Source organism: Gossypium hirsutum, chromosome D10, assembly GCF_007990345.1.
Source record: "Gossypium hirsutum isolate 1008001.06 chromosome D10, Gossypium_hirsutum_v2.1, whole genome shotgun sequence".
Lineage (NCBI taxonomy): Eukaryota > Viridiplantae > Streptophyta > Magnoliopsida > Malvales > Malvaceae > Gossypium > Gossypium hirsutum.
In genome coordinates, this window is record NC_053446.1 from 15,526,981 (window position 1) to 15,599,069 (window position 72,089).

At 30.1% G+C, this 72,089-nt stretch overlaps 5 protein-coding genes across 10 annotated transcripts; 2 read left to right on the plus strand and 3 right to left on the minus strand.

The window, feature by feature from the left end:
- Window positions 1-7,566: 7,566 nt before the first annotated feature.
- Window positions 7,567-10,201, minus strand: LOC107915350 (uncharacterized). The gene is made up of 6 exons (XM_016844513.1): window positions 10,131-10,201; window positions 9,741-9,906; window positions 9,505-9,633; window positions 8,076-8,331; window positions 7,746-7,925; window positions 7,567-7,676 (listed from the first exon to the last, which is right to left on the minus strand). The coding sequence occupies exons 1-6, from the start codon at window positions 10,199-10,201 to the stop codon at window positions 7,567-7,569; spliced, it is 912 nt and encodes a 303-aa protein (XP_016700002.1).
- A 4,259-nt stretch (window positions 10,202-14,460) lies between these two features.
- On the minus strand, window positions 14,461-19,820 carry LOC107914410 (uncharacterized). Of its 6 annotated transcripts, none has more exons than XR_001688837.2 (4): window positions 19,321-19,820; window positions 18,251-18,314; window positions 15,075-15,404; window positions 14,461-14,996 (listed from the first exon to the last, which is right to left on the minus strand). XR_001688837.2 is itself a non-coding variant. In XM_016843322.2 (4 exons), the coding sequence occupies exons 1-3, from the start codon at window positions 19,125-19,127 to the stop codon at window positions 15,119-15,121; spliced, it is 411 nt and encodes a 136-aa protein (XP_016698811.1). In that variant the 5' UTR covers window positions 19,128-19,743; the 3' UTR covers window positions 14,461-14,996; window positions 15,075-15,118. The 6 variants fall into 6 exon arrangements, 2 of the variants coding, with proteins under 2 accessions (XP_016698811.1, XP_016698810.1); XR_001688835.2 differs by having other exon boundaries at window positions 18,251-18,438; window positions 19,321-19,743; XM_016843322.2 differs by having other exon boundaries at window positions 19,067-19,743.
- A 10,060-nt stretch (window positions 19,821-29,880) lies between these two features.
- Window positions 29,881-32,476, plus strand: LOC107914409 (iron-sulfur assembly protein IscA, chloroplastic). Its single transcript, XM_016843320.2, has 2 exons — window positions 29,881-30,421; window positions 32,153-32,476. The coding sequence occupies exons 1-2, from the start codon at window positions 30,040-30,042 to the stop codon at window positions 32,293-32,295; spliced, it is 525 nt and encodes a 174-aa protein (XP_016698809.1). The 5' UTR covers window positions 29,881-30,039; the 3' UTR covers window positions 32,296-32,476.
- A 6,852-nt stretch (window positions 32,477-39,328) lies between these two features.
- Window positions 39,329-42,366, plus strand: LOC107915349 (glucan endo-1,3-beta-glucosidase 8). The gene is made up of 2 exons (XM_016844511.2): window positions 39,329-39,763; window positions 41,085-42,366. The coding sequence occupies exons 1-2, from the start codon at window positions 39,426-39,428 to the stop codon at window positions 42,265-42,267; spliced, it is 1,521 nt and encodes a 506-aa protein (XP_016700000.2). The 5' UTR covers window positions 39,329-39,425; the 3' UTR covers window positions 42,268-42,366.
- Window positions 42,367-59,688: 17,322 nt separating this feature from the next.
- Window positions 59,689-61,858, minus strand: LOC107915347 (glucan endo-1,3-beta-glucosidase 8). The gene is made up of 2 exons (XM_016844509.2): window positions 61,309-61,858; window positions 59,689-60,946 (listed from the first exon to the last, which is right to left on the minus strand). The coding sequence occupies exons 1-2, from the start codon at window positions 61,644-61,646 to the stop codon at window positions 59,734-59,736; spliced, it is 1,551 nt and encodes a 516-aa protein (XP_016699998.1). The 5' UTR covers window positions 61,647-61,858; the 3' UTR covers window positions 59,689-59,733.
- Between the last annotated feature and the right edge of the window lie 10,231 nt (window positions 61,859-72,089).

The window sequence follows — 72,089 nt, forward strand, 5'->3', positions numbered from 1 at the left end:
AAGATTCCCTAACCTACACGAAAATTAACCCCTTACACTTATCAAGCTGCACAACAACACTGAAGAACTGAAATACCAAGATTGAATAACAAAAATGCGACAGAGTTCAGAAGGTAGGGGAAAATGAAATTTTGCAAATTAATAGGAAAAAAACATCAGACTTGGGGATTTTTTTGGAGGAGAGAGATAAAAATTTAAAATTAAAATTAAATAATGACAACATATCCCTAATTTTCCTCCCACTCCCCAATAACCCACTAACCACTTCAAAATCTCAACTCTACTGAAACTCTATCAGACATTGGAGACACAAATTAACATCCACGCTCACACGAGGATTCAAACACACGACCTCCAGCAAACTAACTCCTTACCACTCGAACCAGCAGGCTCATTTTGATATGGGTTTATAAAGAATATTACAAAAGCCTACCCAGCAGGGATAAGGCTAGGATAAAAAAGAACAGAATTGCCAAAAATGAGCCTTGAACCCAAAACCTCAAACACACAATCAAAACACTTAGCCATTGAAATAGATACACATTTATGTCAAATTTCACAAAAACAGACTTAGATCATTCAAGACATTACAACTCTACCCCCTAAAAGAAATTTCGGCCTCAAAATTTATGTCAGATCTTTTGAAATATATGCTTAAAATAATTTCTATTAATATAAAAAATATTCGAATATATTTAAACATATTTTTATAAATTTTATAATTATTATATTCTTTGAATTTTTATGTACATTCATAAAATTTCATAAGTTTTTATAAAAATCATTTTTGAAATTTTTTATTTTTTATTTTTAGAATTAAGACTAACTTAATAAATTTTGTAAACATTGAGCGCTAAATTTGTTAAAATTTTTAAAATTATGATTAAATTAATAATATGTATAAACATTGAAGAATTAACTTTATTATTATTACCAAGAGATAAATACCACATCACTTTCGTTGTCGACTTAATGACAAAATGACAAAAAAAAATCAAATTTCAAAAGAATTAATGATAAATAAAAATTAATTAGGTGACCAAAATATAAACGCTCTCATAAGTTAATATTCATATAGTTTACCTTAAAATATTTTTAACTTGTTTATTTATTTAGATTCTTTGTTGAAATTAAGTATGAGACATCATATACTAAAAGAAATAAATTTTGAATTTTAATATTCCATTTAAATTATACACGTTGATGTACCATTTGATAAATGTAAATGCTGAATTTACAGTTTTTTTTTCTTTTAAATTATTATCTCTATTTTTGCTGCATAATTATTATTTTGAATGACTAAAGGTTGTAAAAAGCTTTTAGTAAAACATTAAAAATCAATTGAACTTTTAAAGGAAAAATATACCCAATTAACTTTGAGTGATTAAAAAAAATCCTTTTTATTAATAGAATCGTTGATCGTTTAAACTGTTAATGACATTGATGTGACAATTGAATCAAAATCAAAGTTTCATATATACATTTAAAGCACAATCAAAGTTTCATGTGTAACCTCCCCAACCTGGCCTAGACGTTAGACCCAAATTCGAAAGATTAGATTAGCCACTAGAATGACCCAATTACGGTTATTATAAAATATTTGTTTAATTTAGCGGAAAACTTAGTTAAATACCAATTTATTATTCCTCAAAAGTTTAATTATAAATTAACAGCGAAAAAAGGTGATATTTACTTATGTTTTGAGTAAAAATTTAGGTTAATGCATTATTACGTAATAATCATATTTGGGCCTCCTAAATTTTAAATTAAATGTCACGCAATATAAAATCAATCCCAAATCCTAACTCTCATGCCACAGTTCAAAATAAAATTATACAGCCTTTGAATAATAAAATAAATTAAATAACGAGCCTTAAACAATTCAATAAATAAATAAGTAAAGGAAACAAGCCAATACCCTCTGGATGCCTTGTCCATGTCCTAACCTGGCGGATTATCTATAGGGATGGAAAATAAAAAGGAGTAAGCTATGAACCTCAGTGTGAGTCCTATCACAAGTGAACCAGTGCAGAATAATAACTAAGCCTACCTATTAACAAATGTCATCACAGTAACATTCATATAAAATAACAGTATTAAATGGTTCATTCAACATGCTTTAAGAATGTCAATGCAATGCGATTTCAGTTTAATGGGAATAATCCTACCCATATTCTGCTACACTCCTTAGTAATAGTTCCCCGGAACTCCTCCAACCATAACACTCCAGCTTGTGGCTGAGCTACTAGTATTGTAGATTAATACACCGCCAGTAGTTGTGATTACATAACAGGTTTGCAGATAACAGCTACCAGTAAAAAAATTATGCATAAACCACCAGTGCTTGCAGGTTAAAATGCTGCCAGTAGTTGCGATTACACAACGTATTTGCAAATAAGAGCTGCTAGTAAGTTTGTGGATAAACCACTAGTGTTTGCTTATTATTAAACTATCAATACTTCCACCGTTCAATCATCCGACCCCATGCAATACAATATGTCATGCTTGCAATAGTATCATGTAAAACCTTAATCATGCTCATCATGTTTTCAGTTTATCAATAGCTTTAGCCATGCTTATCATGTACTCAGTTTAGTAGTTGCAATAGACATGTTGATCATGTAATCAGTATATAGTAGTACAAGTAATAGTAACAATTCAACCATGATTTAGTTACTGTAGGCATGTGATAGTCTTAAATCATGCATATACAATAGTAATTTAGCCAATTAAATCACGGATTCTAGCATTATTCATAATATCAGGGACTCACTTGAATGAAATAAATCACTAAAACAAATCAGGGATCATGTAGAGACTAATTTAAATAGTTTACAAAAATTCTGGGTAAAACAAGGGTACATGCTCGTGTGGCTAGGCTGTGTGCAACTCGTGTAGAGGGGTACATGCCCGTGTGGCTAGGCCATGTAACAAACTGTGGCCATGTGAGACATGCAAAATTAGGCTTTAGGGGAGACACGGACATGTCGGAGGCCGTGTGGAAGGTTCTAGGTCATGAGATAATCAAATATCCTAGGGTTTCAGGGGAACATGGTTGTGTGGTCAACACGTGTGGCCCAGATGCCCATGTGGCCCTATTTCGAGGCACGGTTTGCCTCGATTCACTCATAAAAGATCAAACACCTATCTCTGGCATCTCGAACATCATTCCTTACGCTTAAACCTTATCTAGGGTACCTAGAACAGGTCCTTCAAATGACATTTACACAAGAATTAATTACAGATTTCAAGACTCGTCAAAAACATGTGAAAGATTCAACAAGAATCTTGAAAGATTGTGTAACCGGTTTACAAGATTAACATGGATGAAGTTCTACCGAAATTTGAGATTAAATACCGAGTTTGAGGGGTACTTATCGATCTTGGATGGAAAGAAACGGGTGTTAACACCAATGTAATCGACAATCGTTGGGGAAACATGAGTCTAACAGAAATTGATTTCGGATTCGGGATGCAAAAATAATTTCAGCAATAAAGATAAAATATTTTGTAAAGAAGAAGATGAAAAGGAAAAAGGGAAAGAAATAGGGACAAAGAAGAAAATTTTTAATTTAATTTGAAGAAAGAAACTATAGTTCAATTGTGATTAGGAAAAGGCTAAATACCTACAGTTTTCAAAATTTGAAGGGGTTGGATAGTAATTTACCTGTTCTGCCCAAAATAAAAGGAAATAGGGGAAGGAGTGGCATGGCTTGAACTAGAGATGCATGGATAAGGAAAATACTTAATCATTAGGCTGCTACCCATACTTGATAATCTTTTTACTTCATTTATCATTTATTTTAGAGGGATTTGCATCATTGTTTACTTAAAATAAAAGAATAAAAATGAGAGAAATGTGGATAAAACCTAGACGTTCTAAGATGTAGGAATAGTTTCTAATCATCAAGACTAATTCATTTTTTAATTATTTATTTCTACTAATCCTATATATTTTAGGGTGTTACATCATGTCTATAATTGCATGAAATCAAATTTCATGTATCAAAATGAAACACCCCTAACCCACATCCATCGTCGGAATAAGGTTTCGGAGCATTACCGATTAAAAAGACATAATTTTAAAACACAATCAAATGCATCTAAAACATGTCATAACAATCATCCTAGGTGCCTAACCAATGTACACTCATAGGTATCACAATTATATGAATAAAACATATCAATTGAACATCATTCAAATCCAACTTGTAAACATGTCAAATTTAATCTATTTTACCTATTTCATGTACATTTAAACATTAACTTAAACATGTCATAATATGACTTCAAACATAAACAGGCATATATCTATATAACCAACCAATATTAACTTATAATCTTATTTACAATCAATCCACAAAATGACTAATAAGTAGACACCTTAGGTACATGCCAACACAAAAAGGATAAACATCACCATGTTTGAGTTCGGGATGGATGCTGAATCAACGATCAAAATTAAATACCTAACCTGCACACGGAAAACAAAACCGTACACTGAGTAAAAATCAGTGGTATTTCTATAATCTGAATATAAAAAAAATATGAATCACAAATATACATTATAAATATTTCAATAACCATATCGCATTTCATTTGTTTCACAATATCTCAATTCTCATATTTGCTATATAAATAGATTTTCACAATATAATACACATATCATTTAAAAAATAATTTTGTTCACTCCATATCCAATTCATGAATACACAATTCATGTGTCTCAATCTATATTTCAATTCACTGTTCCATTTTCATTTCACATACAATCTCATCTAACATCAATCATAATGCAATTTCGATTAATTACCCCTATTAACAGGACTTGGACTCAGACGGATACACGGATCCAACCAAAACACACCAGTTTGGCACCCAGTGCCTCATCAGATAATTCGAAGTAATAATTTGACACCCAATGTCTCATCGGCTAAACTGAAGTAAATTCGCACCCAATGCCTCATCGAATATATCCGAAGTAATAAATTGACACCCAATGTCTCATCGACTCGAAGCCAAAGAAATCCCTGAACTCTTCCAATCCTATGGCATGCCATCTATATTCGACTCAACCCGATACAGTTAATAGGGTTCCAATTCACTTTTCAAATACAACCAATATTCATTTCAATTTAAATAATCAATATATTCAATATATATATACCAATTCAATCAATATAAATTCCATAAATTCATCAATTACTAAATCAATCCATTTCAACTGCAAAACATAATAATTCTCACCTCAACACTTACCATATACATTAAATTGAATTATAACAATTAACAACTAAATTCATATTATAGAAATACAAACGAGAAATTTCGAGCTATTCCTCGTCGACTTTATCTTTCCCTTTTTTAGTCGAGAGTTCCGATACGATGTTAGCTACAGAATTAAAACAATTAAAATTTATCAATACAATACAATTTAAATTTTATATTGAATATTTCAACTTTTTATTCAACATTTGTCTAAATTTCAATTTAGTCCTTAAATCGAGACTAAATTTTATTCTTCACATTTAATTCTTTATTTTCATGAAAATTCCACTTTAGACTAAATTCAACTCCCTATTTTCACATAAATTCCTAAATTTTGAAATTTTCATAATTTAGTCCCTATTACTCAAAATTTACAATTTATTCTACAATTCAATCCTTTTTTCATTTCTAACTTAAAAGTCTATCAATTTAATCCCTAATATTCAAATTATTCAATATAGTCACCATTTGAAAACTCAATAATTTCTAAAATTTCAACATAGATCGAGTAACATTTAATATCGGGATTCTAAAAACATAAAAATTACAAGAAAATGGACTAAATTAACTAACCAATTGAACTTGGAACCTTAAAACCCTAGTTTCTCCTTTCTTTCTTTCTTTCTTTTTTTTCTTTTCTCCCTGTTTCGTTTTCTGCTTTGTTCTTTTGTTCTTTTTCTTTTCTTTATTTATTTCATTTACTAATCTATTTCATTATATTTACCTTATTATTATATTACATATATATTTACTTAAATATTAAGTAATACATATTTTATTAATATATACATATGTATATTATTTTTACACATGTAATCATTATTACCATCCACTTGTTGAAATAAGGCTTAATTTCTTATTTAGTCCCTTTACTTTTTCTTTAATCTATAATTCAACTTTTATCTTTTATGCAATTTAGTCCTTATACCTAATTACTCTTAATTCATGCAAATTCACTTAACCAAAACCTAATTAACTATACAACTAACTTCGTAAATATTTTTAATAAATATTTATGAATCCGTTTTACGAAAAAAGAGTTTCAAAAATATATTTTTCGACATCCGTGACTATCAGGTCGTTATAATTCTCCCCCCTAAATAAATTTTGTACCCAAAATTTACCTGAAAAGAGGTGGAGGTACTGAGATCTCATTGTCTCTTCCGGTTCTCAAGTTGCTTCCTCAACACTATGACTACGCCATAACACTTTCACTAACGGAACTCGCTTATTTCGCAACTCTTTCACTTCACGTGCCAAAATCTCAATCGGTTCTTCATCGTATGACAAATCAGGTTGAATTTCAATATCCTCCGTCGAAATAACATGAGATGAGTCCGATCAATATCTTCTAAGCATTGAAACATGAAAAACATCATGGATTTTCTGTAATTCCGCAGGCAAAGCTAAACGATACGCAACTGGACCTACTCTTTCCGTGATCTCATACAGTCCAATAAATCGATGACTCAGTTTTCCTTTTCGACCAAATCTCAAAATTTTCTTCCAAGCCGAAACTTTAAAAAATACCTTATCGCCAACAGAGTATTCAATATCTCAACGTTTCAAATCTTCATATGATTTCTATCTATCAAAAGTCGCCTTCAGTCTGTCTTGAATTTTCTTAACAATGTCTTCTGTTTCTTGAATTAATTTCGGCCCGATTATTTTTCTTTCATTCAATTCTATCCAACAAACATGTGATCGACATCTACGACAATATAAAGCTTCATACGGAGCCATTTGAATACTTAATTGAAAGCTATTATTGTATACAAATTCAACTAAAGGTAAGTAACGCTCCCAACCTGATTCAAAATCAATAACACAAGCACGAAGCATATCTTCCAAAATTTGAATAACATGTTCAGATTTCCCGTCTGTTTCTGGATGAAAAGTTGTTCTAAAATTAAGTCGTGTACCAAGAGATTCATCCAACTGTTTCCAAAATCTTGAAGTAAACCGCGGATCTCGATCAGAAATTATTGACATAGGGACACCGTGCAATCTCACAATTTCTTGAATATAAACTTCAGCAAGCTTTTAAAGTAACCAATCAGTCCTGACTGCAATAAAATGAGCTAATTTCCTAAGTCGATCAACAATCACCCAAATAGCCTTTTTCTTACTTGTCAATAAAGGTAACCCTGTTACAAAATCCATCGTGATACAATCCCATTTCCATTCAGGAATAGTAATAGGCTGAAGTAATCTGGTAGGAACCTGATGTTCTGCCTTAACTCGCTGACAAGTTAAACATTTAAACACATACTCGACCACATCTCTTTTCATTCCCGGTCACCAATAAGATTCTCGCAGATCACGATACATTTTTGTTCCTCTAGGATGCAAAGCAAAAGGACTATCATGAGCTTCACGAAGTATCAACTCTTTTAATTTAAAAATATCTGGAACACAAATCCGATTATGAAATCTCAAGCAACTACAATCATCAATGCTGAAATTTTCTAACATACCATTCTGAACCATTTCTCTTTTCTTCACTAACTTGTCATCTTCTAATTTTGCTAACTTGATCCGATCAAACATCATCGGTTTGATTTTTAATTCAGCTAATAAGCTTCCATCATTATTGATACTGAGCTGTGCAAACATTGCTTGTAATTCAATTGCTGCTTTTCTACTCAATGCATCAACTACAACATTAGCTTTACCAAGGTGATAATCAATGACACAATCAAAATCTTTTAGAAGCTCTATCCAACGACCCTGTCCCAAATTTAACTCCTTTTGAGATAGAAGATATTTAAGACTTTTCTGATCAATATAGATATAAGATTTCTTACCATACAGATAATGTCTCCATATCTTTACAGCAGAAACCACCGCAGCTAGCTCTAAATTGTGCATTGGATAATTGTGTTCATGCGTTTTCAGTTGACGAGACGCATAAGCGATCACTTTTCCATCTTGCATCAAAACACATCCAAGATCGCTTAAGGAAGCATCACTATATACAATAAAATCTTTTCCCGATTTTGGTAAAGTCAAAATCAGTGCTTTAGTCAACATTTTCTTTAATTTCTCAACACTTTCCTGACACTGATCATCCCAGACAAATTGAACATTTTTATGCAATAGCTTTGTCATCAGCAAGGCTATCTTCAAAAATCCATTTACAAATCTTCGGTAATAACCTGTTAGTCCAAGGAAACTCCGAACTTCTGACGCATTTCTCGGTGCTTTTCACTGAACAATTATCTCGATCTTTTTTGGATCAACTCTAATTCCATCTGCCGAGACAACATGACCTAATAATACAACCTCTGATAACCAAAATTCACATTTACTAAGCTTCCCGTATAACTATTTCTCCCGTAACACTTGCAAAACTGAGGTGTTGTTCATACTCGGATTTAGATTTAAAATAGACCAAAATATCACCAATAAATACTACCACAAACTAATCTAAATACGGTTGGAAAATATGATTCATAAGATCCATAAATGCTGCCGGTGCATTTGTCAATCCAAAAGGCATCACTAAAAATTCATAATGACCATATCGTGTACGAAATGCCATCTTCGGAACATTACTTTCTTTCACTTTCAACTGGTAATAACCCGATCTTAAATCAACTTTTGAAAAGACAGAAGCTCATTTTAGTTGATCAAATAAGTCATCAATACGAGGTAGAGGATATCGATTCTTAATTGTCAACTTATTCAATTGTCGATAGTCTATACAAAATCGCACCGAACCATTTTTATTTTTGATAAAAAGCACTGGAGCTCCCCAAGGCGATATACTAGGATGTATAAAACCACGATATAGTAAATATTGCAATTGTACTTTTAATTCTTTCAACACTGTGGGTGACATACGATAAGGGGGTATTGACACCAGAACTGTACCATGAAACACTTCAATTGCAAATTCCACCTCCCGATCTGGTGGTAATCTTGGTAATTCCTCATGAAATACATCAGGAAATTCACAAACAATTCAAATTTTACAGCATTAGCTTTCAACAGAATCTGAATTGATAACATAAGCTAGAAAAGCTTCACAACCTTGATGAAGAAGTTTATTAGCTTGAATTGCTAAAATGATACGAGTTGAACCACAAACTTTTTTTTACAGCAATCTATAATCACTCCATGTTCCGTAAGCCAATCCATACCCAAAATCATATCAAAATCACCAAACGACATTATCAACAAATCAACAGGGAAAACTATATTCTGTATCATTAACGGACATCTCCTACACACCTGATCCACTAACACAGATTGTCCCAATGAACTAGACAACACTATCGATACTCTAGATGTCTCAGATTTTAAACTTCTTGACTCAACCAAATTAGTATTAACATATGACTGTGAAGATCCCGGATCTATCTAAGCATAAACAGGTTTTGAACGTAATAAAAATATACCTGTCACAACATCATTTGCATCACCATACTCACAAGTCCTCACAAATAAGCTCGAGCTGGCGTTTTAACCTCTGACAGTTGAGTAGTAGCATCATTTCCCTTTCTAGCACCTCCTCTCGAAAATAAACCACTTCGACTTGACCTGTGACCTCTAGAAGCAGGCATAAATCTCTGAGAAGTAACAGGTGTAGCATTTTCATTCTTTGGACAATCCCTAACAAAATGTTCTATAGATCTACAGTGAAAACAGCCTCAAGTTAACTTCCAACATTCACTACGGTGCTTTTTCTCATAGTACTCACAATTCAGATTTTCAGTATCCCGAGATGGACCTCACACACTACTCGTAGATACAGTCAGTTGTTTATCACAATTTCTATCAGTCCTTTCTGACTTAAAATTTGATCTCCAGCTACCACGAAATTCTTTTGATCTCTTCGGTTGTGGATTTGAACTAACAGCTCCAAGAGCTTTCCAACAGTATGAGTATTCTCAGTCTTTTTATCAAAACCCAGTACTTGTTCCACCATTCTTGCCAGTTTAACTAAATCTAAAAATTCAGTGATTCTGTGCGATACTAGTTGCACTCGTAACTCATCACGTAAACCACGCAGAAATCACTTGCAACTATCAATTTTAGTCGGCGCAAACTCAGCAGCATACCTACTAAGTCGTGAGAACTCTTATTCATAATCAATCACAGACATTTCATCTTGTTTCAGCATTAAAAACTCTTGTCTTCTGTCTTCAATATACAATTCACCCAGATATTTCTTTTGAAATTCCTTTTGAAAGAATTCCCAATTTACCTGATCTGTAGATACATGACGTGTCACTGACTACCACTAGGTATAAGCTTCTCCTTGCAGTAAAGAAATAGCACATAATAAACTTTCTCATGGATTACACTCAAGTTGCTGCAAGATTCTTTTTGTAGATTCAATCCAAATTTCAGCTATAAAAGGATCAACTCCTTTCAAACCCAAATATTCAGTTGCACCATACTTACGTAATTATTTAATCAGAACCCAACGAATAGTAGGTACAGATGTCGTAGCGGATGTAGTTCCTGTCACTCACTAAAGAGCATCAACAATAGCTCTAAGTAACTATGATTCATCTCTTTCCCTAATATTACCTCGTTCAACGTTAGGTTGTTGAATACTAACTGGATTAACACTCGATGTTGTTGATTCTGTTTCATCTAATTCATTGGAAACATCATCTCCGATATACATCTCTTGATCAACATCATCATTATAATCATTTGATATTTTCAACTATAAAATAAAAACAAATATATATCAACATCCAAATCTCGACTCAATTCGACTCAATTATGGCACCTCTAGACTCAATTCCGAGCTAGATTTAGTCCGAGAATCGACTAAACCTACAAAGCTCTGATACCACTAAATTGTAACACCCCTAACCTACATCCATTGTCAGAATAAGGTTTCGGAGCTTACTGATCAAACAGACATAATTTCCAAACACAATAAAACGCATTCAAAATATGTCATAACAATCATCCTATGTGCCTAACCAATGTACCCTCATAGGTACCACAATTATATCAATAAAAAATATCAATAGAAAATCATTCAAATCCAACTTGTAAACATGTCAAATTTATTCTATTTTACCTATTTCATGTTCATTTAAACATTAACTTAAACATGCCAGAATATGACCTCAAGCATAAACACACATATATATAACCAACCAATATTAACTTATAATTTACAATCAATCCACAAAATGACTAATAATTAGACACCTTAGGTACATGCCGACAAAGAAAAAGATAAACATCACCACATTTGAGTTCGGGACCGTTATTGGATGTTGAATCGACAATCAAAATTAAGTACCTAACTTGCGCACGGAAAATAAAACCATACGCTGAGTAAAAATCAGTGGTATTTCTATAATCTGAATTTAAAAAAAAATTAATCACAAATATACAATCTAAATATTTCAATAACCATATCGCATTTCATTTGTTTCACAATATCTCAATTCTCATATTTGCTATATAAATAGTTTTTCACAATATAATACACATATCATTTAAACAATAATTTTGTTCATTCTATATCCAATTCATGAATACACAATTCATGTGTCTCAATCCATATTTCAATTCACTGTCCCATTTTTATTTCACATACAATCTCATCTAACATCAATCATAATGCAATTTCGATTAATTACCCCTATTAACACAACTCGGACTCGGACGGATACACGGATCCAACCAAACACACAAGTTTGGCACCCAGTGCCTCATCGGATAATTTGAAGTAATAATTTGACACCTAGTGTCTCATCGGCTAAACTGAAGTAAATTCGCACCCAGTGCCTCATCGAATATATCTGAAGTAATAAATTGACACTCAGTGTCTTATCAACTCGAAGTCGAAGAAATCCCTGAACTCTTCCAATCCTATGGCATGCCATCTATATTCGACTCAGCCCGATACAGTTAATAGGGTTCCAATTCACTTTTCAAATACAACCAATATTCATTTCAATTCAAATAATCAATATATTCAATATATATATACCAATTCAATCAATATAAATTCCATAAATTCATCACTTACTAAATCAATCCATTTCAATTTCAAAACACAATAATTTACACCTCAACACTTACCATATACATTAAATTGAATTATAACAATTAACAACTAAATTCATATTATAGAAATACAAACCAGAAATTCCGAGCTATTCCTCGTCGGCTTTATCTTTCCCCTTTTTAGTCGAGAGTTCTGGTACGATGTTAGCTACGGAATTAAAAAAAATTTAAATTTATCAATACAATAAAATTTAAATTTCATATTGAATATTTCAACTTTTTACTCAACATTTGTCTAAATTTCAATTTAGTCCTTAAATCGAGACTAAATTTTATTCTTCACATTTAATTCTTTATTTTCATGAAAATTACACTTTAGACTAAATTCAACTCCCTATTTTCACATAAATTCCTAAATTTTGAAATTTTCATAATTTAGTCCCTATTACTGAAAATTTACAATTTATTCTACAATTCAATCCTTTTTCGTTTCTAACTTAAAAATATATCAATTTAATCCCTAATACTCAAATTATTCAACATAGTCAACATTTAAAAACTCAATAATTTCTAAAATTTCAACATAGATTGGATAGTATTTAATATCGGGATTCTAAAAACATAAAAATTACGAGAAAAGGGACTTGAAACCCTAGTTTGTCCTTTCTTTCTTTCTTTCCTTTCTTTCTTTTCTCCCTATTTCGTTTTCTGTTTCGTTCTTTCTATTTTCTTTATTTATTTCATTTACTTATTTATTTTATTATATTTACTTTATTATTATATTATATATATTTACTTAAATATTAAGTAATACATATTTTATTAATATATACATATGTATATTATTTTTACTCATGTAATCAATATTACCATCTACTTGTTGAAATAATGCTTAATTGCTTATTTAGTCCCTTTACTTTTTCTTTAATTTATAATTCAACTTTCATCTTTTATGCAATTTAGTCGTTATACCTAATTACTCTTAATTCATGTAAATTCACCTAACCAAAACCTAATTAACTCCACAACTAACTTCATAAATATTTTTAATAAATATTTACGAATCCTTTTTACTAAAACAGAGTCTCTGAAATACATTTTCCGACACCTGTGACTATCGGGTCGTGATACAAATTACACATTAGATCAATGTTCATATATAATTTTGATATTTATCCTTACAAATATAAAATTAATAAAAATGTGCATTAAGAACAAACCTGAACAAATGATTATCCAAATTCATTCCAATAAGTGGCAAACTATAAAAATAGAAATTATAAAGAAATCATAATTATAAAAATTTATTAAAAATTTTAATGGAAAAAATTCAAAAAAAATTATTTGAATTTTTTATATGATAGTGGAAATAAAAGTAAGGATGGAAATTTATTAAAAATTTTAATGGAAAAAATTCAAAAAAAAAATTCAAAAAAATTATTTGAATTTTTTATATGATAGTGGAAGTAAAGTAAAAGTAAGGATGGAAATACGAGATATTCCAATACATGATGAGCTGCTTCCACAAGATCATTTTGTTTTTTTCCCCTCATTTACTTTCGAAGAGTTAGCTGTTAAGCACACTTATAATGGTATGAAATGCTATCCCGAGTTAACTAACAAAAGAGGATAAAGAGTAAATTAATGGCCATGAACTCATGATCGAGAAGGCAACAATGATAAGTTTGTCCCTCTAACTTTACAAAAAAAAATTTATTTTAGTATTTTATTTAGGGTCTGTTTGTTTGTTAGTAAAATAATTTTTGAAAAATGATTTCTGGAAAATGATTTATTTTTCTGGAAAATGATTTACTGAAAATATTTTCTAGTGTTTGGATGAATCTGTGTAAAATATTTTCTGTTGTTTAGTAGATTTCCTTAAAATATTTTCCGAAAAATTTGTTTTTACATATATTAATAAATTTATATATTTTAAATTTTTTTTACATATATTGCAATGATTTATTTATAAATAAATAAATCAAATTAAATATATAATAATAAATTATTAAGCTACAAAATTAACCGTCATAAATTGAAAACAACCAAAGTCAAATAAATCATTTGTAATTGTGTTAAAAAAATAAAAAACAAGGATTGAATAATTATAAATTAGCTTCCAAACCACAATTAATACTAGAAATTAATAATATTATCCAAATGCATAATTAGTAGTACACCACATAATAACAACAACATTGTCCAAGTGCATAACTAATATTACACCACATAAAAGTATCAATATCTTCAACCTTGAGAAAATTTGAAGCCAAATTTTTTTATGCTTTTTACTTTTAACTAAAAAAACTTTGACCTCAGATTCATGAATCACTAGATAATCAAACACAGAACACAAGAAGTCATCATCAAATCTTTCTTCCTCCATCGGCAGCACTTGTTCTTAAAGCTGTGGTCTCTTATCCGCAGTAAATTGTTCCAAAGCATTAGCAATTTTGCCAAGTTGTTCAGCCACAAATTTAATTTGTTCATCAACGACACTTTCTTGAACATTTTTTTCTTTTACGTTTGGATGTGCCAGATGAAGATACATTTGTTTTTACCTCTTCAACCTCTTCATTGTCGCAGTCTACAGGCACTGAATCTTGGTTACCATCATCCAAATCTATGTCAGTGAATGTTCTGGCAAAACTCCCTGTTGTCATATCTTTGCCAACAACCAAAGTCATTTCATCATAATGATCAATGCTTTTATTCAAAAATGGTTCATACTTGTGCGCCTGTTGGATATTATACACAATTAGAATAACAAGTAAAAAACAATTGAAATATACTTAACATATATATACATATATTACCATCACTACTGCATCATATGTCGCTCTATCAGATGTGATCATTTTCATGTTATCATCCCATCCAAAACCACTTTCACCTCGAATTTTGCATATAATCTGCCACTGATTTTTACAGACCTCAAATGATTTTCCACATGCTTCGCATCGCATTGGACTTGGAATCTTTCAGAAATAGCTTCGACAACTCGATTAATAGAATCTGCTTTGAAAGTTTTAGAAGGCTTATTTCCTTTCTGAGCCTCCTCTGCTAGAATTTCAAGAAAAACATGTTCCATCGGTTTTGTCCACCTAAATTGCTTAGAGGTCCCTTCTTTGTTGCCCTTACCCATTCTACATTAACAATTATCATTGTCAATCATTTTAATATCCAACAAGCTTAAATCATAATAAATTTAATATATAACAAGCTTAAAACATAATCAATATCTAACAAATTCAATACATAATAATTTCAAAATTCAACAAACTAAAATTTCAATATCATTATCCAACCAACATTAACAAAAAAAAATTAATACTAAAACATACATAACATAGAAACAATAACCCTAAGCCTTAAACCTACCTAATATTTCTAGCCATATAATCAGTCCATATAGTTTGTGCAATTTCGTCTCTATTAGCAGACCATTCTCTTGCTTCTTCTTTTTTTTCTCGCTCCGTAAGAGTTGATATTATCAAATCAGACTCAAACTTCTCGTATAATCCTTGATTAAGTATATCACTAGGATCAACTCCCATTATATGATTATGAATGATACAACAAGTAAAAACTATATCTACTTGAGTTTGAAAATTTCAAAATGGTTCAACATCTAATACACGAAACCGTTTCTTCAAAATCCCAAAAACACGTTCAACAGTGATTTGTAATGATGAATGACGAAGATTAAAGAGTTCCTTTGTATTTTCAGGCCCTTGAGCACTAAACTCTTTTAAATGATATCGGACACCACGATATTAGGTAATATATCCATTTCGAATGCCATATCCAGCATCGGCAAGATAATATTTACCTACAATTTTACAAAACATAATTAATACTAATAAATTATGAGCTTACTAGAACTATTTGGTATTTAATGATAATTATTACCTTCCGAAATTCTTAATCCTCCTGGGAATGAAAATGCATCCCTTAAAATACGAGAATCATGTGCACTACCTTCCCAACCAGCTAGAACATAGGAAAATTTCAAATCAACTGTAATGACAACCAATACATTTTGTGTCGTCCCCCCTTTACGGCTACGAAATCTTCCTTGAATGCTAAGTGGAACGGATGCACGAATATGAGTTCCATCTAATGCTCCAATACAATCTTTAAAATAAGGATAAAACCTTGGATTGTTTCTAATTTCACTAGGAGTTGACTCATCAGGTAATCTAATAACTAGTTTATACAATTTCAAAATAGTTATCAATACAACCCTAAAGTAACGGTGAACTGTCTCAGTTGATCTATAATATCTAGATCCAATCACTCGAAACCTTACATTATGACCAATTATATGTAAAAATATAACTACTTTCTCCCTAATATTGATAGATTTAGATGATTGTAACAAATTATTCCTACTAAGAATATCACATAAATTAAAAAAGACGATCAGTCTCATCCTTATCACATCAATACAATGCTGGTCACCACTATATAAAATACTATTAATATAATTTTCTCTTTCATAATCTCGATTCACACGAGGGTGAGAAGCAATTTCCTTCCTATTTTTTAATTTTTTAATCCAAAGAGCCCCAAAAGCTAAAAATGAAGCCACGACTTCGACAATTGCATTTTGATCTTGATTACGATCCATCTACACAAAATAATGTCACACAAATATTTAATCACTACAAAAAAAGATGCAAGATTTTCATAAGATCACATATAAAAGTTACCATGACTAAAAGTGCATACATACATATCAAGCTAATTATAATTGCATTAATAATTTCCAGTAAAATTAAGCTACTTTCTTTGTACCAATACTTTAATAAATATATTGATCATAGTTAATAGAGATCTTAATGAGTTAATTTATGGAAACTGAATAATCCAAGAGCCTATTTACATGGCAAAAATAGCATCTTTAAGGTCAAAACTTGCTGACATTCAAAATGCACCCATATTAATACTGTTGATATTAAAAATTACAACTTTAGGTAATCACAAAGCAGGACCAACCTACCACCTCCTTTGTTAGATTAATAATTATAAAGTTATCAGATAAAAATTAAACAACATTTTACATACTAATAAAATCCTACATCCAGTTCCTAATATATTTTCCTAGTAGATAAACACCCTACAAAAGATTTCAAATAAATATTCATCAATAAAAATAACCCCTATGCAACGTCACTGGAGCTTATGGATACTCATGAGGCATGGTTAGATTCTTAGTAAGCCATTCTCGCCCATCTCTCCCCCAGTATCATCAAAAGCCAATATGACAAACAAGCTAGAAGATAACGGTGAAAGTAAAACTTTACAGAAAACAATTACGACCAACGATCCATCCAACAACACCATGACTCCCTTAAAGACGATTTCTTCAATCGACGAAGAGAGTAGGAAGCCAAAGGCAATGCATTCAACAATAAAATGAAATTGAAAGAACAAGAACGAAGAAAACAAAATTTGAACAAAAAGAGATGATGATGATGATGATGATGATGATGATGATAAATATTTAAACGAAATGAAATAAAAGAAGAAGAATAGATAGATAATTGGCCCCCCAACAGGTTGTTTCTCTAAAGACAATCTAGTTGAAATGATGGCATACAACCTTTTCAAGTTGATCCTTGACAAATACAAAAGTGAAAAGCTTCTTCTGAAGAGTTATTGTGAAAAAGAAACTCAATAGAAAAACATGAAGCTGTATGGCCAGCCCTATTTATAGTCTCCAAGTAGTAGAGTCGAAGCTACACCAAACTCTCAAGGATAAAAGTAGCATTTATCTACTAGAGTTTAAACTCTTCTACCATCAGAATTTTAAAGGAAAAAAAAACTATAACAAGTCAAAAATCGTCAATTTAAGTAAGGAATTTTTTAAGCATAGCTTAAAAGAAAACATAAATTTAACATCCAATTAAACAAACGCAGCAGCAGCATCAATAAAAATACACCGTTTATATAATAAAAACAAAAGAAAAATTCAAGTATCCGTTACCTTGACTTTTGCTTTCCCTGCAGACAATCAATGACAGAAAGAGACAGTAGCTCAAGATTTGAAGCTGAAAGTTGAGGTAATGGAGAAATCAGTTGTGGAAGCACAAAAGAAAAAGAGTTTCTGGACTTTGGTCTCCTCTGCAACAACTTTTTTGGTTGTAGTAATCTTAAGAGGAAATGTATTATTGCCTTCACCATCAAACAACTCCATGTAATGAAAACATGATCTTGAAATGATCGAATAAACATATTCATATATAATCAATAATGTCATAAGATCTCATATAAATGAGATATCAATGCTCATATTGGTGAATTTGGTTACATGTGTAAAGTTTTCTTTAATGATCATTATGTATAGAAAACCTTCTGTTGTTAAAATTCATAAAATCAGAAGATGCACAGTGTTTAAAAGTATGTGAATTTACATCAGTCATGACATATGAACACTCAATTTACCAATAAGCTAATAGTTTGTAATCATAAGAGCCACAACTAGCATTTATTTCACTCGGCGACACTATCAGCAACCCAAAGATAGACCTTTCCAGATAAACCGTGTTAAAGGAATCTTGCCAACCACAAATGCTATCACTACTACAACAAAAAATACTATCACGTCATAGGAAACCAATGTTGCAGTAATTGTCTAAAAGAATAAGAGAACTAAATATAAAATGCCAGAAACATAAAACAATAAAACATAAAACTAACCAAATGCAGTAAGATGCATGACAAGTAAAACCTCTAGGTATAACAAAAGTAAAACTATTGCCCAATTAAAACATGCATCTGGAGAAAAATATGAAGAACATACCTTGTTCATTTCTAGAGGTAAGGATAATCATTTCCTCTTGGATTTTACACCTCACCACCATTTCCTCTTAACCATTTCCTCTTAAGAGAACAAACTTAATTTCTCAATCTTAAGAATATTAACAGTTCGATTCCTTTTCTACTTTATGAAACAGCCCAAAACCTCAAAACATTGTTTGTTCAAGATAAAAGAATTGCTAAGAAATTTCGCGTCTAAAAAATGAGTAAAAATGAAAGTGGAAATAGAAAATATACCTTTCTAAAAAAAGTCTGCGAAGAAAGTCTACCCAACACAAGCCAAACAGCACAGGCTACAAAACGGTAACAAAAACCCGACCTGGGCAAGAAAGGAAGAGCAGAATTTGTAGAAAGCCTGAGCAAAGAAGAGAATCCAAACTAGCAGAAACCCAAGCAAGAGATCCCAGACAAAAACAGTACACAGTGATGAAAAGCCCCAAATCATTTTATAAAAAGGAGAAGAAATCAAGGGGGGAAAAGGAGCCCGAAACCAGCTCAAGTAGCCCTATGATCGGTGTAGAGAGGAAGGGAGAACGAGAGTATAGAGGAAGGAGAACGAAAGTGTAGAGAAGGGAGAATGGGAAAATGTCTTACTGATTCCAAATCGGTAAGACGTTTTCCAGAAATTGGGGGCCTAATTTTACCCGTGTTTGGAAAATGTTTCCTTTAGGAATTCATTTTCCACCAAAAAAAGGCTGAAAAATTCGAAAAATATTTTCCGGAAAACATTTTTCACCAAACAAACGAAGCCTTAGTTTTCACCTCTTTTTGTTTTTAAATTTGTGTTATTTGTCAAATCACTTCAAAATATGGATAAAAAAAAGTTAACATCTGTTAACTTTATTGACTTGGATACCAGGTAAGAAATTAATGAATTTTTTTAAGATTTAAAAATTTAAAAAATCTATAAAAATTATTTAAAATTTTTAAAATTATTAAAAAAGTATAAAAGATTCAAAGTTGAGTGGAGGAATTTATCTGATTAACATTTATAATTACTTCAAGACTTATTATTTTGTTATTTTCTTTGATATAATGTTTGTATATCGGCTTGCATGGTATCGCCTTTTGTTTGTTAGATTCTACTTTTTATTGTGAACTATAATAACAATGCAAAGCCTGAACAACAAACACAACTAGCGCAACTCAAACCTAGGCCACACTTGTGGCAGTGAACATCTTTGACTATCAGGCCATCACATGGGATTCGTTAGATTCTACTTTAGAACTATCTCATTGTTATGAAGTATATAAGATATTTTATTGAAACTGATGTTACTTTAAAAGTTTTTATCTCATAAAGATTCAGTTGTGCAAGAGTTACAAACTACCTTTCCTAAAGCATGAAACCAATATTTAAGTTAAAAATGAGAAGATTATTTTTTATTTGTTACATTTAATAAATTGGATGAATTTTTTTATTATGAAAAATTACCTACATTTTCTCTAATTTACACTCTCTATTAAACTAAAAGTTTACTAGTCCAAATATAAAAAACTACCTACCTTTTAATTATATTGAATCACATGCTATGGTAAACCAGAAGTTTACTAGTCCAAATATATTCATTTGTTGGCATGATTGGTTAGACCATTTCAATTAATAATGATACAAAAAATGAGAACTAACATGAATATTTATTAAAAAACTTGAACATTCTTTATTTTAAAGAATTCTCATAAGTTGTTTGTTCTAAAAAAAGATGATCTATTAGAACATTACTAACAAAAATTGAGATTGAATCTCTTGCATTTTTAAAAGAAATATGGGCTCATTTATCCAAACAAGTGGATATTTTAATATGATTTTGATAGATCTATCTACAAAATAATCATATGTGAGTTATCGACTTGCAACATATCGTTTGCGAAATTACTTGTTTAAGAATAAAACTTTCAAGTTATGTAATTGGGATGCTTTTCCCTAAGTGGTTTTATTACTCAAGCTTTTCAATGATTATTGTATTTTAGATTGTCACTGCAAGTAAGAATCACAAAGACTATTGTTTATATGCATGTATAAAATAACTTAGCATTATTATGAACTAAACACCTCCAATTAATAGCTAAACCATCACTTGTAAGAACATAACTTGTTGTAAATGTATAAGAATATAATATTTTACATATATCAACATCTGGACGAATCATGCCAATAAATTATAATAATACTTTTCATTATAATTAACTTTTGGTTCAGAGCCAAATGCAGCCAACCTATTTTAATTTTTTTGAATATGTAGTATATGTTGGACAAAACACCTTAGCGAACAAATATGAACATAAATAAATAAATATTTATATAAAATAAAATAAATATTTATATTTAAAATATTAGATACGATAAATCAATTAAATAAATAAGATTATGAAAAACCAAAATCGAATAAAGAATCGAATTTTACAAGATATTGAGGCCTGTTTTACACAGTTTCCTTAAGACAGATTAGGCCGCTCTTACGGTACTTGGAGAAACGTTGGTCGAATGTCTCCCAAGTTACAACAACACGATGATCGTAGCAGTAGCACCACTGCAGTGATCAACGAACAAACCTTGCATTCTTTTATCATCGAAACGTTGGAAAATATGGAGAGGAAAAAGAAGAATTTTTTAGAGTAAAATGAACTCGGTGTGAGAGAGTGTGTGTAAAAAATTCTGAAGAATTCTTAGGCTTTTATAGGCATTCAATATGGAGGAATTTTGGAAATATCCATGAATAAAGATACAAAATCTGCATTAAAGAGTAATTAAATCAATTTGATTTGGAATCAACTAAAATCAGGTCCTTTTAAATTAGATTTTGTATATTTGCTGAGAAAAATAAATTTTGTGTTGGGCTACAATATCCACAGACCCATTTTGGGCCCAACCGATTTAGACATTTCGCGTCGTCCACGTTGTGTAGGTGCACCCCAACCTTGATGGGTTTAGATATGCACCCCCTGTACCCGAGACAAGGTTTCAAGTTTAGCCATTCAATCACCCATCAAGTGGGTTCTCATATATATATACATCTCACACTTGGTATTTAACCAATGTGGGATCTAATTTTTTCTTTTCCTCAACAAATATTTACAAGTAGCTTACTTTGAGCATCAATTTCTCATTCATCACTCAACCATTTTGAGCATATGATATACCGTTGTAAAGGTTTCATGGAGTAGATAATTCAACTATTCACCTTTACCAATCGAGAATATGCCTCAAAGTTTCTAAAAAATTACAATTTTTCCAACAGTATATGTTCAAGTTACCTAACCACAATGCACAAATGAGTATTCAAAAGAAAAGGTTGAGAACATAAATTAGTTTTTAGTATCCTTCTATTATTAAATGTTTTAAACAAATTGGAGATTCAATTATGACATGATTTTTTTGTAACTATTTTGATTTGACAATTTTCCCAATATTAGAGAGAGAGAAATAACAGTTGGATGAGTATTTTACTTAGAATGAATGATCATAATCTAGATTTTAATAGAAAGTAATTTGAACCAAAAGTTTAAAAAATAATTCACTTTATTGCAAGTTAATAGCCATATGCATTTATTAGCCTGATGAGTGTTATATACTAGCTAATATTTTGATTTGAGTTGAAGTCCTTGTTGGAAAACCTATTAAGATAAATGAAAGTAATGCAGGTTTGAAGCATGGTATGAGAAAACAAATAAATGTAGATGATAATATAGTGATAAAGGCGCTCTAGTAGAGACTTAAGACATAACTAATCATTAAAACTCAAGAAGATATTTAAGTATGTGAAGATGAAAATAATGAAATCTCAATAAGTTAAGTCATTACAATAAAAATATGGGATTGAAATGAAAATTTGTTGACAATAAATTTGCATGTAATATTATTTTTGAAATAATGAAATAAAATGATGATTTTGAATAAATTTTTCGAAAAATATAGACATATAATAATTGACTAAAATGGAAAGACTCAATTCAAGTAGAATTGAATCACTTCTCAATTGTGAAATTTCTAGACTAACAAGCCAAATATCTAAAGGTGTAAAGTCAATGGGGTATAAAATGATAGTCTTGCAAAAACAAAATAAGAAAAATGAAGTTTTTCATTAACTCCTGACATTGATTATGAAAAGATATAATATTCTTTTATGGTGGATCTAATAACCTTTAAATATCTTATTAGTGTGAGAATTCATGAAAATTTATATTAAAATCATTGGAGGATTTAAAATGCTAGAAACATATAGAAATTGTAACGCCCTTAACCCAAATTCGTTGCCGAAACAGGGTTACGGAGCATTACCAGAGTTTACAAATTAATTATCAAACATTTCATTTCATCTAGCATTCATATTTGAAACCAATCAAAATCATACATATTGTCCCTTAAACGAGCCATCGAGGCCCAAATTTATGCATTAGAAACACATAACGACTAAGTCGAGAACTCAAAAAAATTTCGAAAATATTTAAAGTTTCCAACACTACAAGGGTCACACGGTCATGTTTCAGCCCGTGTTTGTGCCCGTGTGAGTATACTGACTTGGGTCACACAGCCAAGTCACATGCCCCTGTACTAGGCCATGTGTGTATTCTGTTTTGTGCAAATTTAAGATGCAGGGGACACACGGCCGTGTCACCTGGCCGTATGTCACACACGGTTGAGACACATGCCCGTGTCTCTACCCGTGTGGATGAAAATAGGTCATTTTACAATCCATATTTCTCACCCAATTTTGTGTCTATCTACAATCAACATTACACATATCAACAAGCCATAATTAGACATTCAAAACAAGCCAAAATAAGTGGCTAAACTCAACAAACTATATATAAGCCATCATTAAACAAAATACCTATACATGCCATTATAACCAAAATCAAAACATTCGAAAATACCGATAGAACCGATGGATAGTGTGATATATCTCCGATAAGCTTCGAACCCAATCAAGCTTCCGATAATCTGAAAAGTAGAAGAAAACGAATACATAAGCAATGAATGCTTAGTAAGCTTGTTTAAATTTAATCATAATACTTCCTTTCCAAATATGAAATTTATACTTATCAAGAATAATCTAATATTGCAACCACAATACTCATAAAGTTATATTTAACAACTCACTACGTGAATAAATCTACAGTATCACTTACACATAATATTCTTAGCATAGTAGGATTTTAAACAACTTTAACTCTTCCAAAATTTCTTTATTTTCATTTGCATTTCTTTATTTTCTACACTCATTCCATATGTATAACACACCAATCATAAGCATATCATTCAACCATAGATACAAGCTAGTGCATTTAAACATAGTCCTTTTTCGAATTAATCACACGATATAAGAAATTGCATAATTTAAAACTTACCACTCTTTCATAAGCACAAGTATATTTTCATTTGAGCACTTACCCTTTCAACGCATCATATAATAAACATATTACCATTTAACTAGTAACTTGGCACTTGTCTAAGTGTCAACAACAACACTTGTTAGCATACTTGAACATATTTCATATAAATTCAACATTGATAAACTTATTTTATTAACATATCACACTTGAGTTTATTACTCATCACAACTTACATAATTTGCATGTATCAACACATCAAGATATTGATATATATACATATCATGACACATATCATTCTCTTACTGTTTCTTCATATACATATATAATCCAAAAACAACTCCTATTATTTTACCACTCGAAGAACGACTTATGGATATGAGTACATCATTTTCAAAAGCCCGAAGGCTGAACAGAAGCTCATGAGAGCTAAACAAAAAAGTAAACACGAAAGTTCGCAACAAATGTTGAACCTCGGTTTACTTGGGTAATTTGCCATCAATTCATCCTTTACATTTTCCATTAATTCATCATTTACATTCGTAGTGCCATAACCCAGTTATGGTCTTATCATCAAAATGCCATAGCCCAACTATGGTTTTACATATAAACATTGTCATGGTCCAACCATAGTCTTACGTTCATAGTGCCATAACCTAGTTATGGTCTTATCATCAGAATGCCATAGCCCAGCTATGGTCTTACATATAAACACTGCCATGGTCCAACCATAGTCTTACGTTCACAGTGCCATAACTCAGTTATGGTCTTATCCATCAATTCATCCTTTACCACAGAACGATTGTACTCAATCCCGCGTTCTACTTGTTTTGAACATTTAATTCAATTTCATAATTTAACAATAATTTTGTTTTCAGTAATAGATATGAATAAATACATAATACCATTCATTAATTTAAAAAAATAAACATTAAAGTTTAACCATACAAACTTACCTGAATTGAATTGTAATAATTACAGGAGTTCAGGGACTATTCCGCTAATTTTACTTTTTCACGACTATCTACGAAATCTTGATCTAAGATATAAAATTACTCATTTATTAGCATATATTTCAGTTCCAATTCATTTCACTATTTATACCGTTCAATTTTGTTTCAAATTTACATAATTACCCTAACTTTTACAACTTTTACAATTTAGTCCCTTCACTAATTAATTTATCAAATCAACTAATTTTCCTCAATTAATAATTTATCCAAATATTATAGGCTATCAAACATCCCTTAATAAAATATAAATTTAATGTCAAACCCTAATATTTTAACCATTTTCATAATTTGATCCTAACATCAATATTTAACAAAATCACTTTATAATATCATCATACAACAAAATTAAAGCTCTAAACCCGCTTGATATTAATAATTTCTTTCAATATATTAATTTAGACAATAAAACAATTCATTTCATGCAATTTGGTCATTTTTGACATTTTTACAAAATTACCCTTAAAATTTTACTTTTATTCAATTTAGTCTCTAAGCCTAAAACATGCAAATTAGCCATTTTTAATGAAAACCCATGCTAGTTGAATATTCATATATTTTCCTCCTCCTTCTCTCCATTCCACATCCTTAATGTATATAACATGCTTATGTGTAATATTATTTATAACTCTACTATTTACTTATTTTCATATCAAAGCTGTCCACTTGAGTCATAGTCAATAAATTATTTATATCTTGAGCTACAAAATTCTAAATTAATATTTGCTTGATTTTTTTGAAACTATACTCAAATATCTTTCTACCATAAAATTTTCAAAATTTATAGTTTAGCTAGTAAGTACAGTAAAATCTTCAAATTTATCCCTTTTTCTTACTAAAAATTAATTATCTCTTAGTTCAGGGTTTGGATGATGTTTCCATTTGTTTCTCTTGAAAATAGACTCATCAAGAATTTAAACATATAAATTTAAACCCCTAACTATGTTTTTACTATGTTTGATGATTTCCCAAAGTCAGAACAGGGGAATCCAAAATCAATCTAACCCTGTCTCACAAAAATTCATATATCTCATAATATGAAATTCTTTTGCTTACACCATTTCTTCTACGTAAAACTAGACTCAATAGGCTTTAATTTAATACTTTAATTAACCTCTAATTCAATTTTTAAAATTTTTGGTGAATTTTCAAAGTCAGACTACTGCTACTTTAACATCATTTTCATACTTTTTCAATAATATTTATAACACCCTCATTTCCTTTCTCTACAATATTTCCCATCACTTCCTCTTATTTCCCTTCACTAACATATCAAGAACATAGAACCTTATATAATAAAACTCTACTTTAACATCATTTTCATACTTTTTCAATAATATCAAACTCAAAAATATATTGAAATCTTGATGTTCTTACCTTGTCCTATTGATTTCAATTTTTAACTTGATTTTATCTCTCCTCCAGCTTTTATTTCTTGAATATAACTTGATATTCTAGCTCCCCATTGTCTCCTTATTATTTTTCTCTCTTGGTAGCTATGGAAATTCTTTTAATTTCTAAGTGAAAATGGTGAATTTTTGGTAAAAGGACCAAATTCTAAAAAAAAGAAAATTTCTTTCATCTCTTCTCTTCTCACGTGGGCGCATGGAAAGATGATGAAAATTCTTCATCTTTCTTTCCTTTTATACTAAATAAAATAATAATAAAATATCTCATTAAAATATTAATAAAATAAAATTTATCTAATTAAATAATTATAAAATATCATCAAAATATCTCTAATATCATCATTGCCTTCTAGAGTTCTCTCTCTTTTTAATTGACCATTTTGCCCTTTATGATCTTTTAAAATTTCATCCTTGAGTCATCACTTAATTTGGTAAAATTATGATTTAGTCCCTCATAATTCTTCACCTATTCAATTTGGTCCTAATTCATCCATTTTCCTTAGTTTCTAGATCATTCCACCCTTAAAATATTTACACTATTGGTCCTTCAAATTTTTTATATTTACACTTTAACCCCTCAAATTTTGAGTATTTACTCTTGGGCAACAAAACTTTTCTCACTTTTTGTAATTTAATCCTTTCTTGAATTAATATGTCATAATATACTTCCCAATGTTGACATAACTCAAAATTTCTCTTTTTGTCACTTTATTTCCTTATTTTACTATATCAAGGATACTATCTTACTTTCTTACTGTAGTAATTTTCGGGATATTATAGAAATTCTCGAGAAATTGTTCAATATGTTTACGTAAATATTTATTGGATTGAAATGATTTCAACATATGTGATAAATTCGAATTAGTGAATAATAGTTGAAGGAAGATTATAAAATGATCCAATATACCCATATGTATAGAAGGATCAAGATCAAAATGTGATTATTGTTGGAACTCTTGAAGATGCCAAAATATATTTTCCAAAATTCTTCTTCACTAATAACTTTCAGAAGAATAATGATTTAAACATTTAGCAAATTTGTTAAAGTGATCATTTGAAAAGCTAGTATTCAAGATTGAAATATGTAGAATTTAAGATATTATGTGATGTTGTCATGAGGAAGAGTAAATACGTGCAATACTCTTTCTTCCCTATCCGAAGTTTTATCCAATTTGGCTTTCTTGGTATGCTTTTTAATGACGCAACATGTTATGCATATTATAGATATACATATTCTTTTTTCTTCACTAAGATTTTTTTCTCATAAGGTTTTTATTTTAGTAAAATTTTAATGTAACATATTATCTATCAATGAACATTTAAGGTGGAATGTTATAAATATTTTATCATAAATTAAATCTCCATTAGACTGAAAAGTTTGATGTACTTTTAAAATTTTAATGTCAATTAAGAATAAAATTTTATATTATTTATACTAATATTTATAAATATAAACTTTGAGAAAAATATTAAGTAGATGAAATAAAATATATCACTTTTTGTTCTCCTATTTCTTGCTTCTATTTTATTTGTTTACTTTATAACATTTCATACCTTTTTAGATTAGGATTAAATGAGTAGCATGTAGTAAACTAAAAAAAAAAACTTAAAAAAAAAAGGATATGCCATAGTGTGAATCCTATTTGTGAATTTGAGATTTTCTATTCACAATAAATCAAATATTAACCCTCAAAATTAAATACATTTTAAATCTTTATACTTTTTTTTACTTTTTAATTTTTGATAAAATTTTAACTTTATTTTTTAACCTACTTAAAGAATCTCATGCCATAAAATAATGGGTAAATTAGAAAAAAGTGTTGGTTTTAAAATATATTTAGTAAAATAGACTGTTTTTTCTCAAATTTTAAAAAATAGATAGGTTTTAGAGAGACAGAAGATGCTTCCTGTAAGAAGTGCTTTCAACTGAGTTGTAGGAAAACGCTTTCTATAAAATGCATTTTTTAACACATCAACTTCTTTGATCAAATAGTTAAATATCAAAGGCTTTGTCTTAAGTTTTGGGTTTGATATTCTTCTATTCATATTTGTCTTTATTATTTCATGTTATTTTAAACCTTTTTTTTAAAATATTTTTTATTAAGTCTTAGCTCGACTAGTATAAGTATTGTTGTCAATGCAGGAGAACGTGAGTTCGAGTGTATTAGACCTATAATAAAATTGTTCAATTTTTTTTTAATTTTTTAATTAATGTTTTTAATTAATAAATATTTTATTTTATAATGAAATTGTTCAATTTTTTTAATTAATGTATTTAATTAATAAATATATTATTTTCAAGTGTTTTTAATTGTAATAACTCTTTTACTTATATAAATAAAATAATAAATATGTAATTATATAATAAAATATATATTATATATATCATTATGTTAAAAATATTTTTAATTCATAACTCCTTTATTTATATAAATAAATTAATAAAAATGTAGTTATATAATGAAATTATATATTTTTTATATTTATCATTTTCTTAAATATATTTTATTTATCATTATATAATTACATATTTATTAATTTATTTATATAAATAAAGGAGTTATTAATTAATTTTTTTAACATAATGATATATATAAAATATATGATTTTATTATATAATTACATATCTATTATTTTATTTATATAAATAAAAGAGTTATTAATTAAAAAGATGAATTAAAAAATTAAAAATAATATATTTATTAATTAAAAATAAAAAAAAGAAATAAAAAATAAAAATATGAATAATGGAAAAATCAAACCCGAAATTTAAAGATAAAACCACTAGCATTTAATCATCTAATCCAAAAAATTAATGTGTAAAAATATACATTTTGTAAAATACAATTTTCAACATGTTAACTGAAAATGCTTCTAAAAACGTTTTTTATTCCTCTCTCAAAAAATATCTATTTGCTAATGAAAAAAATCCTAACAATAATAGGAAAGCAAAAATTGCAGGCCTCACAAAAAAAAAAAGAGTGCAAGTTCAAGTAATACAAACAAATCTATTTCCACCGTTGATCCATTCTAAATTGACCCATTGCAGTCTTATATTTGTCCAACGGCTCTGATCTTTCAATATTTTTTAAAAAGATCTCCTCTAATTGCGTACCAAACGCAGTAACTTCATCTGCCAAAGAAACCCACCGGGAGAAAAATTATTTTCTTTTTTCTCATTAGGGTTCTCCTCATCAGAACAGATTATGGCTATTACTTCGATCTCGACGAATTGGTCATCTCTTTTCCGCTTCTCAAACCACTCGAAACATTCACTCTCTTTACCCCAAAGTACCATTTCTTTACGGTTTTCACGATCCAGACTCAGCTGCGGAAAACCCCTTTCAATTCGAGCAACCGCTGTTCCAGCGGCGCCTACAGCGGAGGGGTTGGAACCGGCTATTACGTTGACGGATGATGCTTTGAGGCACTTGAATAAGATGAGAGCAGAGCGTGATGAGGATTTGTGCTTAAGAATTGGGGTTAAGCAAGGTGGGTGTTCGGGCATGTCTTATACGATGGATTTTGAGAAGAGGTCTAATGCTAGAGCCGATGACTCTATCATTGAATATAACGGATTTACGATCGGTGAGTTTTGATCATTTTTGTCCCTTGTTTTGTTAAATACGTTGTTCTTTACTTCATTCTAATGTGATTAGAAGGCAAAGGGGTCCCGGTTAATGTTCTGATTCTAGGATTTTTGAGACAAAATAAGTCATTAGATTTAGATAGAAATCTCACAACTCTAAATTTGTTAATACAAGAATAGTTCGGTAGATTCTTCAACTTCGAGGAAAAAAAGCTCCAAAATTTGATTGAATTAAGATACCAAGTCCGAAATCTTGGGAAATTCTATTCTAATCATGGAAGAATTGTAACATCAATAACTCCAAAATCTTGGAAATATCACCATAGTAGGATTATGATAAAAATCATTGTTAGCAAATGAATACAGAGTAATATGCTGGGATATTCTGCAGGTAGCTGCAAACAATACTGCTTATGAAAACGAGTTGGAGTGTAACCTGATGTTTGCTTGAATGGGGGTATTTAGGCAGTTTAAGAGAGGATGGATTGTGGGTGGCAGCAATTTATGAAATATCTATATTATAATCCGGTTAATTTTCTTAATATCCGAATTTGTTTATTATGCTATTATATTTGAATACTGCTATTTATAGAAATCTGATTCAATAGCAACCTGAATTCATTGAATAGATTTTTACCTTTTAAAGAACAAATATAAAAAATGGAGCAAGAATTAAATTTAAAATTCAACTTCACTCATCATTATCAACAAACTGCTTCTAAATTACAATAACCAACAACTTAGATAATAAGAATTTATTTATTTTTGATTATTTGGTGCATGTCCTCCAAATAGCCATAAGTCTTTAACTGTCATACTGCTTTTTTCAAATTAAAGTCTTTGTTGGAATTTAAAATTGTTGAACCTTTAATGGACTGAAATGAAAGGTTACACTTAGATGCTAATAGATTTGGTCCCAAATTGAGCATTTAGCCATGGTTCTATGTGTATTATTGGATTTCCTACAAAAATTGGAGGAATTATCTATTGAAACATTCAAACTTTGTAACTTCTCTTGGCATTATTTTCTTGGCATTTAGCCCTGTCTAGATATTTTCTTGGCATTATTGTTTGTAGATTTCTACATGCAAATAAGAGGTTAATGTTTTTGCTTGGCATATGTTATACCAGTTTTCTGAACATCAAGCATTTTGCATTTGTTATCCAACAGCTAGATTTCAATGAATTAAGTCATATGATTTCAACTCATTATGAACTTTGTTTGGGAGTGTAGCATCTTTGCATAAAAGGAAGCAGGCTTATATTTCGTGCTTTTTTCCTCCCTATCTTCAGATGATATGAAGGATGCTTGTTTTTCAGATATTTTGGTCTCTCTATCTTTCTCAGTTTATTTCTGTATGCGGAAATGAGAATGATGATCAATAATTTTAACATGGCAATGTCTTGTGAAAGATAGAGTGCTATTTGTACCACATGCTAATGTTATTTGCTAACTCTAGTGCCTGTACAGATAGTTTAGGCTATCCAAAAAAGACTTGTCAGTGCAAATTAGGCTCCCTGCTCTATCATATTGTTAGAATGACTTTGCAATATGAAGGGCATTGTAACTGAATGAAACTGATGCTTTAAGGACATACTTGTTTCATTGTTCTTTTTCTGTTGACGAAAGAGTTGTTCTTTCTCTTAAGGTCTGTTTATGTAAGAGTTGGATGGTTTAATTGACTTATAGGCAAAATGGCTGATCATCCCTTCTCTGCTTGTTTTTGCAGTGTGTGATCCAAAAAGCCTTCTCTTCTTATTTGGAATGCAGTTAGACTACAGTGATGCTCTTATTGGTGGAGGTTTCTCTTTCAGGAACCCCAATGCTACCCAGACATGCGGTTGTGGTAAATCGTTTACGGCAGAAATGTGAAATCATATGTACAAAGACAGTCCATCCGTTTCATGTAATGCAACATACAAATTATGCCTGTAAATCTTTCATGTTTAACTGACTTCATATTTCTAGCACCTTTCATACCTTCTTTTCTCTTTTAGAAGGAATATATATTTGTTCGAAGGCCAGACACTGATATTGGTCTTCTTCATGCTTACGGATTTTGGCCTCTCTATCCAAAATGTTGCTCGACAAACTCGAGTGAAGGGTCGATGGATTATTTTTACTTGAGGAATACATTTTTTCCTTTTTGTCAAAAGCAAAAATATGAAAACAATTTAATGAACGCAATGCACAAAATAGATAATAATGATGAATGATATCCGAGAAATTATCATAATTTATTGTGAAATATGTTGCTAACTTAAGATGTATAACATAAATTACTGCACGGTCATATCATTGGTCAAAAACAAATTAAAAGTTATCGTAAATGAGATTTTCTATGGACGGTAAAAATGAGATAAAATAAGATTATGTTGGGAAAATAATTTTTTTTCAAAGAAATTAAAGTTATTTTATGAAGTAACATACTTATGATAATCTCATTGGATGAGCATAGCTTTTGTAATGATATATAATAAGGAGAGTCGACTTTATGACTAAATAATGTTAGTATTTAATAGGTGAAGAGTCAAAAATTAATTACAAATTATTTGAGCCATAATTATATATGCCCCATGAATCCCTTCCCTAGCTTGAGATAACCATAGATGAATGAAATGAAATGAAATGAAATTGACGAAGTAAGATAAATTGATTGCATGTATCACTATCCGTAGTGAATGTGTTTTCTCGCTAAGTACAAAAGATTTTAAAAATTAATTTAATCTCTTTAAATTATTATTTAATTAATTATAATTAAATAATTGAAGTTCGAAGTGAGAATTAAATTAATTAATCATCGTGAATTTGTTGAATAAGACAATTACATATATTTTAATCATAGATTCTAATACGGTCAAGTTGCTTACTTTAAGGGAATTATAACTGGGTTGAGAAAATAATTTAATTGAGAATTTAATTTAGTTAAATTAGTTAATTGATTAAATAAATAATATTTTTAAAAAAATAAATAAATATTGGGTTGAATAAAAATTCAGATAACATATATAATTAGATCTAATACATGAAAGACCCAACTATGCCTTGTGGAAGGGTGACAAACCCTAATGTATTTTAGGGCATGTCGCTGCCCCTGTACTTCTACTTAAAGTAGAAGTTTAATTTTCTATTTTAAAATTATTATTTAATTAAATCTTATTCAAACATAACTCTTGTAGTGATTCTCTATAAATAGGAACTATGTGTTGAGCTATTTACACTCTTCACATAATGTCGTCGTTATCTTGTCAGAAAACAGTGATAATTTATTTTACAAAATAAATTCTATTTTATGGAAAAAACACATAATTCTGGTTATAAAGAGAATTAACTTTCTTACTGAAAGTTAATAAAGTCTTCATTTTGTGCTATTGGTTTGTGATACTTTAAGCTCATATTTAAAACAGTTCGTGGTTTGAGAATAACAGAGAAGGTAGTTCGATCGAAAGTCGAGATTGACTTAACCGTCTCATACAAAGCATAAGTATAACTTCAGTTAAATTATATTGCTATAAATATCACAATGACTCGATTTCAAAAAAAAAAATTTTAACTTCCACTGTATCTTAAAACACTATTTTCTAAACTGATTTTTCTAACAGGGTTCCATACACTTTTTCAAGAAGCCATTGAGAAAGGCACTATTCATATCCATCTGATAAAAGCTTAATGTCTAAGTGAATAGCCACTGCTAAGAGTAATTGAATGGCCTCTAATCGAGCAACTGGAGCAAATGTGTCATCAAACTCGATCCTTTCAACTTGTTTGTATCCTTGAGCTACCAACTTTGCCTTGTTGTGAGTAATGACCCCACTCTCATCCATTTTGTTCTTGAAAATCCATTTTGTTCCAATGATGTTGCAGCATGTGGGCCCTGACACCAATTGCCATAGTTCATTTCGATCAAACTATTGGAGTTCTTTCTACAGAGCTTGTATCCAATCTTTCATCTAGTAAAACTTCTTCTACCTTTTCACCAAATGAAAGTAAATGATAAAACAAAATGAAAAGTTTGCTTAAAAGTAACCTAGAAAATATGGCAGTAAAAAAAATATAGAAAACTGAAAATTTTTTAAATCTATTTCTAATTGTTGTTTAATTGTTGTCTTTTAGGCTAAGTATAAAGTTGTATTTATACTCTAAACCTAATAATCAATCCATTTATGAAAATTAATAGGCAAAGGCTTGTAAAAGTCAATATTCCATCAATTGCCCTTAATAAATTCTGCAGATTTTGCAGTTAAAAAAGTCGGAGTCGTGACACTAAGGGTTTAGGGTCGCGACACTGCAAGGTAAAGGCCTTGGTGTCGTGACATTGTCTTCCAGAGGTTGTGATATTTGTCTTGTCATCGAGGCAACTCCTTGGCAAATCAAAGGCATCGTGGTCGCTACATTGTCGAGTTGATATTTTTTTTTAACGAAAAATTGATTGCAACAAGTTATTGTATTCGATTAGGTGGTAGTTGAGGTCTTTGGTTCCATCATACACATGGTAACCAGAATCATACCGGTATCAATTTGGTACCAATACGTTTTAGCCGGTACCAATTGTTAGAAAATTTGGACACCCAAATTTTAGGACGTTTTTATTTTGGTCACCCAACTTTTAGGGTACTTTCATTTTAGTCACCCAAGCGTCAAATCTCTAACGATGGTTAACTGCACATGCCACATCATGTTTACACTTTCATTTTAGTCACCAAACTTTTAGGTCGCTTTCATTTTGGTCACCCAAAAAATATTTTTTTTAAAGTATTGATTGGAGTCAAAAGAAATCAAGGATTAAAGTGAAAAAGTGGTAGAAACTAAATTAATACACAAAAATTGTTAAATTGTACTTGTTTATCCCATTGCCGGAAATTTTAAATTTCTTTTTCTAATATTAAAACTTTAAATTTCTAAACATCAAAATAAATTGTTGAAATTTTTTTATCCATTAATAATGTCAACGAATTTGTTATTATAATATTAAAATTAATTAATTTAACCTCCTTTTAAATTTTAAAATTTTATTTTATATTTCTAGATTATCCTCAACGAAATCAACTCAAATAACTCGTATTTAATAATTTTCTACGAAAATAAATTTTTTTTATTATATTTTGATTATATAATCTCGAATCTTCCATTTGAGCTAAAAGTAAAGGAAAAGATACTTGCATTTAATTGCATGTTTTTCGTTTGGGTAAAGAAATGATGAAAAATAATAATGAGTTTTGTTTGGAATAGAAGATAAAATTAATTAATTTCAAGGATTTTTCTTTACTTTTAGCTTAGTAAGAAAAATTTAAGATCATATAATCAAAAGAAATTTGGGTTTTGTGGACAATTATTAAAGACAATAATTTCCATTGATAATTTTTTAAAATAATTTCAAAACATCAAAATGAATTAAATAAATTGTTGAAAATTTTTTATCTATTGATAACGTCAACTGATTTGTTACTATAATTTTTGAATCTTAATATTTAAAATTTATATTTCAAAACCCAAATTTAGAATTTTATGACAATGGGATAAACAAGTACATTTTGACAATTTTTATATACTATTTTAGTATCTTCCGGTTTTTAATTTTAACCCTTGATTTCTTTACCCCAATCAATACTTTTAAAAAATATTTTTTTGAATGACCAAAATGAAAGTGCAAACATGATGTGGCATGTACAATTAACCGTCGTTGGAGTTTTAATGCTTGTGTAACGATCCGAAGTCAGTGCTGTTTCAGAATCTCATTTCCAATATTCAAGGTTAGTATTAAGGTTAATTAGAGTTTGGTCTCTTAATCTTATCAATTGGATAGTTAATTAAGGTACAATGATTAAATTGTAAAAGTTGTAAAAATGAATCGATATGGATTTTTAAATAATTGAAGTACCAATTGAGCAATTGAACCAATTCCTAAAGAGCCAAAAAGCTATTTTCCCCTAACCTCGTTAATTAAGCTTAAAATTAGTTAATTATGTTTAATTAGGTTAATTATAATTAATTAGTTATTAATCAAAGTATATAGGACAAAAACATGGTAAAGTTGTCATCTTTTACTTGTTTTCAATTCCATGGCCAAATGTTGAAGGAAGAAAACTACCTTTTTCAAGTTTTTGACTCGGTCCTCAATTGGTATGTGTATTTAAGTCATATTCTTATATATATATTGTTTTTATGTTTTTAAGCTCGTGGGAGCTTAATTTCGCTAACCCATGTACCAATTTGAAAAAATTTTAAAGTTTCTAAAAGTTTCCATTAATGAATACTTGAAGAAATTTGTAGTTGTTAGATTTTAAGCTTAGAAATGAAAAAGGACTAGTTTTTAAAGTTTAATTGCTAGTTTTTGAACATAGGGACTAAAGTGTATAAATTTCAAAATTGATGTGAAAATTTTATAATTATAGATAATATTGAGATTGGTTTTGAAATTGAGGCTCAAATTTGAAAGATATTACAATTTCGATTTTAGGGGCTAAATTGAATAAAATGCAAAACTTTAGAGGCATTCAAATAATGAAATTGAACTAATATATGCTTATAATGGAATAATATAAGATGTGTGGAATTGATAAATTGAATTGAATTATTATCTAGATTGGGAATTGAACCAAACCAGGGATAATTGGGAAAAATGCAAAATTATTAATTAGTCATTGCAATTCCACTTGTTTTCTATTTTGACCAGGTAATTTCATATGATATGATTGTATTTAATTTGTCATATGTTTTAATTATAAATTTTTGTATGTTTGATAGTAATTTGAATTATTTATAATTTAGTACAAAATGTGATATATGGACTAAATCGTAAAGAAATGATCTATTGACTGATAAATTGAATATGATTAATTTTAATTTGAGATAATTAATGAACTGATAGTTGATTATGATTGATCGAATCATATTGGTGTGAATTTGATTGATTATTAAGATAGAGGATTAAATTGAATAAAATTAAAAATTGTATAACTTGGTGAAATTGGCTTGGAAATGAGATAAATCGTGATATGCTATGCATGAAATGATATTTTGATTGATGAATTGGTGATATCAACATCGATAGAATAAGAATCGAACTTATAATGAAATTGGATTATTAGTTACCTTATTAGTTGTTCAGACTATGTCAAATATAGTTGGCATGCCATATGGTCATATTACTGAGTAAAACCATCATTGCCAGGCAATTTGAGGGTGGCATTATGTATCGTTATAGCGTCATCATTGCCGGACAACCCAAGATGATGAATCTATGTATTCATACAGAGTCTGTGTCTAGTTAATAGGGTTAAAAATGCATGAATTCGTTAAATGGTAACGAACAAAATGTAATGAAAATGTGAAATATGATATTATGCGAATTGAGTAAAAAATGAGCCCTGGGCCAAATAAATATGAAAGAGCTATCAAGCTTGGAAATGGTTGAAATGTTTAAAATGAAATGGAATACATGATCATGTTATAATGTATTGGAAAGTGATTGGTGTGAAATTTGCATGTGAATTGGAATGTTATATGTTTGAATTACTCTATGATATGGTTATAAATTGAACTCACCTTTTTTATATGTGGTTGTCATGTTTAGGCAAACTAGTCAAGCTAGTAGCTTATCATATTAAATTGTGGTAAGTTGTTTAATGCCTATGAACTTACTAAGCATTCAATATGCTTACTTCGTTATTTCTCTTTTCCCTTGTAGATTTCCAACTTGCGAAACGTGTCAAGCAGATCGTCAAGAAGCTCACACTATCCCGTTATTGATTCGGTAGTCTTTTAGTCATTTTAAGGCTCGATTATGTGGCATGCACATAGGTGCTATTATATTAATTTGGTATTGATAGCTTTGATTGAACCCTAGCTAATGTTTGATTTTGGGAAGGCTAATGTTCTTATATGTATGTGTATATTTTGGTGATATGTTAAGCTATATGTATGCCATTAAAAATGACATAGTTGAGTATGAATTAACATGGTTAAAGTGATGATATTGAATGACTATATGCATGTTTGAATGGATTGTGATTCAATAGGTTGAATTGATATATTTTGGTGCCAAATTGAGGTATATTGAATTTGTTGATTTGGAAATATAAATATATATATATGCAATGTTTGGATTGTGTATTGGTATGTTTTTGTGTAGGAAAAGTTGTGAACTTTGCACCAAATGGTGAGTTTGTAAGGTTGACATGAAATAGATACCAAATGGCTTTATTTGTACAAAAAATAGAGTTCATGTTGTGACGTCGACTGATTGTTGTTAGGATGAGCTCTAGACTTTAGGCTACAGCATGATGAGGAACCCCATCATCTCAAAGAGGCCAAGTCAATATGTCACGTCGCGACGAGGAACTTCCTCATGTCGTGACGTTGACTTGAAGTTTTGAAACTTTACAATTTAGTCCTATTCATGCTTGGGTCAATAAATGAACCTTCATAAGCTCGATTAAGGCTTGAATTTGGTTATATATCATATTGTAAATGTGTTTATGACATGTTTTTATGTTTGAATGATTATTTTACTGTATAATTGATTATAGTTGCTTCGACAACGAATGTGACATCTTGTTGTTTAGACTCGGCGATCAGGTCGGGTAAGGGATGTTACAACTTGGGTGACTAAAATGAAAGCGTTCAAAAAATTAGGTCACCAACTAGATAGTTTACCCTAAATTTTTTTTTGTTTATGTGCATAGTTTCAACCAAAATTAAAAATAGAAAACTATTGAAGCTTCTAACGACATCTACGGAGGTTTTACTAGGACAACTTCTCAACTACAAAAATCACCAAGCAATACTAGTGTCTTTTCTAATATCTCGTACAACCAAGAACTCTACACCAAACCTCTATGTAGTAACCCTTATAAATCTCATGTTTTGTCTTTTCCAGTAATTAGTGTAAAACTTAAAAAAAAGAAAACCCATAGCTTTACTTCTTGTATAAACAAAGAAAAACCATATTTTTCCTTCTTCCAACTTAACTAGTCGTGCCCTCCTTTAAACAAGTCTTCACAATGGTTCAAACTAAGTTCTTTCTATGGGCATATGTATTGATATTTCTCCCTACTAGTATTGTAGCGCAAGGTCTTGGTGTCAATTGGGGTGTTATAGCATCACATCCTTTAGACCCTAAGATTGTTGTTAACATGTTAAAAGATAATGGCATAAAAAAGGTTAAGCTTTTCCATGCTGAAGCAGACATTCTAAATGCCCTGGCTGGAACCAATATTGAGGTTATGGTGGGAATCCCCAATCATTCTTTGGAAAGTCTTTCTGAAAAATATAGTGTAGCTCAAGCTTGGGTTAAAGCTAATATCACTGCATATATGGGTAAAAAGGGTGTCAACTTCAAGTAAGTTTCAATACTTAGGAACAAAATTCATTTTCAATCCATCATCGTATAACAATATTTTATTGTTTCATGATATTAAAATATAATAAGTGTTGGGTTTAGTAATAAGGTACATTGTACTCCTAAAAAGAGAACTTAGATTTGAATATTAAGAATAACATTTTGGAGAGGGACAATCACGAATACTAAAAATATATCTTCATAATTTGTAAAACAAACATAAAGAATACTTTAAATTTACATTAAAAAATATTATGTTTGTCATTTACAGAGTTTCAAATGATTTTATCTTCCACATTATAATTAGTTAAAAGTAAAAGAGTTAACCAAAATATACATATTAGCTCTTTTTTTTTTAATTAGACACCAACTAGAGGTATTCATGGGTCAGGTCGGGCTAAGTTCTGGCTGGTCTAAGCATATGATCAACATACTTTATGCTTGTCCAAACCTGTCTCAACCTGAAATATGGGCCTAAAATTTTACCCAAACGCATCCATATTTGCAAAAAGAATAACCCAAACCCATTTAAGCTCGCCCATATTAATTTTTTAAAGTTTTAAAAATATGTATATTATTTTAATTTAATATTTAATAAGTTTATATATTTTTTTATTTATTGAAAATTTTTATATGACCATGTTAACATTAATTTTTATATGACCATGTTAACATTATTTTAATGTTTACATTAGAGTAGTATTACATATTTAATATAGATTTATTTTTATGTGTTATAAATTACATAATATATAAAAATAACATAATGTAAAGTATTATCAACTTAAAATTGGGTCGGGTCGGGTCAAGCCAGACTCGTGCCTTGAATGTTAAAGCGCAATCTGAACTCGTATTTTAAACGGACCTAATATTTTTGTCCAAATCCTCCCAAATTTCAGATGGACCTTTGAGCTTGGACGGATAACCCGACCCATGAACAAGTCTAAAACCAACTTATAGAAATTATTAAAATATTTTTTGAATATTATGTTTATCATTTACATAGTTGGAAATGATTTTATCTTCCACTTTATATTTTAGTTAAAGTAAAAGAGTTAATCAAAATATCCATATTAGCTCAATTTGTTTTTTTTTAAATAGACACAAACTTATAGAAATTATTAGAATAAAATAAGATGAGGTAAAATTAATCAAAAGTATAAACTAAATGCGATTTATGGAACGTAACAAAAGGTTTGTGAATTAAATGTTAATTCAGTGAAAATAGTATTTAATTAACCAAACATAAGTTATCTAAAGCAATAAAAAAGAATTATAGATTATTAAATGTAATTGTTTTATGTTTTAAACTATTTTACAGATACGTGGCAGTAGGAAATGAAGCATTTCTAACATCTTACAATGGTACGTTCAACAACCTTTTACTCCCAGCTATGAAAAACATTTTGAAGGCATTAAATGAAGCTGGAGTTGGAAAAGATATCAAAGTATCAACACCACTCAATGGTGATGTTTACACTACACCTACTTACAAACCGTCGGATGGAATATTTCGAAAAGATTTGGCAGATATCATGAATGGAATATGTGAATTTCTCCATAAAAATGATGCTTCTTTTATCGTCAATATCTATCCTTTCCTAAATCTTTACCAAAATCCTGGATTCCCTGAATCTTATGCCTTCTTTGATAACGATGATTCACACTCTATGGATGATCATGGTGTTAAATATCGTAGTGTTTTAGATGCTAATATTGACACTCTCATCGCTGCACTTAAAATAGCTAATTTCTCGGATATACCAATCATCGTGGGGGAAGTTGGATGGCCAACTGATGGTAATATTTACGCCACAACAAAAAATGCTAAAAGGTTCTATAATGGGTTGCTAAAGAGAATGGCAAAAAATGAAGGAACTCCACTTCGCCCGAAACAATATCCTGAAGTGTATATATTCTCTTTGTTGGATGAAGATCTTAAGAGTATTGATCCAGGAATGTTTGAGAGGCATTGGGGAATTTTCAGCTTTGATGGACAACCTAAGTTTCCCCTTGATTTGTCAGGGAAAGGACAAAACAAGTCGCTTGTTGGTGGAAAAAATGTCCCATACATGGAAAAGCAATGGTGTGTGTATAACAAGGATGCTTCCAACAAAAAAGATTTGGCTGTAAAGGTCGCATGGGCTTGCAATAATACCGATTGCACGACCTTGGTACCTGGGGCTTCATGTTCTGGTATGGGCGTTGACGTGAATGCGTCGGTTGCCTTCAACATGTACTACCAAATGGCCAATCAAACTAAAGTTGCATGTGATTTTCAAGGTTTAGCTAAGATTGTCAAGGAAGATCCATCTAATGGGACTTGTAAGTTCCCAATTATGATTAAATCTTTCCGAGCAACATCCAATTCTTCGTCGTCTGCTTCTAGATCTTCATCCTCATCTTCTTCGTCCGACTCTCCTTCTTCTTCTTCCTCTGTCAGCCATTCTCTTTCACTTATATTTTACTTTTTTGTGGGCATTTGCATTGCTTGGTTTGCATAAATTTGACCTTTTCCCGAATTCGTGAAAAGTGGAAGTTGAATGTAATAATAGGGGAGTTTTACTTTTTGATAAAAAAATGAAGGAAAGTTTTTATTAGCACGCCAAGTTATTACAGAAACTCAAAAGCAACATAATTACACACTCAACATTAATCACTTTTTTCACTAAATTATTACAAATTGCAATTTAGTAGCCAACATTAGTAACAATCGTAATGTTCCAAACACAAATTTAGCATGCTAAAAAAGCAAACATATTTTCTATTTTTAGGTGTGTTTAGTAACGAATCTATCTAATTTAGTTAAAATTTGAATTTGGTGATCACTTAAGAGTTAAAAAGGACAAGTCTTAGCTTTCTTTTCAACAAGGGAAATGGTTAACACCCTCGAGTGCTTGTCCTAAACATGGTACTAATTAATCAAATATAATCCTAAATTGGTTTGAGCAAAATGGTTTTTAATTTCTATATTTTGAATATTGAAATTTGTTTGTTATGAGTGTGGGCCAATTTTTAGCTCAAGAATATATTGGGTATAATCTTATATAAAGTCGATTTGACAAGTCCAAAAGATCATGAAACTTGATGTCTAACTTTAGATGGGAACCGAGCATCCTTAGAGTTGAGAAAGATTATCAAGATTTTGAATTTTAATTTCAAGAAAAAACAAGAAAACAAATCTTGGTTTAAAATGAACAAAATTAAAGATTTTAAGTTTTAAGAAAATCAAGGTTCTAATTCTTGAATATCTGGTTCAAGAACAAATTTCTTGGAGTAGGACTTGCTTGAATGATCATCTACAAACTCAATAGAGTTAAAGACTAGAAGAAAATGAGCCCCAACAATCCATATCAGCCTCCGTGAAGTTTCGACCTAATTTGACTATTAAGCTTAGTTTTGCTTTATTTCGGTCTAATATGTTTTTGACTCATTTGAACAATTTTATTTATGCCCAATAATGTTGTTTTCATGTTAAAGTTCGGTCCAATAGCCCATTCATATAGTTCGGCTGAATTTTATCTATTAGTGAAGTTTTATACAATAGCCCATTCATATAGTTCGGCTGAATTTTATCTATTAGTGAAGTTTTATACTTAGATTTTTATGAGTTAATATGTAAATTTACCATTATACTTTAAGTAGAAATTAAAAATTACCAATATACTTCACTTTAATTAATATTTGCCATTGTCCTTATGAACTAGAGATAAATTTATCACTATACCTTAACTCTTCATTGAATTTTGTGATTTTACTTTTATTTGATTGAATTTTGCCACTAAAGTTTAATTTTTTTATTAAATTTTAATTTAAAATAATTTGATGACAAAAAGTAAAAAAAATTCATATTTTACTTTAATATTTAACACTAATAAATAAATTAATATAATATTAAAATTAAATTAGAAAACTTATTTTTTCTTTTACGATATATCTATTTTTATTTTTGAAGTTTTTATTTCATTAAATAGAAATTCTAAATTAGTTTACTAATTTTTAATATTTATAAGTTAAATTATTTTTAGCTATTAAAATAAAATATTTGAAAGAATTTTTCTTATTAGATTATGTTTTGAAATCATAAAATTAATATTGAGTGGTAAAATTTAATTAAAAAAATCTAAATTGGTGGCAAATTTTAATAAAATTCAAATTTTAATGGTAAAATTCAATTGCATAAGAGTTGAAAGACAAATTTACTCATTGTTTCACATTATAATGGCAAATATAAATGAAAATAGAGTATAATAACAAATTTTAATATTCACCTATAACATGATTACAAATTTGCCTTTTGACCCCTTTTTTATTAGGTTGGCTCTTTACTTGTTACTTTTTTTTTAAGTAATCCTAATATGATTAGAACCTTTAATTTACCCAAATTTTTGCCTATGTAAGACAAGTGATAACCCCCTGTATTCACACATCTCATTTTATGAATAATACAATTCTTTGAGTTTTTCTTTTTGCAAAATTTCTCTCTTCTAATTTTTGAAGGTTGATTAGATTCATTTGTGGTGCTTGTTGAAGTTTTTTCTTCAAAGAGCTCTATAGGATGCTTTTTATCCATCTTCCAATGAATCTTTTCTTATCTCTCCACAATTTTTATCTATTTTGATTTGGTTTATTAGAATCTTTTTCTAATTCTCTTTCTTGTGTTTCAATTTTAGGTTTCAAGATCCAAGGTTTAACATGAATTAAAATTCAAGAATAATTGAATCTCCATATCTGATTGACTTTTTGTCTTCTTTTCTTCTCTTTATTGCTCGGTTTGTTGAGATCTAATCTTTTCCTTCTTGTTTGTTACTTCAAGATCAAGAAACCATCCAGAACAACTTCGATTTATGTTGATTGGCACTCAAGATTGAATCTTTGGATGCAATCTCTATTTCCTTTGTAATCAATTGCTTCTTCTATGATTTTATGCTTTGTTTTCTCTTCTTTTTGTTTGGTCTTGAACTCTCTCCTTAAATCAAACCTCTTTCACATGTTTTCCTTTGGTTTTCATTGAATTTCTAATCTATTTAGGTTTCTTTGTTTCAAGTTTGTTAGGAAGCCTTGTTTCTCCATCAAGAACCAATTATTTGGCTTCAAGAAAGCTTTCCTCATTCAATTCTTGTGTTCTACTTGCTGTCTGAATCGTCTTTCCTCCTTTCTCTATTATTTTCTTTTGTTTTTCCCTTGTTTAAGCCGAATCAATTTGTTAACTCACTTCTTGAATTTTTGGCAGTTTATCCTCTTCAAGATGTATTCAAGAACGTATCTCCCACTCAAGATCCATTCTTCCTACTCTCTAAATTCATTGTATCCTTGTTCTTTGTTCTTGAATTTTCATTTTTTAGTTGCTACCGGATTCTCCTAATTTCCTTTTGGCTTCTTCTTGCATTTTAGGTTACTTGGTCGCCAAGAAAAGGGTTTTCTCATTTCAATTTAGTTTCCCCCTTTATTCAACAACTTGAATTTCAATCTTACTCCATTACCCCATCAATATATTTCAATAATATCCAAGAGACATCATTGTTTGCAACAATGTTGTAAAAATCGGATTAGAAGTTGAACTAATTAGACCACTTATTTTTGGTTTAATATTTTCAATTATTTGAACCATTGGTAAAACAATATTTAAATGAATAATTAAATAGTTCACAATAATTAATTTTAAAAAATAAAAATTCATAAACTAGTTGAAGTATTGATTTTTGTCTTGATTTTTTTTAATTTTTTTATAGGATCACAAATGGTTTAGTCTATATCCAATTTTATATCATTAGTTGAATCGATTGGACTCTAAACTCTCAATTCAACTGATTCAATTGACTCCAATTCGATTATGATATTACTTCTTATCCGGAAGATGGCCCATCCTTGTAATCATTAAATATGTTATGTAGATAGTTATATTTGTATTCTAACTAAGGATTTTAGCTATTATATTTTAGTTATTTTGGTACATGTAAACTTATTGTATTAGTTTATGGTTATTTGTGAACTATTTGAATTGCACATACAGAATTGATTCTAAAAGAAATATTTGTTTGGACCAATTACAAAGCTTCACGTGTGAAGTCAAAATTATTGTATGTGAAGTCAAAATTATTGTAGGTCAAAGTTAGAGTTACCATGGGTCAAAACAATGAATTATACCTGAGTCAGAATTGGTTTTTTTAATTAATTTAAATTAAGTGATAAATAATAAAATTTTATATTATTACTAATTTAATTAAATTAATTAAATGATAATATTAAATGATTATTGTATCTCTAATTAATTAAAATAATAAGAGATAAATAATAAATAAAAGAGTTTAAATTCTTGTAGAATACTCAAATAAAGAAGTTAAATTCTAAAAGAACTCTCCTTTATTTAAGTGATTGACACAATAGAAAGGGGTCAGCTCAAACCGTTTTATACATTCACAAGTTGAAGAAGTTTCAAATTGAAGAACTTGAAGAAATTCTAAAGAATGCCATATCAGTTCTAAAGAAAAGTCGCTTTTGGATCTAGTTCAACCACGGAGTGGAAGTCAAAAACTGCTTTTGACGAAGCCACATTTTGATCCAGTTTATCTGAAGAGAGGAGGTTCAAACACGTTTTAAGAGTAAGTCAACAAGACACTTGAAGTAAACCACATCCATTCAAGATCAAGCCAAACCCTTGGATCAAAGCTCAAACTGAAGAGAAGAATCAAAAGAGAATTTCTTTGTAACCAAGAAATTTCTAGAGATTGTAACTTTCTTTTTATGTTATCAATAAAATTTTGTTTTTCGAAATTTCAAGTCAACTTTCGATTCAAAATTTATGTGTACATTGATATCAAGCTCAAAACTACCTTATTCAAAGCATTAAAACAAACAAACAAAAAAATCTAAACATAGGCACATTAGAAACATATTAAAAAAAACTAAATTTACCTAAAACATAATAAGACTATGAAGCAATAAAAATATAAAATAACCCTCAATTGACTCAAAATACTTGAGAATAAACAACATTTAAATAGTAAGGTGGGTAAATTATCTCTCTTTTAAAGAGTTATTAAAATGTTTACTAGGTAGTGATTTTTTTAAGGTTTGGGATGTGAATTTTTTGCTAGGAATCAAGTTGTGGAAGCAAAACATTATGACCACATTTTGAGCCAGAAGTTGACCTTTAGTTGGTAGTTTTTTTACCTTTGATTGTAATTATAATGCCTAAAATTTCTTCAATGTTTGTAAGATAGAATTCTAATAATTTTTGCTCACTGTTGGAGAGAAAATCTCATAGTTATTGGAAATCAATGGAGCTTGAGCATTTTTAGGGTCATAAATTAGTTTAATAGTTATTTTATAATTTTAGACTTGTTTTCAGGGGAAATTTTAAAGTGAGGGCTAAAATGTATTTTTGCCTAAAAAGGATATTTTTAACATTTTGCATAAATACAAGTTAGAATATTTGGTTTTATATGTGATATGGTGATGGATTCAATTTTGGGACCATTAAACCTTATTTTTAACACCATGGTTAAACTTTGGCCACACAAATCTAGGTACTTTAACATTTGACTTGAGTTGGTATTTTAAAGTATTAAATACTAAGAACAAGGGATTTAAAACCCCCATTTTTCTTTTTCATTGGCGATCAACATTTTTACTAAGGAAAGAGACCATTTTCTTCCATTTTCTTGTTGCTTTCTTTCATTTACATTAAAATCCCCATCTTCTTTCTTCTATTCTCTACATCAAATTTGCTTATCAGTGGCATTTAAATAATTGCCACTAATAATTATATTTATGTACTATTTATTTTTGGTGGCACAAGTTTCGTCGTCACGATGTTTATCATATTAGATGTGTCACTAAAAGTTAAGGATGACGTTCTATCATTTTTCGTCATGTATTGTCCATAATATCATGACGATAATGTAAAACATCATTGTATAATTAATATTCTATGACAACTAATTGCGTCACGTAATCATATAAGATTTCGTCATTGATAATTTATGTCATTATTGATAATGAAATAACATTAGGCTTTTAGGTGACAGAATTGCTATAGTAAGAATGTCAATGACGTATAATAGTGTCATCTAATATAAAAAATAATAACATTAAGGATGATAGTTTCACCACAAAATGATATATGTAATCGTCATTTATTAGTTCATTCGCCACCAATAACGTTAGACCATTCAAAATACGAGTGATGAAATATATATTGTCACGTTGTTAGTGACATACAATATTGTCATGTAATATGATTAATTAATAGCATGAATGACATTAATACATAATGTCACATTGTAATTGCCACATTGTCAATGACGTAACAACAGTAAAAGGTTACGTCATCGAATTATTGGAATCGTCACAAATAATGAAAAACAATGACAACACAAAAATCGTCACATAATTAATGAGGTAAACTATTATTAGCTAACATGCTAAAATATTGTCATTAATTTTTATTTAATGTCAATTTAAATTCGTCACATATTGTCAATGGTATAATGACAATAAAATAAAGTCATAAAATAATGCCAACCAATAATTAATATTCCATGAAAATTATTTCGTCAACTAATAATGATGACTTTGTCATTAATTGTATTATCACACATACCAAAATAATTTTTTGTCAAATTATTAAAGACATAATTATCTTCAAATAATATGATTATAAAAAAAAATTCAAAACCATTGAAACTTTACACATTAATCCTAAATGAAATAATTAATTATTTAGAATAAACTAAAATGTTATATAATCAATTTTGTAAAAATAATAAAAGTAAAACAATAATTTACATAATGTTTAGAACAAATAAAAAAAGAATACGATCCTAACAATCATTTACATAATATTTTCAACTTGTGGCAAACTTTTTAATTCGAGTTGATGGTGATTCTATTTGATGGTGAGTTAGTGTTGCCATTTAAAGTTGAATTTTCATGAATTATATTAATACGACTCTAAAACCCTACATTTTTTATACGATGCATGAAATCTTCATTTTTGAAATAAGTTGAAGTTAAAAACTCATAAATATTTTATACAATTATGCAAATCTACACTTTGAACTTTTTTTTATATAATTCTAATATAATCTAAGATCACTATATTCACTTCTCCAAACAATGAAAGCAATAAAATTTTGCAAATTAAAATTTGATACTTTGTAAAGGGAAAATAGATCCATACCTTGTAAATTAGAAAAGATGAAGCCAAATTAGAATTATCAATGATCTTAGAGTCAAAATATTCCAATCTAGGCAAAATTATCACTAAATATTAGTAAATAAAAACTCACAATAATAGTTAAAAAGAGAATAGAGAAAGTGAAATGATGTATATTGATATTGATATGGTAAATTAAGTCTTTTTTAAAACTTAATGAGCTTGAATTTAAGCATTTTATGGTTTTATTTTGTGACTTTCAATAGTTATTAGATTTTTACATTTGTATTCAATTTGTGTGCTTTTAGTGTGTCTTGTGACTAAAATGACAAAATCTTGCATTTTGGAGTTTAATGATTAATTTTAGCTTGTGCAGGAGGTGACTAAGGCAAAAAGTAAAGAAACCGTTATGTTGTCTCTGAAGCTGTCTGTGGCCCTTAGAGTTGAATTTCAAGAATGATCACACTACAGGTGAACTGGTGATAGAGTCGTGATATTGAGAGCATGGAGTCGGAACATGAAGTGCTAAGGTTACAATATTGTGTTACTAAAGTTGTGACATTGAGGGCAGTCACCACTATTGAAAGATCCCAACTATTCAAGTAGACAGAGTCGTGACATTAGGACCAGAGTTTTGACACTGAGGCTACCATGCAGATATGAGAGGATGTTGTTAGTGTCACATTTCAAAAATAGGGTTAGAAGAAATTAAGTTAGTGAACTGAAAGTTGTCACTCCTTGACTTTTAAGCTTATGTTTTCATGTTTATATCAAAGAATGAGTTTTGGCCTAATGGTTCAGAGTTAGTGAAGTTGTCTTTGAGAGTCAAGTTCAATTCCCTTCTTTTGTATAATTATTATTTTTTCAACTTAGTTTTGCTTCCTAAAACTTATTGGTCGCTCAAGCCTTTTTAACCTAGTATATATATATATACTAAGTTTTATTAAGTTTCAACCTTCTTTTATTTATTTTCACTCTCTCATTGTTGTTCCTTACCTTTTCCCTCACTTTTTTTTCTCTTTCCCTCACTTTTTTTTCTCTCCATTTTTTTATTCTTTCACCATTGTTGTCGCCACTCACTACATCTCTTTGCTCACTTTTTTTTTCTTTTTTGTTGTGCCGCTTATTGCTCCTCCATTTTTACCATTATTGCCACCTTTTTCTTAATTATTTTTCCCAATTTTAGCCACCTGTTTACTACTGTTTTCCAACCTTTTGCTGCTATTTTTCTTCAGCCATTTTGCTGCTACGATTTTCTTCTCTTTGCCGCCCATTGTAGCCTCTTCCACTCTCTTTTTGTTGTTAATTTTTGTCATTGTTGTTCCCTTTTTGTTGTTTTCTTCCCTTATTTTTTTTGTTGTTAAAATCAACCTCTAATCTTGTCGTTTAAGTGTACATCTGATCTCATCTAGTTTTCTATCTTGGATCTAGAATTTGGAAGAGCATAAGTGTTGATTTTTATCAAGATCTTGTGTTGTATTTTCCTTTAATATTTCTTTGTTTTGGCCGAATGTCTCTAAGGCCATACGATTTTTTTCCTTTGCTAGTTTTTGATGTTATTATGTCTTAGGAATCAATTTAAACACCCCAAATCAACATTGACAACAGAATTAGTTCCCATCTTCGTTTTATAACAAATTAGTGTAAGTATTCTTCACCAAAGTTGGATCTGAAATATCGCTTGTGAATCGTTGTTTGATTGAACCCTATAGGGTGTTCTAAGGCTGATTTTAAACGTGTTTAATCATATTAAGTTCATATCTAATCTAGAGTAATCTAGATCTCTAGTGGCGTAGTGTGAACTTTTTTTATTAGTGTTACGAATTTGTGATATTAAGGCGTGGAACTTAATTATTTGTAAATTGTGTATGTATGACTTAAATAATGTTATTTGTGTATGTTTTAACCATGATTCTTGGGGTAGTCGAAAACATGATGGCTATTTTGGGGCATAGCCAAATGTAAAGGTGGTTGTCTAATTAGCCGATTGTGAAATGTTGGCTGTGTTTACTTACATGCCACTGTTCTCAATTATTGATCGCATGATATGACTTGCTTCTATACTGCACCGTATTTGATTTTTCCATTTTGATAGGAATGACATTATGCATTGCATCAGGATTGGGTTGATTAGAGACAAAGCAGACTTGTAGAGTTCTAGCGGTATATTCACGATTTATTGGAGTTTTGGCAGTAAATCTGCAAATTTGGAGTTTTGTTCAAATTTCTGGCAGTTTGTCCACATATTGTTCTATTGATTCATCTACAACACTGTTCTGGTGGTTTAATCACAAAATTTGACTGGCAGTATAACAGTAATTATTTTCAGTTACTAGTGGTTTAACCACAATGAGCTAAGGCTCCTTCTGACATGGTGTGTATGGTTGGATATGGTGTGTAGTGGATGGATGTTTAGGAAAATTACATTGAAATTCTTGTACAATTATGGGATATGGTATACTCTGATAATAAGGTAATTGGTGATATTTTTGTTTCTAATATTTCTGTGTTCATAAATGATCTTTGGTACACTGTTTAGTTTTGATTGAACTCACACTGAGCTTCGTAGCTCACCTTATTAGTTTAACATCTTTTAGGCAATTCGCAAGGTTAGAGCTTGGACTCAGCATTCGGAAGTCTCATATCAATTTTTGCTAAATAAAGTATCTTTAATTTTATAATTTTATATTTTTTTGGGACTGTAATTATTTTTATACGAACTGTGGCATGAGATTTGATTTTGGGATATTTCTAGTATTTTCATGCATGGATTTTAAACGACTAGACTGATTTAATAACTGGTCATGTTTAAATTATAAATTATGGATTTACTAACAAGTTAAATACGTCAAATTTTCTGATGTAAAATTGGTTTTCAAAACTCCAAATAATGAATTAATAATCAAATATGTTAGTAAAATTAATAAGAAACTTTTTAATTGGGCCTTAATTCAACTTGGAAAAAGCTAATGTTTTTATAAAATAAAGAGAAGCCCAGTACCGATTTTCTAAAAACTAAAAGCAAAAATATTTTAAGAACAAATTTTCTAAGAATTTGATCGCTTTTCTTACTAGGCCATTTTGGTGGCCAATGTGCCTTTAGAATCCTACCATAACTTTTGGGCCGGGTTAGAGATGTTACATTTGGTGGTATCAGAGTCCAAGTTTAAAAACTCGGCCTAAAATTTTCAAGTGAGTTGGCAAGCATAAATGCGACAAGGGGTAATTTGGGAAAAACATGCCACGATATTTTGAAATTGCTTTTCAAAATTAAAATCTAAGACTCCAATGCTGGTCTTCATTAGTACTGTTAAAACTGTAGACAAACACTAAGACTGGTTTGAATAAAACTGTAGACATATAATTGAAAATACCCAAAATAACTAGTGTTTGTATTTATCTGAAATTGTAGATAAAAACCTAAGAATTCATAATGAATACCCAAGGTATGCAATCTAGTGGTATGCGAACCCGTGGAATGCAACATTGTGTGGCTCAAGTTGAGTTATTTGCTACTTCGAAACGTATACCTAACCTCTAGACAAACGACACCATAGAAATGCCTACCACTTATTTAGGAAATCAAGAGACTGGGTTTGATGATGTTTCCTAAGACAAACCACGGAATGTTTTTCCAGTGCCAGTGTTGTTCCCTTCAAGTAGCACAATTTGTTTATCTTCTTTCATAAGAAGTTTCGCTTTGTGAGCTAGTTTCGTTTTGATACTTATATGTTGTTGGGGTCTACTTTAGTATCTAACTTTACAAGTAGGTCTATTTTGACTATGAATTTATATTCTGTCCAAATTTAATGATGTGAGACAATCTTAAAGTGTTATGTCAATAAAATTTTATATATTTCACGTTCAAAGATTAAAATATATCTAATTTTCAAGTTCAATTATTAAAGTGGACAAAAAATATACAAGTACTAAAATAAACTTAATTGTCAAGTTCAGGTCAAGAAGTACACTAAATCTTTGGGGTAAATTTTAAAATTATACATGAAATTTAATTTATGGTATGTTTGTTAATATTTGAATATTATATTTATACAAAATATAATTTTCAAGTTATTTATTACTTCTATTTTTTTATAGAATAATTAAATTATTTGATTCACTAATGATATTTTAGCACATTAAATTTGTATTGCGGTTTAAAAATAATAAATGAGATTAAATATTTTTATATTATTATATATTATGATTTTAGTAAATTAATATAAGAATAATTATATTAAGAATTTTATTAAACTATATATTTTTTATTAAATTATATTTAATAATAATTATTTTAAATTATTATTAAATTATTTATTATTTATATTAATAATCTTATTAATATTTAATAACAATAACAATAAATCATCTACCTAAAAAAATTCTGTTAAGGGTATTGTAGTCATTTTAGTTTTTTTCCTTATGCTATTACGCCTCTATTCCATTACATTCAACCAAACAATTGAATTGCTATTACGCCTCTATTCCATTACGCCTCTATTCTATTACGTCTCTATTCCATTACGCCTCTATTCCATTACAGCGAACCAAACGTGCCGTAAGTGTACGAGTATGGAATAGCTACGGCTATATGAACAACACTAAGTGTGCGAAATTAAAATGATGATGTTGAATAATAGGCACTAAGTGTGCGAAATTAAAATGATGATGTTGAATAACGTGCACTAAGTTTGCGATACCGAGAGCAATTTGGTTAGATGAGAAAGAGCACTAATTGTGCAACTTCATTATGGCCTCGACCAATTATTTAGTACATGATAGTACAAGTATGCAATGGTTGAATAATACATTATATGAAGGTAATTTGATTACTTCAATTGTGATAAGAAAAATTTATATGAGGTAAATGAAAGTATATAAGTATATGAAAGTCTATATTCGGCCAAAAGGGTAAGTATATGTGATATTGTAATTGAGAATTATATGCATCTATATATGATTGAGTATATTTGGTAAAGAGTGGGTATATGATTTGAAAGTGAAAAATAAGTACGTTTTTATTTATAAGTATATTCGGCCAAGTTGAAATTGGTTCATAGTTACATAATTGATATTTAAATTTTGCAAGCTCGAATATGTACATATGAATATGTTTGCATTATTCGGTTTTGTTATTGAATTATTAACGTCATTAAATTGTTTAATTGCTTATGACTTACTAAGCTGTGATAGCTTATTGTGTATATGTGTTTTCCTCGGTTTTATAGATTTTGGAAGTTAATTACGGGCTCGGGGATCGTCAGTGAAGTCAATCACACTATCGTTCGTTTATCGGTATCTTTAAAAGTTAAACTTTTGAACATATGGCATGTATAGGCTAGTACTTGTTTTGGTTGAATTTTGAAATTGTAAATATAAAGCCATGCGAAAATGGCTAGAAATGATGTTTATGTTTTTTTTTTGTATGTTCGGTCATCGTATATGTTCATGTTGGAAAAATTTATGCTTCATGATATATATATTTGTGGTAGGATTTGCAAATGTGGATTGTTATGATTCGATTCAAGTCCAATTTGGTGTAAAAATGCTGTCCAATTTTTGGTGTAAAAATGCTGCCCAATTTGGTGTCTATATGCTGTCCAATTTTGGTGTAAAAATGCTGCCCAATTTGGTGTCTATATTCTGTCCAATTTTGGTGTAAAAATGCTGTCCAATTTGAGATATATATATGCTGCCCAATTTGGTGTATATTTGCCGTTAAATTTTGGTGTAAAAAAATGTTGTTCAATTTGATATATATATATACATGCTGCCCAAATTAGTGTATAAATGCTGTTCAATTTTGGTGTATAAATGCTATCCAATTTGATGTATAAGAGCTGTACAAACAGGGTAGATTACCTATGTTGTAATATGTAGTATAGTTAGTAAATTGAAATGAAATAAATGTGTACGAATAGATGTTTTGATATATGCTTGGTTTATGATATATATAACCAAATATGTTTGGAAATGTTTTAAGAATTTGATGATATCAAATTTTGATTAGGTAAATGATAATGATATGGTTGAATTTTGAAACATGGTTGGTATATGTAATTTGATTAATGATGCATGTTTGATTTTAATTGGTTATGTGCTTATATATTTATATATATATATGAGATGACTTATCGAGCGAGTGAATGAATGCTATTTGACTTTGATCGAAAATAATAATAATAAAATTTCGTGATTGAATTAGTCTAATTTATGAATAAATTATAAAATGAAAGACAGTTCTGAGTTGGGTTTTGATCGGTAATGTCTCGTAACTCTAATCCGGTGACGGACACGAGTTCGGGGTGTTACACATACAATTTAAAACAGTCTTAAATGCTTAAAAACTCCTTAAACTCCTTGTTTTCAGTCCTGAACTTGACATTTTTAGTCCTTGCATAAAAAATGACGTTTCTACTCCAAACAGAAACCTAATTTAGGTAAAGTATCTTTTATTCCATTCAGGAAACCAATTTGTTTCTCTCCATTGTTCTCTTAATCAAAATAGGAAATTAATTTGTGTTCTGACTTCTAAGAGAGTTTATTCCAAATTTCAATCGGGAGAGAGTACTGTTAATTTGAATCGGGTAATTTCAATCTTGATAATCATCTACTCACTGACACCACGTAGAGGAAGAATTTTTGGTAATTGAATATAGGACTTAATTTTAAATAAAATTAATTTATCATATGGGATGTTGCATATGAACATAACTAAAGGAGGAGGATGCATTCTTCAAATCCAATTGCAGCGTATGCTTATGTGGGAGAACTATGTTGTCATGTTATCAAAAGATCCTTCAGAAAGTTAATGATTACTTTTTAAAGAATGATGCATTCTTCAAATCCAAGTTTGCATTTTGAAGAATTATTGTGGGAGAACTACCTTATTTACTTTTTTGAATATGCTTTCTTTGATACATCTTTTGCATCTTTCAGTGGGTTGGATCAAGTAGACCAAGCCATATTCTCTGTTGCTCTTTTGTTTTGCTGCAAGTCTGATATGCTACTTGCAGGCTTGGTTGCTTCTTTTATTGCTTTAGTTGATTTTTATAGAAATGGGACATTGAGTATTGATAGGAATCGGTTAATGATTTTTATGATTTCCGTCCTGGTTTTAGGATTGAGTTTTGCCTTCACTTTTAAGTTTGTATTTGGTTTTGACGAGTAACGTTAATACTAATATATGATAAAATAAGTGCGGTGAGACGAAGCCAAATAAGGAACTCATGTACAAAGCCATGGATTGTTCGATTTGCTCACGTTTACAGGCAGGACAACTTTGAGGCAGACCACAAGGCCAAGATGGCATTAAATAATGAGCCTGGATTCTATTGCTTTGAGACTAGGCCGAATAGTATTACTTATATTTTGAAGAACGATATAGCTGGCTGTAATATTATAATATGTTGGTCAGATTGTTTAAATTGACGATGTTCCTCTGGTAATAAGAAAAGGTGTCGTGAGAGGAATGGTGGGAAATGTCATGCCAATCTATAGTCACAATTTAAAACGTGCTTCGACTCTTAAATATTTAACTTTATTTAATTATAAAATAAAAAATGTCAAATAAAATGTAACAACTTTTGAAAACAATATGTATGGGAAATTAAGCATGTTTAAATTGAAGCAAGGAAAAAAAATACATGCCTTAGAATAGCACGCAATGGAATCAAATTTGCGTCATAAGTCAATTTTGACATCAATTTAATTAAAAAATAAAATTTTAAATATTTAATAAATATTACTATAGATGTTTTTTTTTCTTCGTATTTTCATATATTTGCATAAATATAAAAAAAATCAGATTTTTAAAAAGGAGTTGAATTTGGAGAAAAATACAATTAATAAGATTTAAACTTCTAACCACTAGAAAATTTGAATTTTAAATTTTAAAATTTAAAATTTACCAAGCTTTCATTGTTGTTTTATGTAAACTTTTAATTTCAAATTTGTTTTTCACCCACATTTTGTTGCATATATCTGTACTGGAAGTGATTAGCTTTTGGTGTCACTCCCAACACATCGTGTTCAATAGTTTTTTTGCTTCAGAAAACTACTGATATTTAGAATAAAAGTAGTACAGATTACATGACGCAATTGAGTCTAAACTTCATGACTCAATAGTCTTTTAATTTCATATTTATTCGCGTGATTTTTTTAAATAAAAATTTTAAAATTTTTGAATATTTCCCTTTTTAAGACTCTACAGTTTTTTCAGTAGTTTTAATTTCTTTAAATAAATTTCATATTTCATTTTATGAATTTTTTAAAGTGATATTAAGTCAAATTAAAATTGGAAAAATAAAATATAATTAAGGGTAGTTAGAATTTTCAATTTTAATAACAAAAATCTATAAAAATAATTATTTAATTAAAACTATTTTTTATATAATTTAAATCACTTTTTAAACATAATTATTTTATAAAAGAACTTTCACCACAAAGTGGCGGTGAGAAATTCTAGTATCATTTTATGATCATGTCTTCTACTAGTCAAATAACATGACGATTAATTTTTTGTTACTTTATGCGCCAAATTGTTGTTTATATTAAATTATATATCATAAATTTAAAATTATTGCATTTGGATTAATTAACAGTGTATATTAAGCATTAACAAATTATCGCTGCCACTATATTTATTTCGTTGTAATAACAAATCAAAAGTGTGACTTATAAAATTTATTTATGATATAATGTAGAAAAATTGCATATAGAAGGCAAAAAATCATTAAACATGTTTCTCACTAATTTCTATTGTAATTATTGACTCCAAACATTAAGTGATACAATTACATAATATTTATTAAAATCGTCATATAAAATTCAAGAGAAATAAAAAATAGTGATAATTGTCACAAATAAAGTTTATTTATAATTAATAGCATATAGATAAAAACCTTTTTAAAATAAAAGGTGCCAAATATATAATGACATAAATTTATGACGTTTTTTTTTAAATTTTCATATAAGACTTACCATCAGTCATTAAATCATTAAATGTGACCATTTGTTGTTTTCTTCATGTTTGTAGCATTTAATGTAACATTATTTTAAGCGTCACACAAATAATTTGTCACTAATTGATAATTTATTGTAGTGATTTCTTTGAAACTCAATCAAATCTTCATTTGAATCATTCTCTTCTTTCTTGTACACATAGTGCATCATCGGTTAAATTAAAGCAATCATACTAGTATATAAGTGCGCCATTAGATAAACCGAAGCAATCATATTGGCACATAAGTGCATGCATCACTGGATTAACCGAAGCAATCATATTAGCACATAAGTGCATCATCAGATAAATCGAATTATAAACCCGTACAGTTAATAGGGTAACCAATTTCCAATTTCATCACATAGTTTAATTCAAACTCCATCATTCTCAATTCATCATCAATACGCCATTACAATACAACATATAACATGTTTTAACTCATTTTCATACTAGGTCCCACAAATTAATTAAATCATGTTATTTTCTATTTTATTTAATTTAGCCCTCTAATCTCGATATACCATATCAATCACCACAATTTAACTCTTACAAACATTATATACTCACCTCATTCCTAAATCATGCAATTTAACATGAATATGCAATAATTAGTTTGATCTTGGGTCATAGAAATACAAATTGAAAGCTCACATCACTTATCGTTGATTCTCGCCTTTTCTTTCCTTATCGACGGTCATCCGTCGGCTTTAGCTAAAGATAATAACTCAACAACAACACATTATCAAATTCCATATCAAATCAAATTCAAATTCAAAGTAATACCTATTTTTCAATTTATTCAATTTAGTTCTTAAACCCGAGACAACCATAATTTTTTTATTCAGAGCTTCGGATTGAAATCCGATTTCACATATATTTATTAGGGACCCTCTACTTCCTATTCCTATTGAAATTTCATGAAATTTTTTCATTTTATTCAATTTGGTCCCTAAAGTATGAAACCAACAATTAAGCTTTACAATTTAGTCATTTTCTTAAACTAAGCTTAATTTCTATCAATTTCACACCTAATACATCCAATTCTCAATACTGGTAGCCTATCAAAACTTGAACAATTGGAAAAATTGATACATGGGCTAGAAAAATCAAGATCTCATGGCAAAAAAAAAATATAAAAATCAAAAGAAAATGGCTTAGAGACTTACATACAAATAATGGACGAAAGCTAGCTATCAACGGCGATTCTTTCTCTTCTTCAATGGACGATGTGTTTTTAGCAAGAAGATGACATTTTGTCATCATCTACTAACTTTTCTATTTATAATTAGATTAAGTGATGTTTAGTTTAATTAATCATGTTTATTCTTTAATTAATCTTATTTAATTATTTTAGTTATAATTATTCTAACTTTAATGGGCAACATCACCACCATCCACTATCTACTATATAGAATTGGTTTATTAACCATTTTATTCTTTTGGGTAATTGTTATTTAAGTCTCTAAGCTTTATCCCAATTAAAAATCTAGAGCTATGAAACTTTTACAATTTAGTCTGGTCCTTAATCAACCACGATTTTGACTAAATTATTTAATTGGATTTCAATTCATCTATATCTTAACTCCATAAATATCCCTTTAATATTTAAAGACTCGGTTTACGGAAAAGAGGTCCCGAAATCATAGTTTTCAATACCATTGAGTTTGGGAATGTTACAACATTTTCTTGTGTTGATTTGCATTATGGTTTTGCTACTTGTTCTATTGTTAGTTACAATTGTATGAGTAACAACTCGGCAACTTCAAAATTTTAAATTATTTTCATTATTTCAATAAAAGGTCATATCTACACAAACCAAATAGTGAAAATACCCACAAAAATTTGAAAGATAAGTAGGGGAGAATGAAAGGGAGAGGAAGAGGGAGAAGGAGAGTGAGTTTGAAACGGAGAGTGAGATGTTGAAGAGCTAAAGGTGGAAGACCTTGATGATTTAGGAGCAGATGCACTGGAATTGGATGTAGTTTGGATAGTTTTAATCATAATTGGGAATCGACATGTCCCATTAGATGGATCTTGCTTGACAATTTTAGCCAAACCTTCAAAATCACATGCAGCTTTAGTTTGATTTGCCATTTGGTAGTACATGTTGAAGGCAACCGAGGCATTCATGTCAATACCCATACCAGAACATGAAGCTCCAGGTACCAAGGTTGTGCAATCAGTATTATTGCAAGCCCATGCAACCTTTATAGCTAAATCCTTTTGGTTAGAAGCAGCTTTGCTATACACACACCATTGCTTTTCCATGTATGTGACATTTTTTCCACCAACAAGCCGCTTGTTCTGTCCTTTCCCTGACAAGTCCAATGGAAACTTAGGTTGCCCGTCAAAGCTGAAAATTCCCCAATGCCTCTCAAACATTCCTGGATCAATACTCTTAAGATCTTCATCCAACAAAGAGAACATATACACATCAGGATATTGCTTCGGGCGAAGTGGAGTTCCTTCATTTTTTGTCATTCTCTTTAGTAACCCATTATAAAACTTTTTAGCATTTTTTGTTGTGGCGTAAATATTACCATCAGTTGGCCATCCAACTTCTCCCACGATGATTGGTATATCCGAGAAATTAGATACTTTAAGTGCCGCGACAAGAGTGTCAATATTAGCATCTAAAACACTACGATATTTAACACCATGATCATCCATAGAGTTTGAGTCATCGTTATCAAAAAAGGCATAAGGTTCAGGGAATCCAGGATTTTGGTAAAGATTTAGGAAAGGATAGATATTGACGATAAAAGCAGCATTATTTTTATGGAGAAATTCACATATTCCATTCATGATATCTGCCAAGTCATGTCGAAATATTCCATCCGATGGTTTGTAAGTAGGTGTGATGTAAACATCACCATTGAGCGGTGTTGATACTTTGATATCTTTTCCAACACCCGCTTCATTTAGTGCTTTCAATATGTTTTTCATAGCTGGGAGTGTAAGGTTATTGTACGTACCATTGTAGGCTGCCAAAAATGGTTCATTTCCTACGGCCACGTATCTGCAAAATAGTTGAAGACATTTTTATTGCTGTAACTAATTTCTCTTCGGTTCATTAATACTACTTTCACCATCCTAAAGGAATTAATGTTTAATTCATAAACTTTCAGTTAGGTTCTTCTTCATAATAATTTAGTTTATACTTTTAAAAAGTTTTACCCATTCATCTTATTTTATTCTATTAATTGAGTTAATACGAATATTTTAGTTAACTCTTCTACTTTAACTAAGTAGGAGGAAGATAAAATCATTTGAAAACTTGGAAACTATAAACATAATATTTTAATATCGTAAATGGACATAAAATATTGTAATAAGATCGTGGTTTAAAATTTATTTTTATTTGTAACAACGAAAACTTACTTGAAGTTGACACCCTTTTTACCCATATATGCAGTGATATTTGCTTTCACCCAAGCTTGTGCTACACTATATTTCTCAGAAAGACTTTCCAAAGAATGATTGGGGATCCCCACCATGACCTCAATATCGGTTCCAGACAGGGCAGTTAGAATGTCATGCTCAGCATGGAAAAGCTTAACCTTTTTTATGCCATTATCTTTTAATATATTAACGACAATCTTAGGGTCTAAAGGATGTGATGCTATGACACCCCAGTTGGCACCAAGGCCTTGCGCTACAATACTAGCAGGGAAAAATAACAATATATATGCCCATAAGAAGACCTGAGCTTGAAGCATTGTGGGAGCTGGTTCAAAGAAGGGTTCAACTAGTTAAGTTAAAAGAAGGAAAGCTATGGTTTTTCTTTGTTTATGCAAGAAGTAAAACTATGGTTTTCTTTTCTCTTTTTTTTTTATTTCTTTAAAATGTCTTTAACTCTTTGGGAAATGGAAAAACTTGAGACTAATAAGGGTTATTACATAGAGGTAATTGGTGCAGAGTTCTTGGCTATGCGAGAAATCAGAGAAGAGACTAGCATTTCTTGGTGATTTTTAGTTGGAAGTTGTCATACAAACAACTACGTAGATGTCGTTGGTAGCTTGAATGCTCTTCTATTTTTAGTTTTGTTTGATAATATGCACAAAAATAAAATGTTTTATATTAAAATGTTTCTCAACTGTACAATACAAAATTAATGATGGAAAACATTTTTTTATGTATACATTATTGGAAAAATATGGACATCACAAATATAATAAGAGCAAATATATATTATTTACTATCAAAAAATGTTAGTCCAAATTACAACCAAATTACAAGTGATCTAATTTGGTTAAGGTTTATTGGGTTTTAGTTATTAAATAATGTACAGACAAATATGTGTACATACTCTAGTAACTAATTTCTAATTAATAATGAGCTGATTAGAAATTAGGTTAATGTGCAAAAGTTATATATTGAGGTTATGATCTCCAAATTACACATACGTAATTTTTCTAATATACCATCTTTATAAAAGAGAGAGTTACATTCTCTAAATTACTTTGTATGCTAATTTGGAAGATTAAAACCATAAAATTCAAAGATTTCAAGAAATCAATGAATTCAGGTATGCTTTTGCATTTAGTCTTGTTCTTGGTTTATTCTTGATGATCTCACATGACATATCCTAGTTAATAAAGTTTTATATTAGATCTTCTGTTTACGGTTTTAACAAGTTACATATGAGCCTCGTCATGTCGAATAATTAGAAATTAATTAAATTTCTATTCTTTTGGAATGATTGGTTCATGAAATTTCATGAGTTTGATATTTTGATTTGATATTTTAATTATATATATTGATGTTTGAAATTCATAATTGAAGTTTTTAGGTTTGGTTACTTATATTAAAATTTTAGTTGTATGAATATTATTTGAAACTTACGAATTGATATCGATTATACCGCTTTAAATCTTGTTGAAAAAAAAAACAGGTTAATTAAAGCACCTGTATTTCTTTAAAATGTTTTTTAACTCATTGGGAAATGGAAAAAATTGAGACTAATAAGGGTTATTACATAAAGGTAATTGGTGCAGTTCTTGGCTGTACGAGAAATCAGAGAAATTCTAGCATTTCTTGGTGAGTTTTAGTTGGAAGTTGTCATACAAACACCTACATAGATGCCGTTGGTAGCTTGAATGCTTTTCTACTTCTAGTTTTGTTTGATAATATGCACAAAAATAGAATGTTTTATATTAAAATGTATACACTATTTTACTTTGCTTTTTGCACACATTTTAAGAAATTTTTATTTAATATTTTCTTTTATTAACCATGAAATACTTTTACACAAATTGTTTTTATTTTGAAATAAAAAATTTGTAATTATAATTAAGGATAGTGAAAAGGTTGTCACTTATTATTCATTTTGATTAATTTTAGACATGAATTTTATTTAATTTGGTAACTTTATTGATAATTTTCTGTGTAGGAATAGTCATTGTTTAATGCGTAGAGAAACAATCATATATTTAGATTGCATGAGAGCTTGATTTGACATATAAGACTTTTAAAATTTAGAATTATTTTATTTTATTAAATTTTATTGGAAAGTGTAGGGAATTAATTCGTGCTATGCAATGAACAAGTAAATAAAGTAAAATCGAAAAGATCAAATACGCAAATGTTTAACATGGAAAAACTCCTCAAAAGTGAATAAAAAACCACCGGCAAAAGGAGATTTCACTATAATAAAGAATATTACAAAAGATGAAAAGAATTAAAAAAAACTTGAAGCCTCAAAAGAAAAAACCTTTAAAAAAAAGAACATAAGTCTCTCAATCTAAATATATCTATTGTATACAACCTAGAGTAACTGAGGTCTATTTATAAGCAGAAATTCGTAGCATATATGACTAGAATAACCCTAGGTTAATCAGAGTTTAAGTGCAAAACTAAAATAGATTTTAACTGGGAAAGAAAAATCGAGAAACTTGATAAACACGTCACCACATCGTGACGTGGCATTCGCGATGTCAAGACGATGGGGGCATCGCTTTGTCAGGATGAAGGCTCTCTTCTCGTCGTGACATCAATTGTTCTTCAGGGCGAAGAACACTTCCTCATCGCGACGTCACACATTGTTTGGTCCAAAAATGCAAGATATAACTCCACAAATCTCCACCTTGACTCATATTTGACTTAACTCCCTTGCCAAGCCCTATTATCGGCCTAATTGGATCTTCGTCGGATACTCACCAAGTCCAAGCATGCTTGAACTTTAAAATTAGAAGACTCTTGTCAACATGTCGGTCGGATTGTGTTCTGTGCCAATTTTATGAATTTGAACATCCCCGTGGATGATCACCATTTGAACAAAGTGATAACGAATGTCTATATGTTTTGTCCTTTCATGATGTATCTAATCCTTGGTGAGATGTATGACACATTGGCTATCACAATATACGACAGTTGTCCCTTTTTCACTTTCCAATTCACTAAACACGTCTTTTAACCAAATCGTTTCTTTTACAGCTTCGGTAATTGTCATATATTCTGCTTCAGTAGTATATAAGGCTATTGTATCTAAGTCTCCTGCATAATCTGAATCAACATATCCGAATAAACCCTTTTTTGCTTCTTTCGAACTCTAAGCATATGTTAGAAGTACCTCGTAAATATCTAAATATCCATTTAACTGCATGCCAGTGTAACATAACTGGTTTGGCTATGTATCTACTAACAACACTGAAAGCATGTGAAATATCAGGATGAGTACATACCATTACATACATCAACTTCCAACTGCACTTGAATAAGGTACTTTTGACATGTACCTCTCTTCTTCGTCGTTTTGGGGAGAATCTGAAATTTATAATTTAAAGTGTGTAGCTAAAGAGTACTTACCGATTTTGAGTCTTGCATCTTAAACCACTCAAGGATCTTCTTGATGTATGTTTGTTGCGATAAAAATAACTTTTTAGAATGACTATCCCTTGAAATTTCCATCCCCAAAATTTTCTTTGTTGCACCTAAATCCTTCATCTTAAATTTAGAGTTAAGCATGGTTTTAAGTCTTTCAATACCAGATGCATCCTTAGCTGCAATCAACATATCATCAACATAAAACAGTAAATATATAAATGAACCGTCATTAAGATATTGTAATATACTCAACTGTCATACTTACTTCATTAAAAACCAATATTTATCATGGAAGAGTTGAACTTTTTATACCGCTACCGAGTAGACTGCTTCAGACCATACAATGATGTTCTAAGAAGGCAAATATAATCTTTCTTACCTTCAATTCTAAAGCCTTCAGTTGTTGCATGTATATATCCCCCTCAAAGTTACCATGAAAGAAAGAAACTTTTACATCTAACTGCTTTAACTCAAGATTGTTTGATGTAACAAGAGCCAAAAACGCCTGAATGGACGTATATTTCACAAGAGGAGAGAAAACATCATGAAAATCAACTCCCTCCACTTGGTTGTAGCCCTTTGAACCCAATCTTGCTCTGATACCAATTTATTGAAGATCGACCCGTATATGCAATAATGTATAGACAAATATGTGTACATACTCTAGTAACTAATTTCTAATTAATGATGAGCTGATTAGAAATTAGGTTAATATGTAAAAGTTATATATTGAGGTTATGATCCCCAAATTACATATACGTAACTTTTCTAATATACCATCTTTAAAAAAGAAAGAGTCACATTCTCTAAATTACTTGTTTGCTAATTTGAAATATTAATAAAACCATAAAATTCAAAGATTTTAAGAAATTAATGAATTCAGGTATGCTTCAGCGTTTAGTCTAGTTCTTGGTTTATTTTTGATGATCTGATATGGCATATCCTAGTTAATAAAGTTTTATATTAGATCTTGTGTTTAAGGTTCTAACAAGTTACATCTGAGCCTTGTCATATCAAATTATTGGGAATTAATTAAATTTATATTCTTTTGGAATAATTGGTTCATGAAATTTCATGGGTTTGATATTTTGATTATATATATTGATGTTTGAAATTCATATTGAAATTTTTAGATTTGGTTATTTATATTAAAATTTTGATTTTATGAACATGAATTGAAACTTATAAATTGATATCGAATATACGGCTTTAAATCTTGTTGAATAATAATAATAATAATAAAACAGGTTAATTAAAGCACGTGTATAGTGCCTTTATATATCAATTTGGTTTAATCTTTGGATCTTGAACTCCATGATCGATGGAAAAGCAATATTATGCGAATCTTATAATGTGGGATAAAGATAATAAAAGTAGTATTGCTGTAGCCTGCTAGGGTTTTGTTCTTTTATTTGCATTACTTGGATAACAATTTTCTTGATATATTACTATTAGAATATATACTTGTTTTCCTTTTTATTCTTTGCATTAATATATTCTTATTATGAGAAAAGAGCATTTGTGAAATGCAAAGATATAAAGTTGCAATAGTCCCTACACGTAAAAAAAGTTAAGTCATATTTAAGGTTTTAATTGTTTTCGGCTTGATCATGGAAACAACATTAATTCATTGATATTTATATACGAGTTTATATGCTTAAGAATAAAGTGTTTTTTAAGTTAATCAGTTTAATCATTAATTAATCAGATATATTTTATAGTTTAATTGGTGAAATTAAGCTTTGATGGATATTTGTTAAAGTTGTTAATTTTTTTTTCTTATAGTTATATATTCAATTTTATGGGTGCTTTGGTGCAAAATCATGTCAACATAATACATGTTTAAAGAATTTGACTTTTTTAAATTTGATTCTATAATATTTGGTTTTGGCATTTTATGATTCCAAATATTTTGTCAAATTATGATATGCTTTACAGAATAAATTGTCGGATATGTCAACTTTTATGATTTTGTTTTTAAGATATTTAATTTAATGGGTTTAAATAATGATCTAAAATAATTTTGACTGCACGTTTTTTTTATTTTTATTAACGATTAATCACTCAAAGATTAAGGTTATTGGTTTTTTTATTGCGCTTTAGACAACCTTATTTTGGGTCATTTCGGAAATTGTAATGCAATGACAAATTTCAATTCTAACTTTTGGCTGTTTATATATATATATATATATATATGTATGTATGTATTAAAATAACTTAATTGAAATAATAAGTTGCCAAAGTGACATTCGTTATTGAAATTAGTCTGTTTTAAAATATAAAATTTTGTGTGCATTTAACTTAAGCTATGTTAATATTGATTGGTCCAAAGGAAGGTTAATATTTAACAAAATTACATGCACAACTGTGGTAATAAACATGTGACAATTAGTTGATTTTACATGTGAGTAATAAATCGGCCTAAAGGAAGATTTATTATTGGATATATTTTTATTGTCAATGTTTGATTACTACAATAAGATATCACTTACAAGTTTATATTTTTGTCAAAAGATGAAATATTAATGGAGTGTCTGATGCCTTGAGATGAGATTTACCTTTATTCAAATTATTTTGGTTTAAATTTGAAATATTTTGAAACAAATAAATTCAGATTTTGAATTTGAGATTTAATTAAGGATGTCTAATATTTTAAATAGATTAGTTGAAACAAAATGTCACTCGAGTGACCTCTTTTGCATAGATTACTTTATTTAAAATATCAAGATAATTATATGTTTTTGTGATTCATGTGTTTAGTAATTGACCCAAAGGTAAGTTCATATTTGGCAGAACTCAACCACATTTGTGGTGATAAATATGTGACAATTATAAGGTACTTTATGTGAGCAATAAGTTAGTTTAAAGATTGATTCATTGTTTGATATAATTTATTATTAATGTTTGATTGCTACAACAAGAGTATCGCTTGTTGTTAATACTACTATTGAATTATTTGATGTTCGCAGCATTGATTTTCTAAGCCTGTTTCCTTCTTTTTATGGTAATAGGGTACATCTTAGTGGTTGTCGACTATGTATCTAAGTGGGTGAAAGCCGAGGCATACCCAACAAATGATGCTAAGGTAGTCATGTAGTTCTTACATAAGCATGTGTTTACACAGTTTAGGACTTCAAAAGCTATAATTAGTGATGAAGGATCTCACTTTGTAAACAAATGGCTTAAGTGGTTGATTTACAAGTATGATATGAAACACAAAATTGCCCCTGCCTATCATCCACAGTAAAATGGGCAAGTTGAATGGGTAAACTGTGAGATCAAAGGAATCCTTGAGAAGGTGGTTCGACCTAATAAAAGAGATTAGTCCCGAAGGCTCGATGGTGCTCTATAGGCCTATCGTACAGCTTTCAAGACACCATTAGGAATGACTCTTTATTGGTCAATCTTTGGAAAGGCATGTCATTTGCCGCTTGAGCTCGAAAATAAAGCTTACTGGGCCTTTGAAACAATTAAATCTGGATCTAAAGCAAGCCGGTGAGAAAATAATGTTACAACTTGATGAGCTGGAGGAATTAAGGTTGTTTTTGTACGAGAATGCCAAGATGTACAAAGAAAAGATTAAGAGATGGCATGACAAATGTATACAACCTCGGGAATTTAGAGATGGTCAAGAAGTCTTGTTGTTCGATTCAAGGTTAAGAGTATTTCTTGGAAAGCTCAAACCCTGAGGAAAGGACCATACACCATTCACAAAGTCTATCCGTATGGAGTGGTAGAATTACAAGATAAAAAGGGAGGTACATTTAAAGTTAATGGTTACCGTCCTAGACACTTTTGGAATAATTGTAACACCCCTAACCCGTCTCCGTCGCTGAATTAGGGTTACAGAGTATTACTAAACAATCAAAAAAATTTGAACATTATATCATTCAATATTATAATCACAACATATACTATTCATACGCATGCATACTGTCCTTAAATCGAGCCCTTGATGCCCTAAAAATAGCTTAGAAACAATTTGAGACCAATTTGAATCACATTAAAAAATTTTGGGAAAAAGTAGCAAAATTTGAAAACAGGGGACACATGGCTGTGTGAGGCCGTGTGGCCAAGCCGTGTGCCTCACACAGCTGAGAGACACGCCCATGTCTCACGCCATGTAACCTTCAAACTAGGGACACGCTGCTATGTTCCAGCCCATCTCCTCACCCGTGTAACTCTCAGAGTAGGGTCATAAGGCAATGTCACACGCCCGTGTGCCAGGCCGTGTAACTCTCAGAGTTGCCCCACACGCCCGTGTGCCAGGCCATGTAACTCACTGACTTGCATACAAAAGACCATCAGGTGACACACGGCCATGTCGTAAGCCGTGTGAGCCCAAATTTACCTATTTCTTGCCCAATTCCATTTCCTTATGGCATAGGTACCTACACACTTTCAAACACATGTTGGAGGTGCAATTCAACTTCAAACATAATCATATACCTATTCTCAACTTGTAACCACAACACAATTATCTTTTTAAACATACATCCATTACATTACAAGCATTAAGGTAACATATAGCATACCATTTCATACCATGATCCTTCAAACATGTCTAAGTAACAAGTAGGAAATCACAAGTTGATGAAGTGCACAACATGTCACAACATTTTACTCAAAAGCTAAGCATTTGACATAACAATACATAGGGTCCTAGTACATGTCGTATATCAAAACTGAGAAATTAAGTCTACCAAGGTTCTCGGATAGTGTGATTCTTAGCGTTGACCCGATCTTCATAGCCTTCAAAATGTGATCTACAAAATGAACAAATTTAAAGGTAAGCTTAAATAAAGCTTAGTAAGTTCGTTTAGAAATTCACAACATTTTCATTCCAACATAGATTCAATCAACTTAAGCCTAGAGATTTCCATTATACGTAGTTTATAACAGTAATCACAACCAATTTAGTAGTTCAATATAATTAGTGAGCATTGCTCGATTGAACTTTTCATTAGTATATCGTAGATTTTTACTCATTTGAGTTTCACTCAGTATAACAGTAGAATTTGATCGATTTAAACATCAGTCAGTAAAATAGTAAGATTTACCTAGTTAAGCTCCATTCAGTATAACGGTATGATTTGCTTGATTAAGCTTCATTCAGTATAACAGTAAGATTTGGCTCGATAGAGCGTACTTCCAGTATATGAAACAATATTTATTAACAACATGTTAATAAGAATGTAGCATTTAAGAATATAATTAAACATACAAACTTACCGGACTATTTTGTAGAAGATTCCAAAGTACAAAGACTACTCTGCGATTTTGCCTTTTCCACGATTATCGACACGTTCTTAATCTAAAAATAATAATTTTATTCCATTGATTAGAATAACACATAATTTGGCCCATTTCATGCAATTGAGTCTTTTTTTAGTAAATTTACATATTTACCCCTTAATGTAACACCCCAAACTCGGCCTAGGAGTTATGGTCGAATCTGGCGATGTCACATTGAGGTGTTTAGCGAAAATTGAACTCGATAAAAATTCGTTTCTAGGTTTGAAAACCCATTTATTATTATTTAACAAATCATCTACTCAAAAATGATTACTTGTTATCTGCTATTGTTATAAAAGGTTGATTTAAAACGCGGAAGCATTTGTTAAATCTAACGATTAAAGTTCGTGTCTTTGAAAACAGTAATTATTTTGAAAACTAATTTTCATCTAACTAGCAGTTTAAAATATAAAGCAATAGCCCAATTAAAAATTTAAACCAAATTAAATGCCTTCTTACAAAAACAAAACCCAATTTATTATTAAATTAAAAATAAAGGCTAATGTGAACCGCAGTGACTGTGTGGCCATCTCCGAGTCCCTCACAGCACCGAATCGCCTAAGGCTGAGGATTACCTGCACAGTTAAAGGAGAGGGTGAGTTTATGAAACTCAGTGTGTAATCCTCTACCAAACAATCAGCACACGACATGCAGAATCAGTCTGGGCCTGAGTCCTATACAGTAGCAGTGTATGGGCCATAGCCCAATACAGTAACAAAGTGTGGGCCTTAGCCTAATACAGTGACAGTGCAAATGCAGTAATGCAACCTATCCCAATCCAACCAACACGCCACTCCGTACTGCCAACACACCATGTGGGGATAAAATCGACCCACCCAGCCAACACACCAATATCGTAGCAAAGCTGTCAGTAATAGTAACGCAGCAAAGCTGCCAGTAACAGTAATGCAGCAGAACTGCCAGTATCAGTAACGCAGCAAAGCTGCCAGTAACAGTATTTGTGGCAAAGCCACTAGTACAGTATACTTCCCCTATATCAGAATCTCAACCCCATGTAGTATGTCATGTCATAGATCATATGTGTATGTAATATGTCATACTCAGTAACAATCATAAAAATATCATAAAGCAAAACAGTCAGACATAGCATAAGGCCATAACAGTCATTTCATCTCCTAGGGGTATAAAAATCATTTTACCCTATGGGGGTATTTCGGTCATTTTACCCTTTAGGGGTATTTCAATCATTTTACCCTTCAGGGGTATTTCGATCATTTTACTCTTCGGGGGTATTTCGATCATTTTACCCTTCGAGGTTATTTCGATCATTCTACCCTCAAGGGTATTTCAATCAATTTACCCTTCGAGGGTATTTTGATCATTTTACCCTTTGAGGGTATTTCAGTTATTTTACCCTTCGAGGGTATTTCGATCATTTTACCCTTCGAGGGTATTTCGGCCATTTTACCCTATGGGGGTAATTCGGTCATTTATCAACCTCTCGAAAGGTCTGCAATCGCCTCGAGCAACTCAGGTAATCTAAATGGTCATAACAATGTAAATAGGCCCAATGCCCATTACTCGGCCCAAGTGGGCCCACACTCTCGTGCGGCCCGTTTAGCCCAGATTTCGACATGGCTATGAGATTTAAATAGCCCAGTCTAGTATTTGTCACAATTCGTGGATTTCATCCATGTGGCACCCACAAGCCCATTTCAGCCCAACATGACCCATTTCGACCTAAGCCCATGAGAATGCTCATGGCGGCCTCTACAATCAAGCACCATATTTCGTGGGCTCGGATTACCCCACGAGCATTCGTAAGCTCATGTGGCCTCGAACGCCGTCATTTCTGGCTTTTTGATTTTTGTCGATTCGTAGTTAAGAAGGTATGATTACACACACTTCTCGACATTTCACCGATATCGTTTATAAAGTGTTGTTACACACCTGATTACGAGAATAGCGCAACCTCCACATACACCAACCTAGATTCAACATAATTCAACGTTAGTCCTTTAACCGTTAGGGTAAGACACCCTCTCTTTTACAAAACACAACCCAAAAATCACTATATTTAC

Coding starts and splice junctions, on each gene's coding strand:
- LOC107915350 (XM_016844513.1), bottom strand. CDS start 10,201: ATGGTGGAACAAGTACTGGGTTTTGATAAAAAGACTGAGAATACTCAT. Junction 8,332..9,504: donor AATCTGTGTTAGTGGATCAG/GTGTGTAGGAGA, acceptor TGGGATGATCAG/TGTCAGGAAAGTGTTGAGAA. Junction 7,677..7,745: donor AAGAGAAATGGTTCAGAATG/GTATGTTAGAAA, acceptor TTTGTGTTCCAG/ATATTTTTAAATTAAAAGAG.
- LOC107914410 (XM_016843321.2), bottom strand. Junction 15,405..18,250: donor CAGGGAAAGCAAAAGTCAAG/GTAACGGATACT, acceptor TTGTTAATGTAG/AATGGGTAAGGGCAACAAAG.
- LOC107914409 (XM_016843320.2), top strand. CDS start 30,040: ATGGCTATTACTTCGATCTCGACGAATTGGTCATCTCTTTTCCGCTTC. Junction 30,422..32,152: donor ATATAACGGATTTACGATCG/GTGAGTTTTGAT, acceptor TTGTTTTTGCAG/TGTGTGATCCAAAAAGCCTT.
- LOC107915349 (XM_016844511.2), top strand. CDS start 39,426: ATGGTTCAAACTAAGTTCTTTCTATGGGCATATGTATTGATATTTCTC. Junction 39,764..41,084: donor AAAAAGGGTGTCAACTTCAA/GTAAGTTTCAAT, acceptor ACTATTTTACAG/ATACGTGGCAGTAGGAAATG.
- LOC107915347 (XM_016844509.2), bottom strand. CDS start 61,646: ATGCTTCAAGCTCAGGTCTTCTTATGGGCATATATATTGTTATTTTTC. Junction 60,947..61,308: donor AAAAAGGGTGTCAACTTCAA/GTAAGTTTTCGT, acceptor ACTATTTTGCAG/ATACGTGGCCGTAGGAAATG.